The sequence below is a fragment of the Magnolia sinica genome, chromosome 3 (assembly GCF_029962835.1).
Source record: "Magnolia sinica isolate HGM2019 chromosome 3, MsV1, whole genome shotgun sequence".
NCBI lineage: Eukaryota > Viridiplantae > Streptophyta > Magnoliopsida > Magnoliales > Magnoliaceae > Magnolia > Magnolia sinica.
In genome coordinates this window covers 47598600-47670688 of record NC_080575.1, presented here as the reverse complement: position 1 = coordinate 47670688, position 72089 = coordinate 47598600, and the positions used below count along the sequence as shown (strand labels likewise).

The window sequence follows — 72089 nt, the reverse complement described above, 5'->3', positions numbered from 1 at the left end:
GAAGAATGGTAAATACCGACTTAGAATTGTGTTTATATGTCGGTCAAGATATGTGCACATTAATGAAAGGGTAATCATGACTCCTCGTATGATATGATTTGTTTTGACCAGAAACGAATGTATATGGTTTGAGAAATTATCATTCAATAATAACATAGAAAATAGAAGAACATTCATCATTATAGATTTTATTAATTCTGAGTTTGTTTACATCTTCATATCTCCCTTGATTCCGAAAGAAAGTATAGAGAATTAGTGCAAGCATGAAAGGAGATGCAGCTCAATGGCAATTTTGGCAGCATTTTGGCGTGTTTTGCATCCGTTGAAGTGACTGAGGTGTTATGTGGGCCCAAGATCCTCACTTCAATCTGACATTCATTTGTTACCTAGGTCCACACAACTCAATTTTGAGTTGCGCAGGTCTGTACAACTCATCCTCCCAATACTTATTCTTGAAAAGGCCAACCTAAAAGTCCTAGAAGGGAGGGGGGGGGGGGGGGGGGGTGAAAAAGAAAATGCCAAATTAAAATTTAAATGCAGAATAAAGAAGGAACTAGAACAAGATAGCACTTATCAATCTCAAATAGCATAAATAAATAGTAACCTCAAATGCACAAGTATTGAGAGGTTAATACAAATGTTGTTCTAAGGACAACCTTACACCAAAAACTAATGGCTTATGGTAGGACAACCTGATTTCTAGAACAGTCTATGTATCAAAATCCCAAACTGATACAGAGAAATAAAGAATAAAACAGAAATAAATATCTACTGCCATTACAACATTTATCACAAGTACATAAAATAAATTACAATCATTCACCACAAATACACAAAAATAAATATTCACCACTACTCTAGCAATTATAGTGGTTCGCTTGTGTATACACCAACAGTTAAAAAATAGCCACACAACTACTCCACTCCCAATATCCTCACCCACGGGATATTGGCTTTTACTATAAAATAGGTTTTCCAAGGTTCATCCAAAACCTTTACAATTGTGTTTTCAAAAGGGCTACCACAATTAAAAACCCCACTCAGTGAGATTTTCTAGCTATCTCAGTCAAAACCAAAAATAAAAGATTTTCTGGCAATCTTACAAACCAAATACAGAAAATTGAAATGTACTTATCTAAAGATTCTCCTTCTGATGAAGCCCAGTAGAACCAATTCGATGTAAATTTTCAATGTAGATGTTCAATGTCCAATCTCACATATGAAAGGGTTTTTAGGTCTAAATGATTTTTAGATTAAAACAATCTTGGGCTAGCTTGATTTGATTTTGATCTCACAAAGGGTAAAATCAATATTCTCTTTTCAAAAGAAATAAAATTGAATAGAGATCTCAAAATCAAATGCAAAAAAAAAAGCTATTAAAAGAATCTTAAATACTAACCAATTAGCTTCTAGGATATGGGGACAAGTTTCTCGGAGTTTTGACTTGAATAGCTTTGAATGAATTGAAAAACTCTGAAAATCGTCCTCAATTTATAAGAAAAAATATTATTCACACGACTAGCCTAGTGGTCAGTTTGACTGGTCGAAGGACCAATAGCATTTCAAAATTTCTGCATGATGAGATAAGATCACTACTCGATTGGTCGAGTGGCCTGCTTGACTGGTCAAAGCCCTGCACTCGACTGGTCGAGTGGGATCCAGACATGTTGCTGGACTTTGAGTCAAGCCTACTCGAATGGTCGAGCACTATTCACTCAACTAGTCAAGCAGTCTCCAGGACTGATCGAGGGTCCAACAGAAAATCCTAAAAATTCACAATAAACCTTAGACTGGTCAAGGAAATTCTTGGACTGATCGTACCAGTGTCTACACTAGTCAAACCATGACTAGGACTGGTCGAAAAATGACCTATAAAATTATCAAATGACTTATGATATTGTATGACCTATCCGAAGGTCAGTCTAAGGTCAAACAAACCTTACTTGTGAGATTGATTCATCACATATCATTCTCTTGAAGTAGTTGAAGCTTGAAGACTTGATCTAGTACTTGAACCTCTTGATCTTGTACCTGAACTTCTTGTTCTTGAAAGTGAACTTCTTGATGTTGTACTTGTACTTGTTGATCTTATACTTGCATGACTTGATCTTGTACTTGAATATCTTGATCTTATACTTGAATGTAGACAAGATTGACAAAGATGACATGAAGGTGATCTTACAATAACCACTAAACAAGATACAAATTCCAAGAAGTTTTTGCATAACAAAATTTGAAAAACATAAGAGCTAGATAAGATAGCATTTACAATCTCCCCCTTTGTCAAATTTGTGACAAAACAAAACAAGACCTAGGAATCATGCACCAGTTAGATCAATAATGAATCATGCACCAGTTAAAAACTGGTCAGTATAAATCAATACTCCCCCTTAATACAATACTCCATAGAATCCAAGCGAAGAGAAGAAATTACTTGCAAAAAAATTAACCACACTTCTCTCCACATATTCTCCACAACAACTTTCACTCCATAGAATAAACATACAACACAAATTCTCACCCTTTTTGTCACAATATGATAAAGGAAAGAAAATATGATGGAAATATAAGAGTAGAATAAGAGCATTGATTAATGAGAATAAGAAGTAAGTTTAAGATAACTATTAAACATGTCCACAAAAACACGAAAACATGTCCAAGCATATAGAGTCAGGAGAAATTCAAGTATGAAAGTTATTATATATCAGAAATTCAAAACTAATCTGAATCATAAGAAGAAGCATGTATGGAAGGATCAATTTGATGAAGTCCCTTGTTAATGCGCCTAAGATATTTGCGCATATATTTAAATTACATTTCTTGGGACACATGCATTCCTTCTACCTTCTCCTCTAGTGAGCGCAGACGTGCATCAAAGTCAGAAGGCTAATAATCAGGATCAGCCGCAAAGTTAGACTCAAGCTCATCAAATATGTCATCCATATTGACATCATCTGGAGGCAAATCATCCTCCTCTTCAGTTACTTCTGCTGCTCCTCTAGCACCTACATCAACTTGGCCTGGAGCCAACCTCAAATTTATCTTATTTATGTTTAAATTGTTGAATGGTAGATGGTTAATTGGAGCTTCTCCAAAAGGCATTGCCAAAAGACCTTGTGTGGCTAGTGTAGTAATAAGAAAAGGTATATCGCTATGACCTGGGTGGAGATAGAACTGAATAATGCTGTAACATTTAAGCAATGGAAGACAAACGGAAACACCAGTAATAATCGAATGAAGAATACGAGCCATGAATGTAGTAAGCTCAGTTTTGTTACCAGATCTGGGGTAGACATTTAAAATGAAAATCCAATTGAGAACCCTGTATCTGAGTAACATAAACTTGGAAGCAAGTGCATTCCCAGAACTCCATTCCGCATTCATATTGCATAAAACTCTAGTGAGCATTCTTTTCTCAGATTCAGACAATTTTAATACAAGTGTATGAATTGGAATATCGTCATCATTGACTAGTATATCCATCAACCCAGAAATTAGGTGACGGTCCACTTCAATTGAACCTTCTCTGGTCGTAATTGTAAATGTTAGATTCTCAAAGGAATAGTCACTAATGCAAGAAAACATAGCCTACACAATGGAGTGGTATGTCGATCCACCCCATTGTAAAATATTATCCCATCCTACAGATTGAAGGAGTGGAATAATACCAAATGATCAGGGTTAACTATCCGTTCAACTATCATGTTGTGTAAGCGAATATCCCGCACATACTCGGGATCTTCCTCGGGTGACCGAAGATGGCACATTGTGATAGGAGCGTAATGAGAAGAAGAGGGACCACGAGATCCTTTCTTCTTGTTTCTACTCTCCATTGCAATAATGAAATCAAGGAATACAATGAGTGCAAAAGAGGTAAGAAGGGTTTCTAGTAAATCAGATTTTTAGCTAGAAAACCCACAAAATAATCATAAGCCTTGAAATAAATAACACAAATAAGGAAATGAAAGAACAAAGAACTCAAATCTATAAGGAAATTGAAAATGATGCACTAACCATGGAGGAATTAAAGATGGGTTCGACTGGTCATTGTAGGGCTTATTGGAGAAGAAGAACCAAGTGAAAAAAAAAAGTATTTTTTCCCAAATAAAAGGCTAAACCCGAGATTCATGATTGGTCGAGTACATACTCGACCGATCGAGCCACGACTGGTCGAGTGTGTACTCAACTGGTCGTGCACTACTGAAAATATGCAATTTTGAATCTTATTTAAATTTTAAAAGCTTTAAAATAATAAATATACACATTATGAAACAAATAGGCACACATCAACAGTTCATATTGCACATACCAAGATCAAATTTCAATTTTACAAACCTATTTTTGTTGAGCGGTTTTGTGAATATGTCTGCAAGTTGATTCTCGGTTTGAATATATTCCAATGAAATTATCTTGTCTTCCACCAATTCACGAATATAATGATATCTAATGTTAATATGCTTGGTTCGTGAATGTTTGTAACGCCTCGAATTTTGAGGGTCGAGCAAAGGCTCAACTCCCGAGATCCGTCGCATCAGTTATGCAACATGGATAATGATGATTAAATGTTGTCTGTATTAGTGCATTAAACATGAATGGGATTACACTAAACCAGCATATCATACTTTAAAGAGAGATAAATTAAGCAAGCGGAAGACTGTGATAAATATATAAAGTATATGCGTGTTTCACGACCTCCAGAGTATGAGTGTGTTACCAGGTTGAATATATACATGTTTTGTTCCAAAATATACAAAATGACAAAATGTAAATGTTTGACTAAATCACATAGTCCCTGTAATCCCATCGATCAGTACATGATCTACATAGACCTGCCTGATAGTTGTACATGGGAGAACTACTCCTCATCGTCATAAAAGTCTTGCTCCGCCTTGTAAGCTATATCATCATCTACAGCTAAAACAGAGTCTGGTTGGTGTTTTAAAACACCGTCCCAGAGTGGGAGTGAGTGATCAACTCAGTGGTACTATAAGGAAAAGGTTAACATGTTATCAATTCAGTCAAGCAGCAATGATAAAGCAATACAACAATCAAATCCTAAGTACTCTTGTTAATGCAAGAATGGTATACTGTAATGATGCATGCCCTCTCCTGCACTCCCTCAGCGACTTCATCTCACGATCACGCATGCAACTCCCACTATGCACTTCCTCGCCAAAGCACATGCAGTATGGTGCATGGTCGTGTTAACCAAGTACTTAATTAGGCTTATTCAAACAGCAGATTCGGGAAGCTAAGGTACCTCCCTTTATATCATTTACCCAAATAATGATCCATCTAGGGTCCTCAATCCTAGTTAATCACATACGATAGGCAAGTTATAGGGCAACATCACCCCTAATCTGAAAGCAGTGAATAGGCAAGTTCACAAGTTTACACTCGAGGTTACTATGAGAGGCTCGTCACCATCCGCGTATGCCTATTTTATACTCGAGATCATAACGAGAGGCTCGTCACCTAATTGTAGGCGAACAACTCGAATACATGTCCCGTACCACCATATTCGGCTCATGAGTTTGGGTTACTCACTGGTCACTACAGGGAGGTTTGTCACCCCAGCGTAGGCCGACAGCTCGACCACGGTGTCCCATACCACCATGTCCGGCTCATGAGTCTTAGCGGATCGTAGTACCAAGGTTAAATGGGTTTTATATTGGTAAGTGGTACCTTAGATTCAAGCAGTAGCGTCCATACATGGTAAACACACATTAGGCCAATTGAGTTACTTAACAAGTTTGATTGGTACGAGCGCACGCTAATTTAATCGACATGGAGCACATATGCACTCCTCGTGGCCTAACCACTGCCAATAATCACCGTACGACTCAGATTCATCAAACGTATTTGTTGTGGCGAGACTAGTTCGGCCACTTGATCGAAAACTGTTACCGATTGCTTGGACTACGTATTAGTCCCAATCATACTCAAATATAATAGGCATTCATATGTGATAGTCAAACAGCGTTTAACAGCCAATTCAAATATAAATCTCATTTGAGCATTTTAACAAACACATAGCAAATATATTATCATAGATATGTATTTCGTACATAAATCACGTAGTTGAATTTAAATTACATGAAGGAATCCATTCATACAACTAAGGTAGTTGAGAATCTTATCTCAACACCCTTAATAAATGCATTTCATCAACAATTACTCATTCAGACATTTCATCAAACACTTTGACTACACATTTCAACATACATGAAATAAATTAGTGATAACATATATTAGGGTAAATCCTTTAACAAAGGAGTTATCATACATATAACAGTCATGTATTCTAGATTAATAGTCATGGCAAACACAAGTCATGATTTTACTTTCATTCAAACATTTCAACAACACATGGAATGCATTATATTTTGACATAGTTCATATATGTGTAATACATGGAAAACATCGTATCTACGCACATGTGGCGGTAATCAAGTCAGTCATAAATCATTAACTAACATTGAAGGCCTTGAAAACCATAACCTAAATGTTTATAGTCCGCACCTTTCATCGGTACGCTTGTTACGGACTCGGTTCGTACACAACGCCCCCGTGTACAGCACAACGACTACCTAAACATTGAAATAGGTTAGCTATTTCACCAATTTCTCTATTTAGATTCCTAACACATATTAGGGTTAGGATTTCTTACCCAAAATGAAGTTGGAATCGACGATGTAGCGATACGGGAGAGATGATCCGGTACGTGGAGTGGTTGGAGTGAATCCCAGCAATGATCTCCTGATATCTCACTCTTCTCCTCACTCTTTTCTCCTTTTTTCTCTCTTCTCTCTCCTAGGGTTAGAGAAATTCGTACGGAATGAGAGAGAGGTGGGTTAAGGGCATTATATAGGGCCAGAAGTGATGTCAATGGCCCCAGGGCCATGGTATACTTAGGATATACCCAAAAGGTGGCTGTTTCGGGCCAATGGATCTCATTTGGAGGTCCATTGCTTGCATACGGTCTGGAGAAAGTTCTCTGACAATGGATCTATGCCAGGTTAAGATTTCGGTCCGATTGAATTAGTGGATCGATCGTGGAGGACCCGTTTCAGTTCAATGGTCATTGTTACTCGATCAGGGCCACAAGTATACTGACATGTGCAGGGAAATTTCCCTGATCCATGGGTAAAGTTTGGTCAGAAACTGATAGTCTGAAACCTTAAATTTTGCCCGCAAGTGAACGGCCCAATTCACTTAAGTTTGAGTTCATTTTCTAAAGATATTCGCATTTCTCACACACTTCGCTCCAGGCTCAAGTTGTGCATTTCTGGATACTATTTAGACTCGATTCCCGTGATGATTGTCAAGCCCAGTAAAGTGGTCATAACCTTATAGTTTCGCAGTCATCGGACTTTCGACACACGGTCCAGGTTCGATACGGAGTTTCAATGTGTTCCCGGGACAATTGGGTTTTGAGACTGATCCTAGGTATTTAGGAAATGTTAAGTTAGTGATTCTAATAGTTTTAGGTCTTGCAGATCGTATAGAAAGTGGTTTTAGCTAATTCACTGATTAGTTCAGTTTAGTACTTAATTAATTTTCGCTTAATTTCTACAGAATTCGATCCTTAGTGATTTCTTCCTGAGGTGATACTCGGGTCTTTGTACGGATTTTTTCAAGACGTTACAATGTTGAGTTGAATTTTTAGAAATATTAATTGCGCTTGAATTGTCACAATAAAAAATCATAAATTCTTGCACAAATCCGTAATCGCTTAGAATTCTCTTCATCCACATAAGCTGAGTGCATGCATTACCAGCAGTAATATATTCAGCCTCAGCTATGGAGAGTGATATGGAACTTTGTTTCTTACTTAGCCAAGAAACCAAACAATTCCTGACATAGAAACAACCACCACTGGTTGATTTATGATCATCAATGTTACCAGCCCAATCAACATCTCTATAACCAGCTAATTGCAAACTAGTATCATGTAAATACTAAAGACCAAGATTAGCAGAACTAGCCACATATCGCAGAATACACTTAACAACAATTAAGTGTGACTTTTTAGGGTCTGATTGATATCTAGCACAAATACCTAAGCTGAATGCAATATCAGGTCAGCTCGCAGTTAAATATAATAAACTACCTATCATACTACGATACAACTTAGGATCTACACTTTTACCTATTGAATTCTTAGAGAGTTTAAGTGTCGTACTCATAGGAGTATCGAAGTTCTTACCGCTGTCAAATCTAAATTTTTTTCCCAAGTTTAGAGCATACTTGGTTTGAGAGATAAATATCCCATTAGCAAGTTGTTTCACTTGCAAACCTAAAAAATAGTTCAATTCTCCTACCATGCTCATTTCAAACTTGGACTTCATTAATTCTGCAAACTTAATAGACGTGTTAGCACAAGTAGATCCGTAGATAATGACATCAACATATATCTATACTATTAGAATGTGATCATTGTATTTCTTTACAAACAGTGTCTTATCAACATTTCCCATTACAAAGTTATGACTTAGTAAAAACTTAGTCAACTTCTCATACCATGCCCTGAGAGCTTGTTTTAAACCATAGAATGCTTTTTTCAGATGATAGACATGATTAGAATGTTTAGGGTCTTCAAAACCTTTAGGTTGTTCTACATATACCTCCCTATGCAAATCACCATTCAAGAAAGCACTCTTGACATCCATTTGATAGATTTTAAAATTTTCGTTACAAGCAATGGATATAAACAGTCTGATATATTCAAGAAGAGCTACTGGGGAGGTTTCATCATAATCGATGCCTTCTATCTGAGTGTACCCTTATACAACCAGTCTCGCCTTATTTCTTATAATGTTACCTAATTCATCAGACTTATTTTTAAAGATCCACTTGGTTCCAATTATATATTTATCATTAGGCATAGGAACCAAATACCATACATCATTTTGAACAAACTGATTGAGCTCTTCTTGCATAACTACAATCTAGTTTTCATCAGTAAGGGCTTCTTTTACGTTAGCCGGTTCTATCTGAGATGTAAAGCACATGTAATTGCACATATCTTTTAATTGTTTACGAGTGTGCACACTAGTGAGAGGGTTTTCAAGGATTTGATCAGTTGGATGGTCATTAACTGATCGTAGTTCAGTGTCATTATTTCAACTGGATGAAGAGTCTGGTTTATCAATTAATGAGACTTTATCATCTTCTGAACTAGTGAAAGATGTATTCAGATGATCATCTGTGATAACATTAATGGATTCCTGAATTACAATAGTCCTCTTGTTAAGAACCCGATATGCTTGACTATTTAGAGCATACCCTAAAAATATCGCTTCATCACTTTTAGTGTCAAATTTACCCAGATTTTTCTCGGTCACGCAAGATGTAGCACTTGTTGTCGAAAACTCAAAAGTATTTGACAGTAAGTTTCTTATCAAACCACATTTCATAAGCAGCTTTACTATTTGATCTTCTAATATAAACGTGATTAATTATATAACAAGCAGTATTTAGGGCTTTAGCCCAAAGATTTTTAGGAAGTTTCATACTATTTAACATAACAATATCATCTCTTGAAGCACTCCATTTTTCCTTTCCACTACACCATTTTGTTGTGGTGTTTTGGGCGCAGAATATTCATGTGATATTCCCTGGTCACTGCAAAATTTCTCAAAACTGCTATTTTCAAACTTAGAACCATGATCACTTCGGATCTTAGTAACTTGTGATTCTTTTTCAAGTTGGATACATTTAAATACCCTTTTTACTTCGTTGAGAGTTTCTGATTTCTCTCTTAAGAAGACTACCCAAGTATACCTGGTAAAGTCATCTACAATGACCAAAATATACTTCTTGCCACCTTGACTCTCCATTCTAGTTGGTCCAATGAGATCCATGTGGAGAAGTTCGAGTGGTTTAGATGTAGCATTGGAGTTCACCTTTTTGTGAGCACTCGTGGTTTGTTTACCAAGCTGGCATTTGCCACATATCTTTACTTTGGGTAGACCTCTTACTAATTCATTTTTGCTCAATCTATACAAGTTTCGGTAATGTACATGTCCTAGGCAATTATGTCATAATTCGGTCTCATCAGTTTGGACCATGTAACATGATAGTTTAGATGAGCTTGAATCACTAACTATGTAGTAGTTTTCAGAAGTTCTGTGACCAGTTAATATTATAGAACCATTCTTATTCAAAATTTCATATCCTTGGTTGGTAAATTTTACACTATGATTATTATCGCATATTTAAGAGATGCTTAATAGATTATATTTTAAACCTTCTACATATAAAACATTCTCAAATAGAGGGAGGTTAAAGAGCTGAATCGTACTTTGGCCAACAATTTTGCAGTTGCTACCATCACTGAATGTGACTAAACCATCAGTCATGTCTTTGAGATTGGTGAACAAATCTTTGTCACCTGTCATATGTCTAGAGCATCCACTGTCTAGGTACCACTTTGATTGACTTGAAGCCTTCAAAGCAATGTGAGCAACCAAACAGGTAACCTTAGGGACCCATTTCATTACAGTTTTGGGTTTCAGAGCATAGTTGGTCTTCTTAAGTTTCCAGTTGTTATAAGTCCTACCCACTAAGTTAGATTTTAAGAAGCTCCTTAAGTAGATCCACAATTTTTTCAGCCGAGGGGTTATGATTCTGATTTCTATAGTTGATATGGTTGCTTTTAGGTTTAAAATTCTGAAAAGTTTTAGTATTTTTAGAATTATTTTGATTCAGACTTTTTCCTTTTGTGTCAGAAGACTTCCCTCTAACAAATTTAGGTGGAGTATTCTTATATTTGGGAGGAATATTTTTATCATAGCCCAATCTAGATCGATCGCCACATTTTCTGGATCCGGATAAAAGTTTTTCTAATTTAGGATCACCTTGGGCATACCTTCATGTGGCCTTCAAACTCAAAAGCGAAGAGACTTATAGTTTTAGCTTTTCATTTTCAGATTTTAAGTTTTCAACTTGGGATGTTTTAAAATATAAGTCGTACTTAGTTTTTTCAAAGCAATCTGAAAAGTGTGATTTTTCTAAGACTAGATTATCAAATTTCTCTTTTAGTTTAGAAAATTTTTCTTTCTGAAGTTTTAACTTTATAGCAATTTTGCAACTTTCCCTATATAGGGCATCATAAGAATCTTGAAGGTCTTCTTCATTTTCATGGTCACTACTCAGATTTTCTTCACTGGTTGAATCATCATTATCTGAGAAAGTGAACTTGGCTAGAGTCATTAGGGCTTTAACATCATTAGCCGACTCGGTTTCAGAATCTTTCGACTCAGAAGAGACTTCAGAGCAGGAAGACTCATCCCATGTAACCAACACACCTTTCTTTTTAGACTTGTCCTTCTTAGGACATTTGTTTGCTAGATGCTCATATTCATGGCAGTTGAAGCATTGGCCGTCTTTAAGTGATTTCTAGTTTTAAATCTACCCTTTTTCTTCTCAGAGGGTTTTTGAAAATCAACTCTCTTTTTGCTTTTGAAAATTTTATAAAACTTCTTTGCTAAAAGAGCCATATCATCCTTTAAGTTTTTGCAATCAGAATTATTAGAATCATGAGAAACATTTTTAGAAGATTTTAGGGTTATGGATTTACCTTTAGGAGCCTTAAAATTTAACTCGTAGGTTTGTAAAGAGCCAACAAGTTCTTCAACCTGCATGTTATCCATATCACAAAGTTCCTGAACGGCAATGACTTTTGAATTGAACCTTTCAGGCAATGAGTGCAATATTTTTGCACAGACTTTACTTTCTGGGATGCTATCTCCAAGACCCCACATTGAGTTGACTATGTCATTTAACTTACTATAGAAGTCTATGAATGTTTCACTTTCTTCCATACGTATTTCCTCAAACCTAGTGGTGAGAATTTGTAGTTTAGATTTTTTTATAGTAGTTGTACCCTCATGTGTCATTTCTAAAATATCTCAAGCTTGTTTTACAGTATCACAAGATATAATCCTTTTGAATTCATCTGGTGATAGTGTACAAGTAATTGCATTTAAAGCCTTGGCATTAGCACTGTCCTTATTTTTCTGAAGAGTGGTCTAAGTATTATAAGGTGCAACCTTAAGTGTTTTAATACCATCAATGCCTAGAACTTCAATGGTAGGTGGATTCCATCTAGTTACTGTGGATTGCCATACATTTTCATCGATAGATTTCAAGAAAATTCTCATTCTGGCTTTCCAATAAGCATAATTGGAGCCATCAAATTGATGGTGGCCTAGTAATTGAAAGGCTATCAAAATTTGACACGATATAAGCTCAGATCGGTTAGCTTAGGAAATAAATCTAAATAAATGAGCTATTAGGCTCTGATACCACTTGAAAAGGCCGAGCTAAAAGTCCTGGGAGGGAGGGGGTGTGAATAGGACTATGCCAAATTAAAATTTAAATGCAGAATAAAGAAGGAACTAGAACAAGATAACACTTATCAATCTCAAATAGCATAAGTAAATAGCAACTTCAAATGCACAAGTATTAAGAGGTTGATACAGATATTGTTCTATGGACAACCTTACACAAAAAACTAATGGCTTATGGTAGGACAACCTGATTTCTAGAATGGTCTGTGTATCAAAATCCCAAACTGATACAAAGGAATAAAGAATAAAACAAAAATAAATATCTACTGCTATTACATCATTCACCACATGTGCATAAAATAAATTACAATCATTCACCACAGATGCATAAAAATAAATATTTACCGCAACTCCAGTAATTATAGTGGTTCGCTTGTGTGTACACCAACTGTTAGAAAACAGCCACGTAACTACTCCACTCCCAATATCCTCACCCACGGGATATTGGTTTTCAATATGAAATAGGTTTTCCAAGGTTCACCCAAAACCTTTACAATTGTGTTTCAAAAGGGCTACCACAATTAAAAACCCCACTCAGTGAGATTTTCTGGCTATCTCAGTTAAAACCAAAAATCAAAGATTTTCTGCAATCTTACAAACCAAATACAGAAAATTGAAATGTACTTATCTAAAGATTCTCCTTCTGATGAAGCCCGGTAGAACCAATTCGATGTAGATGTTCAATGTAGATGTTCAATGTCCAATCTCACATATGAAAGGGTTTTTAGGTCTAAATGATTTTTAGATTAAAACAATCATGGCTTAACTTGATTTGATTTTGATCTCACAAAGGGTAAAATCAATATTCTCTTTTCAAAAGAAATAAAATTGAATAGAGATCTCAAAATCAAATGCAAAAAATCTATTAAAAGAATCTTAAATACTAACCAATTAGCTTTTAGAATGTGGGGACAAGTTTCTCAGAGTTATGACTTAAATAGCTTTAAATGAATTAAAAAACTCTAAAAATCGTCCTCAATTTATAGGCAAAAATAATGTTCACTCAACTGACATAGTGGTCAGCTCGACTAGTTGAAGGACCAACAACATTTCAAAATTTTTGGCGGTATAAGATAAGATCACTACTCGACTGGTCAAGTGGCTTACTCAATTGGTCGAGTGGCCTGCTCGACTGGTCAAGTGGGACCCAGACATGTTGCTAGACTTTGAGTCGAGCCTACTCGACTGGTCGAGCACTGTTCACTCGACTGGTCGAGCAGTCTCCAGGACTGCTCGAGAGTCCAACAGAAAATCCTAAAATTTTACAACAAACCTTGGACTGGTCAAGGGAATTCTTGGATTGATTGAGCCAGCGTCTGGACTAGTCAAACCATGACTAGGACTAGCCGAAAAATGACCTATAAAATTATCAAATGACTTATGATATTGTATGACCTATCCTAAGGTCAGTCTAAGGTCAAATAAACCTTACTTGTGAGATTGATTCAACACATATCATTCTCTTGAAGTAGTTGAAGCTTGAAGACTTGATATAGTACTTGAACTTCTTGTTCTTGAACCTCTTGATCTTGTACTTGAACTTCTTGTTCTTGAAAGTGAACTTCTTGATGTTGTACTTGTACTTCTTGATCTTGTACTTGCTTAACTTGATCTTGTACTTAAATGTAGACAAGATTGGTAAGGATGACATGAAGTTGATCTTACAATAACCATTAAATAAGATACAGATTCCAAGAAGTTTTGGCATAACAAAATTTGACAAACCTAGGAGCTAGATAAGATAGTATTTACAATTCTCTCTCTCTCTCTCTCTCTCTCTCTCTCTCTCTCTCTCTCTCTTGGAACTTCTCTAAAATGTCTGATGATGATGTAAATGAGAGGGGAATTGATGATGATGTAAATGAGAGGGGGATGGGGTATTTATAGGCTTCTGCACATGTGAACCCTCAAATATTGTGTCATGGGGCCCACTTCGCATTCTCTGAGTCCAATTTCTCAAATATCACAATTATTAGTTGCGTGGACTCGCGTAACTGTGATGAGTTACACGGGTCCACACAACTCCACTACTTCCTCGCAACACTATTCACCCATGCAACTATTACCCATGCTACTATTCATCCGCACAACTATTCATCCTGCACTATTCATCGCAACAAATTTTCCAGAGAGGGATGATAGAGAGAGGGCCACGTAATGGGCAAGGCTTCCTATCATGGATCCTTGATGTGCAACAAAGCAAACTCCTATCGACTCATGTATTTTTTTGTGATCCAACAGATGCCCCCTCGATCATTCTTTGATTGTTTTATGAAATCAAATGGAGGATCGATCTTCTTCTTCACAAAAATCTTTTCACATCAGAGAAGGATCGCTTAAGTAGAGATCTTCAACAGTCGAGTTCGAATGGAAGATTGAATGATCTTGCTCGAATGGAAGACTGAATGATTGCGCTTGAACAGAAGACTGAATGATCATGCTTGAATGGAAAACTGAATAATCATGCTCGAATGGAAGACTAGATGCCTCCAGTCAAAAGCACTGAATGAATATTTCAATTAGATCTAGCAATTCTTTCTTTGAACTCCGTGGCTAGGGAAGTTCTTTAATGCTGCTCCTACTGCAACAATCTCTTCGATTGTCTCCTTAATTCATGACCTGTATAATTCAGGATTTCGAATGGTAATTGTTATGGGAAGATCCAAACCCCTTCAAATCTTAGGAGCCATAGCATACTAATCCGATCAGATGCATAACAAGTAGTCCGAATGGACAATGCCACTGAAGGAAAGGAAGAATTCTTAGTTTGGTCCCAGTCACACTCCTCACCCGAGGATAATAGTTAGTTCAGAGTGATCCAAGATAGACAATGTGAAGCTCAAGTCAAAAGCTACAGGCAATCCCGACCAGAAACGAATAAGTCAACCACTAGAATGCTTGACTGGACAAATCTGCTGACCCGCCTCGGAGCTTGAAGGGAAGACCTCTAAAATGTTCGACAGACGAATGAAGTCCTTATTCCGTCCAGACCGGTGCTTGGCTCAAACTCATGACACAATCCACATTTAACAAACCAACAGTAAAGGCCCATGTCCACATTAGTCAAGGCCTCTTCGACCAGAAGTCTCGAGCCGAGGCCAGGGAGGAATGCGGACGCGCCATGCGCTAAAATGAGAAACTACCTAAAGCAGGCATGATCGATTACCTCACCCACAGATATGCATGATATGCTACACGATCCCTGGATTGCGGGCAATATCCCTAAGCTTCGAAAATCCCACTGATTGAGCGGATCGGGCTGAGATTAACGGACCCAGTCCGCCCGATGATCAGGTATAAATACAATGAAGACCCCATTGCTACAGGTACGTAACATCTTCCACTCTCCCTCTACTTCTCAACTTAGACCCAGATTCCCTTGACCTGACTTAGGCATCGGAGGGTCCCTCGGCTTAGCCAGGGTCACCTTTGCTTGTTCCAAGTGTGCAGGTTCGAGACGTCGAAATGGTTCGAAGTCAGTGAGTTGGAGCAGAGAGTCTTCCAGATTTAGTCATCAACATTTTTGACGCCATCTATGAGAACCTGGTACGAAAGGTTAGGTTCCTATTCTTAAGAACAATGGCGAGAGGAAAGAAAAAAGTAGTAGCTGCGGAACCAGAGCAAAATGAGCAAACTCGCTCCTCTTCATTACGTCATGCCGAATCAGTCCCAGGGCCTTCCCAACATTCTCATAATCAGGCGAGTAAGTATTGAGCCATTCAAAATGAGTTACAGGCCCTGCGTGATGAGGTTAACTAGATGAAGCAATGACAGGAGCCACAACCATGTCCTGCTCAGGAAAACCCTGTTCTTGAGCCGATTGGTCTGGTCGTGGAAGCTCACTCCCCACCGAGGAGTATGAGGCCTGAGGAGTCTCAACGCCTTCGGGCGCTAGTTTCAATTCAGAATCTTACCCCGACCCAAATCTGAGTCTCGGCTCGGAACACAGCTACTAGAGCTCCGACAAATGCCTCGGTCACCTTGGCCCTGACACCTACGGATCTCCGCCACAAGCTGGAACATAGGAGGAGAAGGAGGACTCCCAAAATAGAAAATGCCCAAGAAATAGTGGTTGAGAACAAAGATCCTTCGGAAGCACGGTTCGCGGAGCTCAATGATAAAATTCTGACACTTGAAAGAAGCAGCAACCATTGTTAGTTCCCGTTGTCATTTAGGCGATGATGGAAGAGACCGAGCCTCCGTTCACCTCAGTAATCATGAATGAGGTGATGCCACAGAGGTTCCGAATACCTCCCGTCATCCAATATTTCAGGTTTGGTGACCCATCTAAGCACGTGGAAGCCTACCGTTCATGGATGAAAATCCATACAGCAATAGATGCGATGATGTGCAGGGGGTTCTCAATCACACTCATCGGATCCGCTCGGAGTTGGTACCGACAACTCAAACCCAATTCCGTTAGTTTCTTCGCAGAACTTAGCCGGTTATTCCTTACCCAATTCATAAGCGATAAGAAGAACTGGAAGCCGAATACTCATTTGTTCACCATCAAACAAGAGCCTAAGGAGTCATTAAAGGACTACATTGCTCACTTCAACGAGGAAGCGCTGCAAGTGGAAGATTACGATGACAAGATAACACTCTCCACTATGTTCGAAGGTCTGAAAGAGGGAAGGTTCACCTTCTCTATTGGGAAGAATCCGTCAAAGACATTAGCCGACCTTATTGCCAAAGCTCAAAAATACACTAATGCCGAGGAATTTTCCAATGCCCACAAGTACGTTCAAGGGACAAATCCGACTGGTAAGGAGAAGAGGCCTAGGAACGAAGAATCTCAGCCGACTAGCAAGGGACCAGAGGACCGTGCCCCCTGTAATCGTCGCCCGAGTAGAAAACTGGAGGGAAAATTCCGTTCCTACACCCCCCCCCCCCCCTCAACACATCCACTGAACAGATCTTATTAGACATTTGAGGGAAAAAACTTCTGAATTGGCCTATCTGCATGAAGGCCGACCCGGAACATTGAGACAAGCGCGAGTACTGCCATTTCCATTGAGATCACGGCCATAACACAGTAGATTGCATGGACCTCAAGGATGAGATTGAGACCCTTATTCGAAAGGGGCATCTGCGTCGATGCACCAACGAAGAAAGATCTGCTCGAAAAGAAGAGCGAGAGTGAGCGGAGCTGAGTAATGCCACAGAATAGCCAACCAAAATTCGCACCATCTTTGGTGGCTCATCTGGTGGAGGAGACTCAAACCGGGCTCGAAAAGCCCATTCCCGGAAGTCCGATCCAGAGCATTACGTCCACTTAACCGAGGCCCGGCAAGGAACTCCAAGTTAGCCCATGTAGTCTGACCTCACATAAGAAGATGTGCGCGGAATCCAACACCCGCACGACAACGCCCTAGTGGTTACTATGACCATAGCAAACCACAAAGTGTACCGCATCTTGGTTGATACCGGAAGCTCAGCCGACGTAATCTACTCCAAGGCCTTTGAAAGAATGGGGATCCCTAGGTCACATCTTAGACCTGTGAAGACCCCCTTGCGCGACTTTGCCAGAAAAAGGGTAATCTCCGAGGGAGCCATCTCCTTCCTCGTTACTACGGGAGAAGGACAACATCAAGCCACGCTCATGGTGGACTTCCTTGTTGTCAATGTGCCATCAGTGCACAACGTCATTCTGGGCAGGCCTTCCCTCAATGCAATGAGAGCAGTCGTTTACACCTATCATCTGATGATGAAATTCCCCACCGAGGGCAGAACAGGATACCTCCGAGGCAATCAGCGTGAAGCTCGGAGATGCTATGCTATGGTAGTGAAGAAAGGATCTGTGAAGCAAGCACTCATCGTCCATGTTCTGGATACCAGAGGACCTGCGGAAGACTCATCCGTGGAAGACTTGGAGAAGGTACCGCTCGACGAAGCAGACCCAAGTAAGACGGTTTAACTCGGAACATCGTTGAACCCGGAGCAACGGTCTGAAATGCTGGTCTTCTTGCAACAACATAAAGACGTCTTCGCATGGTCACATGGGGACATGCCCGGGATCTCCCCAGATGTTATGGTCCACAGGCTGAATGTGGACCCAGATTACAAACCAATTAAACAAAAGAGGAGACTGTTCGATGCTGAGTAGTACGAAGCTATAATCGACGAAGTCTCCATTCTACTTGATGCCGGCTTCATAGAAGAAGTACAATATCCCGATTGGATCACAAATGTAGTCCTGGTCAAGAAAGCTAACAGGAAATGGCGGGTCTGTGTGGATTACTCATATCTGAACAAGGCGTGTCCAAAGGAGAGCTTCCCATTACCTCGGATTGATCAGCTGGTAAATAGCACTGTGGGGCATGAATTACTCTCCTTCCTGGACACTTACTCCGGGTACAACCAGATCGTGATGCATCCCCCAGACAAGCAGAAGACTACCTTTGTCACAAATAAAGGGCTCTATTGTTACCGGGTCATGCCATTTGGCCTGAAAAACGTTGGGGCCACGTATCAAAGGTTAGTAAATCAGATGTTCGCCAAATAAATCGGACACACCATGGAAGTCTACATTTATGACATGCTTGTGAAGAGCATCAAGGCATTCAATCACTTGGCAGATCTCGGAGAAACTTTTGTCATCCTCTGAGAGTACCAGATGAAGCTGAATCCCACGAAGTGCGTCTTCAGAGTTGGCTCCGGTAAATTCCTCGGGTTTCAAGTTAGCCAGAGGGGCATAGAAGCAAACCCTGACAAGATCAAAGCACTCCTAGACATGAGTTTTCCTCGGACTGTCAAGGAGATACAATGCCTCACTGGACGAGTAGCAGTGCTCGGACGGTTTATATCTAGAGAAACAGACAAGTGCCTTCCCTTCTTCCAACAGTTGAAGGGACACAAGAAGGCAGAATAGATGTCAGAATGCGAATAAGCCTTCTAGCAACTGAAACAGTATTTAGGTTCACCGCCCCTACTGTCTAAACCTGAAGAGGGTGAACCCCTGTTCTTATACCTCGTGGTCTCGGCATCAGCCGTCAACTCGGCCCTGATCAGAGAATTAGGGGGTAAGCAGCATCATGTAAACTATGTGAGTAAAGCCCTGGTGCCCGCCGAGACAAGATACCTGCCTTTGGAGAAGCTAGCACTTAGTCTTATCGTCTCGGCTTGGAAATTACATCCATACTTCCAGGCTCATTCCATTGTCATCCTGATCGACTCTCCCCTCAAGTAGATCCTCCAGAGGCCCGAAGTGTCGAGTCGGTTAACCAAGTGGGCCATTGAACTCGGGGAGTTCGACATTCAGTTCCGACTGAGGGTAGCAATCAAAGGCCAAGCCGTGGCTGACTTCATCGCAGAATTCACCACTCCAAGCGAAGGGGTTAGTGCCGAAGTCGAAGTGGCTCCCTCGCCTGTTCCCCCAAGCAATCAAAAGGCAGAATCTGAACCAGGATGGATTCTCTACATAGATGGGTCATCCATTGCCAAACGTACTGGGGCAGGAATTGTCCTAGTCACACCTGACTCCACACCCATCTAGTATGCAATTTGACTCAATTTCAAAGCCTTTAACAACGAGGCAAAATACAAGGCTTTGCTCGCTGGACTCAGAATGGCGGCAAGCCTGGGGGTCCAGTCCATTTAGGTCCGATGTGATTCCCAGCTAGTAGTGAACCACATCTCCACCGAATATGAAGCCGAAGAAGCAAAAATGATTGCTTATCTAGACGAGGCAAGAAAATTGATTGAAAGATTTTGGAGCTGTACTAATCCATCAGATCCTCAGAGCAGAAAATTCATGGGCTAATGCCCTAGCAAAGTTAGCCTTGGCCATGAAAGGAAAGATCCCGCGAATTATTCCCGTGGAGTTTATAGAACATCCGAGCATTAACTAGACGGAGAAGAAGATGGTCAATCCAGTAAATTATACTCAGAGCTGGATGGACCCAATTTATAGTTACCTCACATCCGGTGAGGTTCCTTTGGAGAGGTTGGAAGCAAGGCGCTTGAGGGTCAGAGCAACGCGGTATGTAGTTCTAGATAGGATATTGTATAAGAAAGGGCATTCGCAGCCTTACCTCAGGTGCCTCCGACCTGATGAGGCAGATTATGTGATTCGAGAGATTCATGAAGGAATCTATGGGAACCATTCTGGTAGCCGAGCCCTGGCCCTGAAAATACTTCGACAAAGATATTTTTGGCCAACTATTAAGGAGGATTTAAAGAACTATGTCCAAAGGTACGATAAGTGTCAACGATATGCAGCTGTGCCGAGGCAACCTACAGAGGAATTGACTCCCATGAGCGATCTATGGCCGTTCGCTCAGTGGAGGATCGATATCATCAGCCCTCTGCCCACAGGAAAGGGGCAGGTCAAGTTCGCTATCGTCGCAGTTGACTACTTCACCAAATGGGTCGAAGCTGAATCCATTGCGAAGATCATGAAGTAGAAGGTGATCGACTTTGTCTAAAAAAATATCATTTGTCGGTTCGGGATTCCACACACCATCGTGCCTGATAACGGCAAGCAGTTCGACAACGATAAGTTCCGAGGCATGTATCTGGGGCACGGCATCACCAACACATATTCCTCGCCTCGGCACCTGCAATCTAATGGACAGGTAGAAGCTATTAATAAGGTTATCAAACATCATCTCAAGACAAAGTTGGAAAAAGTAAAAGGTAGCTAGGCCGAGGAACTCTCGTTTGTTCTCTGGGGCTACAAGACCACAGCTCAGTCGTCTACTGGGGAGACACCATTTTCACTATCCTATGGCTTAGAGGTAATGGTACCAGTTGAAATCAGTCTCCCTATGGCTCGGGTCAGAAATTATCAAGAAGACCAGAACGCCGAGCAAATGGCGACCAACCTTGATCTACTTAAAGAGGTTAGAGAAGTCTCCAAACTCTGAGCCACTACTCGACATCAACAGGTGGTGCGATTCTACAACACTAAGGTTAAAACCAAGCAGTTTTATTTAGGGGACTTAGTCCTTCGCCGAGTCTTTAAGAACACCGCCGAGCCAGGGGTTGGAGCACTCGGGCCTAACTGGGAAGGGTCATACCGCGTGGTCCGATTGACCAAACCAGGCTCCTACCATTTAGAAGATCTCGAGGGTCGCCAGCTCCCCCACCCCTGGAATGCCGAGCACCTAAAAGTCTACTATCCTTGATGTAATAACCTTTAAGGTCCCAAGTGTACGCCTCTGAGTGACTGACCTTTAAAGCTCTTAATAAACGCCTCCGAGCAACCATCCATTAAGGCTCGTAATAAAATTTATCTCTTCTTTTCTTAATTAACGGATTATCTACTAAGGAAAAGCTGCCTCTCATAAGTGGGGGTAGACTAAACGAACTGATCCCTTAAAGAAGGGGTCAGAGCGTTAACCCACGAAAACTCTACAAGGCATCCCCTCTTAGTCAGGGGAAAAGCTAAAGGATGACCCGACTCCCCAATAGAGGGATCGGTTCGTTGCCCAACTAACGGATACACAGCGAATGGCCTGTCAATCATGCGACAAGCCGATCCCCTAAGGCCGAACTTAACAATGGCAATACTATAGAAATTCAAAGTTCTACAAAATGGCACTAAAACGAGTTGGCCTATCAAGGGGTCGGCTCGGCAGTGCCCCCAAAGAAGATCGACCTGTCAACGAATTAACTCATCAATCAACATCCAAGAATCAAGTACAGATTAACATTTAAATCATCATCATCCATGTCCCCCTCTCCAGAGGGTCAAAAAAATATTATCCATCAAACCATTCGCCAACAAAAGAAAAAGTAAATTCATAAAGTAAAAATGAAATGCTGAAAACTATGTAGTCGGAGGAGGAGGAGGAGCTTGGGAGCTAGGGGTCTGATCTGGGCGGACATCTTCAGTGGGCTTCTCTCCTGCGTCTTCATGCAGCAGAGGCTTAAGGTTGAGGTCCGGGTACAAGTCCTGAACCGCCTCAATACAAGCATCAAAGCCACAGTTATAAAACTTAGTGGCTTCGGCAGCCCTCTCCTTCGAAGACTTGAAAGCCTCTACTGCGGTGGCCACGGTCGAGGCTAGGGATGCTTCATCTTCGGCCCGATGGACATCCCTCGCCTGAGAAACCACCATGTGCAGTTCTTCTACGACTTCGGCCCTGGTCCGCTCCAGTACTTCCCCCAGCTGAACATTCTCTTTGGCAAGTGAGTCTGCATGGGCCCTGGCCCGGGTCAGATCGGCTATAGCAGCACCACATCGAGCCTCAAGGTCACTGACGAACCCCTGTAGCTAGAGCTCTCGGGCCTTCCCGTCATCAACTCACAGTCGGAGTTCCGCATGCTTCAAACGAAGGAAGGTAGCCTCATCTTGTAGGAGCCTGGCCTTGCTCTTGAGGGCCTCCACCTCGGCCTCCTTCTTAACGGCTTCCTTCAATCTCTCCCGAGTCAGGAGGAGCCTCTGAATGGATTGCGCAAAAATAAAAGAATTGAGCATCAGAATGCAGTAAAAATTGAAGGCAAGGAAAATTTAAAAGTTACCCAATAGAAGACAGAGGTCAAGTCCTTGACAAAAGATTTATCCGTCTTCTCGAAGAGGCCGATGATCTACTCCTCAGGGGCATGTTTACTGGCCCATTGAACCGGGCAAGACATGTGGTAACCCGACTTAAATCTTTCGCCACTCATCCCCACACGGGCCAACCCTATTTCTTCCTTAGCCCCAGTCCTGCTGCCTACTAAGGCCTGACCCTCGGCCCTAAGATCATTCCCGGCCTCAAGAGTGGAGAGCATGGCATCAGCCATCCGAACGGCCTCCTCCCTCTCGGATGAGGAAGGGACAGCAATGGAGGGCTCTGGAGCTGCGGGAGGGGCCTTGGCTGTGGGAGGAACGGCGACTTGAGGGAGGATTGGAGCTAGAGCATTGGCGGTAATAATAGGCGCTACAGATGGAGATGCAGCAACAGAAATTGAAACTACAGCCGGAGCTACAGCAACAGAAACTGAAGCCACAACTGGAGCTGCAACGACAGAAATTGGGGCCAAAGGGCCCTCACCGCGAGGAGCCGCCTACTTCCTCCGAACGGTCATTTTCATTCGGGGTTTAGCCCTCAACATCTCATCGACAGTCGGCACGACCTTCCTCTTCCGAGACCTAGTTGCCTCGACCATGCCTGCAATAATAAATCAATAATCAAGATAAGGGGTTTGATACTTCCAAAAGGGAGGAGACAGAAAGACTTACTGAAAGAAGTAGGGAGCGGTGTGGACTTGCACAGTCCGGACCAGTGAAGGTTGGTGGTAGTGATCGGATCTGACCAGGAGCGCAGGTCTCCTGATCGTGCCCGGGCCTTAGCGACCCAATTCTTCTGGTCAGAGGATAGAAGAGGCGAGCCCCTCGAGAAGTCTACATAAATAATAAGAAACTTTAGTTCAACTACAACGAAAAAAAAAATATATGAAAAAGAACATGTGTGCGGTCCGACCTGGTGAAGTGAATCGGGTGGAGACTCGAGTTATCAAGCTTCCGAGCTCCGCCGCCGGCGCCTCCCATTCGCCCGAAGCCCAGAACCATTTATTTTTCTAGTTCTTGTTGGAGGACGGAAGGTTCAAAGTAAGACCTGACCCCTTGCTGCCTCGAGTCGCGAAGTAACACCATGTTTCCTGACTGTCGTGCTTGACCAGGTATAAACTTATTAACTCCTCTGGTGTCAGTTCAGAATTTCTAACTTGATGCCAGATGATGAAGGAAGAGATCAAAACCCTCCATGCATTGGGGGTGAATTGGCTAGGAGCTAGCCCTAGATAGGCTGTCAAGGCTCGGATGAAGGGGTGCAGAGGAAGTCGGAGCCTGCACTGCAAGGCGCGGAGAAAAATGGCGACTTCCCCTTCAGAGGTGCACCGGCGGTATAAAGGGGCTCGGGCGCCCTTATCTGAATGGAGTTTGGAATCTCAAACTCTGAACGGATCCATCCCATCTGAGACTCCGTCAATACGGAGCCTCCTAGGACGATCTTTGATGCCCGCTCACTCGTCGGCATTTTAGCTCCACCCGCCGTCGAGTCTCGGGGGGCTCGGGTGGCTTTCTTCTTGCCGACCCGACATGTCCGAGTACTCGCCTCCTTGTTTCTTTGAGGCGGAGGGAACAAGGGCACTACTTCCAAGAGGCCTTCAGATGCCCCCCTCCCATCATCTGAGCTCGCCAGCTCAGAATCGTTATAATCTTCTCAGACCACGTCCATATCAGATGACATCTCGTAGAAGCATATGAAAAAGAAGTGATGCTGAAAGAGGGGAGGAAGTGCTCACCGGACAATCGCCGAAAATCGCTTCCATCAAGAAATCCCTGATCGATCGGAATCGCCCTGCCAGAAACCTCAAGATGGCCAGAATCACTTCTGCCGGAAATCACCTCCTCAAGGGAATCAATAGCCATAGGAATTCGAAATGTGGAAATGAGAAGCATTTTCGAAATGCTGAAGATTATATAGCCAAGGAGGAATCTCTGCATTAATGGCAAGACATTGATGGCCACAGCCAAATCGTCACGAGCCGACTCCAGGGCCTATGTGTCAGTTAACCATAGGCCAAGCGATTATTCAAAATCTTAACCATCGCCACGCGTCAACTAGAGACTAGTCCACGGATGGAAAGACCCGAGGTTACGTTTCTTCGACACGAGAGTCATAATGATAAACACATGCATGAAAGGTGCGACAACAGAAACTGTTGATCTTCCGTACATGTTTACTCTCCGAGCCCGTATCCGAACTCGAAGAGTAGGGGGCTTCTGTTATAAGAAGATCCAAACCCCTTCAAATCCTAGGAGCCACAGTATACTAATCCGTCGGATGCATAACAAGTAGTCCAAATGGACAATGCCACTGACGGAAAGAAAGAATTCTCAGTTTGGTCCCAGTCACACTCCTCACCCGAGGATAGTAGTCAGTTCATAGTGATCCAAGATAGATAATGTGAAGCTCAAGTCAAAAGCTACAGGCAGTCCCGACTAGAAACGAATAAGTTAACCACTAGAATGCTTGACCGGACAAATCCGCCGACCCACCTCGGAGCTCGGAGGGATGACCTCTAGAATTTTCAACAGATGAATGAAGTCCTTATTCCGTCCAAACCGGTGCTCGGCTCAGACTCATGACACAATCCATATTTAACAAACCAACAATAAAGGCCCTTGTCCACATTAGTCAGGGCCTCTTCAACCAGAAGTCCCGAGCCGAGGCCAGGGAGGAATGCAGATGCGCCATGTGCTAAAATGAGAAACAACCTTAAGCAGGAATGACTGATTACCTCGCCCACAGATACGCACGATATGCTACATGATCCCTGGATTGAGGGCAATATCCCCAAGATCCGAAAATCCCACTGATTGAACGGATTGTGCCGAGATTAACGGACCCAGTCCGCCCGATGATCAAGTATAAATACAATGAAGACCCCATTGCTATAGGTACACAACATCTTGCACTCTCCCTGTACTTCTCAACTTAGGCATCGGAGGGTCCCCCAGCTTAGCTAAGGTCTCCTTTGCTTGTTCCAAGTGTGTAGGCTCGAGACGTCGAAATGGTTCGGAGTTAGTGAGTCGGAGCGGAGAGTCTTTCAGATTTAGTCATCAACAATAATCTTTCCTGCCAAATTAATTGAAATTAGTATCTCAAGATATTATAATTTTTCAATTTAGTTTCATGAAGTATTAATAATTTTGAAATATATTGAAAGCTTTTAAAATGATTGTAATATTTACAATATGATAATGATTTAGTCATTCCATCTTTGTGCTTGTTAATGTGCTTTGTTCAATTTGTTGCATTCTTTGCTCATTATATCGTGCTTTAAGAAATGTCATTTCCAACTCTAGAGGTTCAACCGCTGAGTCTTTTCTAGTTTATGCTCCTTATCATTTATGCATAGGCTAGCTAGGTGTGTATTTTCCTTAGACCTTCGTTGATTTAGAAAAATAGAGAAGACTTCTTTCGATTTCCATTTACTAGCTTTCCGGATGTCAGAGAAGTGAATGATGATGGTTCTATCTCTTTTGGTGAACATTCATTTCTTATCTCTATCAGGTCCAGTACTCGGAGACTTCCGATATCATTTCTAGAATAATGAAGAAATAGATCATACCCTCTCTCCATGTCAACTTTGCATAAAGATTTCTTCGGAAGATAATATTTATGAAATGAAGCCTGCTGATACCCTTGAAGGATGGATAACATTTGGTCACCCTTTAAAGAATTTGAAGGATGCATCTGAATTTTCAAATCTTCCAGAAGAAAATGATGATTCTTTGCGATTTCATCTTCCTCCGCCCTTACGAATTTTATAAGATAACATTCTTTCATCATCAGAAAAGCAAGAGACAGGAAGACATCGTAGTTCTCTTCGGAAGGATAAATAGATTATAATTTAAAATCTATAATTCGTATAGTTAATCTCGAAGAATTAACTTTTGAATAGAAAGCAAATATTTTGAACAAACTTTTTGTCGCTGTAATTTGAACCTGATTCAAATAGATAGGTGAATATATGCATTTCTATATGTTGTTTAATCAGTGTTTGAGATTTTCCTGATTTATTTTATCATATTAGGTAATTGCATATTTGAGTATATCTTAAGTAAAATAAGCGAACATATATATCTACGGCATTTTAATGTTACACATAGTAAAATAAGCTCTTGAGTAGTGAAGCTAGTATACTTTTGACTGAACATACTTTGACTGGACTTGGCATGACTTAACTGGACTTGACATGACTTAATTAACTGAAATGGATACTTTCACACACAGTTTAAGCTCATGAGTAGTGAAGCAGGCACAATTTTTTAGACTCATGTTGGAGTCGAGTCTTACGCGAATGATCTCTGTAACTCTTATGACTTCGCTAGACTTATCGCGGTTGGGGAGTTCACAAACGCGAATACCTCTCTAGAGTTCACAGAGCGCGCAAAGCTACCTTGAGGTACCAAATTTGAGGGCGTCAATCCATCAATGAGGGGGTGGTTTATTTTGAAGACCTATCCTCATGAGTTTCTACTAGAATCAAACCAGGAATCTGGAGGGTCTTACGCATGGTTGGCCTATCTATGGAAAAGCCAAATAGCACACACTCCAGTCTACTTTTTCTTCGTCTGTCAAGTCAAACCCATTCAAGAGAGGGTATTTTCTCTCACCTTTCCTCGTGATGCTATCAGAAACTATACATACGGCATTAGTCTCACACGTGGTTGGTCGTACAGGCATGCTCCGCTACCCGCATGGGTCGATGCATGTGATGGCCTTCGCGGGCTTTTTAGGGCCACTGGCTTCTCACCGCTACCCGCATAATATTTGATTTATCACTAACTGTGGTAGGTCTTATGCGTAGCACTCTGCTACCGTAGATGATAAATCATCATTGCTATTGTAAGACTTATGCGTAACACTCTACTTAAAAATATGATAAATCAATAAATGATATATTGTCATTGATGATAACAGTATCCTTAATAATATTTATATTTAAAATAGTGTATCAACTTGGCAATAATATCAGTTCAACGATAATGACTTTTGTAATAGTAGTCACAACGAATAGCGATGGCGATAATATCAATTCGGCGATAATCATCGGCGTTTGGCGATAATTTGTGATGAGTTTCGCGGGTTCGCACAACTTCACTGCTTCCTCGCAACACTATTCATCCATGCAACTATTCACTCACACTACTATTCATCTGTGTAACTATTCATCCGCGCAACTATTCATCCCGCACTATTCATCCATGTTACTATTCATTCACGCAACTATTTATCTCGCACTATTCATCGCAACAAATTTTCTAGAAGGGGATGATAGAGAGGGCCGCATAATATGCAAGGCTGCCTATCTTGGATCCTTGATGCGCAACAAACTAAACTCATATAGACTCATGTATTTTTTTGTGCCCCAAAAGGATTCTAGGCAACGTGTACATGGACAGCCTAGAAGGAACCAGTAAAGAATATCTTTTTTATTCAACCTTGGTTAGGTATGATCAATGGAGAGACAACATGTGGACCAACGACCGATTGCATTAATTACATTGGGCAAAAACACAATGTCGTTATCACCTTTCCTCAAGGTGAAGTGATGTGGGGGACAATGTTGTACCATATTTTTAGTCACTTTGGAAAAGGCTGACAGGAAGGTGATGATATGTGGCATTGCATGAGAGATGGGAGATGGATGAAAAGATCTTCAAGATACTTGGAGCACTTTTTACAAAATTATAGTTGGCATAAATCTAGTGTTACATGTCATTGGATGGTCGACGAAGTAACGCAACAGAATAACACAGTTGAGTAGTTCAAGATATGGTAGGTGACCGAGAGGCACAGAATCTAACCAACAGAAGAGAAACAATCACAGGAGGGAAACGTAACAAGAGAATGATATAGAGAGAGACCCTTCGACTACTATAACCACTCGAGTAATAAAATAAGCATATGTAAGAATAAGCTACAACAAAACTAAATAACAGAGGAAATCTACAAATACACCATCTACAAATCCAACACACAATCAAACTAAATCTATCAATTTACTTTATCTCAGCTTATCGTAAGAGTAGTAATAATCCAATAGCTATAATTCTAATTGTAATCTAAATCTATGCTCATATGTTGGATTTGTTCTTTATTTAATATTACGTAATTCTTTTAAGAGATGCATTCTTATCATCGCTCGTAGTGATTGATTATGAGTTTTTTTTTTTTTTTTTTTTTTATTGCAGTGGTATTTTGAAAAGTCATTTCTTATGGAAGGCAAAGCGTAAACCACTTTCAGATGAAGAACTCTGCCATCCAATTATCACTTCATCGTTATAAAATTCTGCAGGTGGCTGAGTAAGCGACCGATCTTCTCATAATCTAGTCATATACGTTCATGGTAGACTTATCTATTTATTTCGGTGCTTGAGCCACTTTATCGATTTTGGCATGCTCGCACAGACCACCTGAAAGAAAACAAACCAAGTGCTAATAGATTTTAATTAAAAGAATATTTTTACCATTTAAATGAAGTCATTTCTTAACTATTTGACCATGTGGATAAAAGAAAGTATTACAAAATTCTTAGAACAAAGTATAATAAATAAATAATAAATGGATAACTGTAATTATACTATAAAAAATAGGTGTTTGATGGTTATTTTATTATTGTTATTACAAAATTGTTAGAACAAAGTCTAATAAATAAATAATAAATGGATAACTATGATTATACTATAAAAACATGTGTTTGATGGTTATTTTATTACTGTCAAATTGATGCGATCGATGATTATATGATATTGGACCTAATGAAAAGTACACATGTCAATGTATTGGATTATTTGCTTGTCCCAATGCAACTAAGAGCATGGCAGCTTAAGGGCGTGTTTGGATTGCCGTTTCCCATGGCAAGGAAAAGCAAAATTAGAAGTATTAAATGTTACACCGGTTTAAATATGCTGAGCAGAATCTATGAATCAGGGCCCTCTTTTAACTCAGCTGCCTTGTTAGTGTAAATGAAGACAAGGAGATGAATCACAGCTGGAATACGTTCTGAATGGATGGAACCGTCCATCATACAGGACCGTGTCTGTGGATCGTCCATCAAGTGGGCTCACCTTTGATGTGAATCATCCAACAAGTGAGGGCAAGAATTACATGCTTTGATACAGTCGGATCTTGCAAATATCCAACCATAGGAAAACCCTAACCATAAATCATGTTGCTCTATTCAAATGGGATCAGTGTAAGACCATTTACCCATAAAACAGCAAGCATGAGGTGTAGGGTGTAATCATTACACCTTTACAATAGTTTACCATCACATGTGGCAATCCAAACAGGCCCTGAGGGTCATTTGGCAGCTCATATTTGGAGGTAAATGAGTGTATTATTATTATTATTATTATTATTATTATTATTTACGTTTCAAAGCCTCGGATTTGGAGATAAATTGACTGGGAGGTACTTCAAATACATACTTTTTGTGTTTTGAAATCTGAGCAAAATATTATGATTTGAGTGTAATATCATGTGAATTACTTTTTTTATATACCTTTTAAAGGTAGCAGAGTCATACCTATCATAATGGTGTCATTAGGCTACTAATATATTATACCTATGGCGTGTTGATGATACTCCAAAATAATCTAAATAATCGATTACAACACTAAAATCACACCAATAGAATGATCCAAACTGTACAAACATTGGCCATCTAAATGGCTAGTTAAAAAGCATAGACGATCATTTGTAATCCTTACATTTGTGGCCCAATTCCATCCTGAAATTTCCTCATTTTTACTGAAGTACTTATTTCAATGGGCTTATTACAATAAATTCCATCAAATATCACATATTTATACTAATTTGGAATATTAAAGGTAATTTAGTCAATTGAATTGAGGTCCCGTAAATATATTATTGAAGAACTCTAATATGTTTGGATTGAATGAAAGGTTTAGATTCCAGTGCATTCCAACCAAACACAATTCTGACTGCTCGGAATCAGCTTGATTCAGTTTAATTGTGATATGGAGTTGCTCTCAGACATAATGTTATATTGTTCAAGGAGCTCAGGAGCATGTCTGAAAAAGTAAAATCCTCTGCCTAGAGCATACCTTCTAGAAAACAATGTAGAAACTTTTTATTTATTTATTTATTTATTTATTTATATACCAAGTAGGGGTAGGATATGGTTGTCATTTAAGAAAAAAAGATAATTATTTATAAACTTCACTATCCTCCATCCTCTGCAAGAGTTACAACCTCCTCTAAGCTCTAGCAAATGGGATACTACACTTGTTCTTTCTCCTCTCTACTTTCCACCATCATCACCATCACCTTCTTCCTCTTAGCTCGTGGAGCTGCTGCTTACACAGGTAGATTCTCAAAGATCTATGCATTTGGCGACTCATATACAGATACCGGCAATACCGGATCGGCCACCGGACCCAGTTCCTTCCGCCACGTATCGAACCTTCCCTATGGTATAACATATTTCCATCGACCTACCAATCGGTAATCTGATGGTAGGTTAATAGTAGACTTCCTAGCCAACAACCTCTCCCTTCCATTTTTACAGCCATACAAGAAACGAGAAGCAGACTTCTCACATGGTGTGAACTTTGCAGTAGCTGGATCGACGGCAATTGATCATGAATTCTTTGTTAAGAATAATGCTACATTGGACGTAACTCCTCAGTCACTACAGACTCAACTGATTTGGTTTAATAAGTTGTTGGAAGGGAAGGGATGCCAATTGCAGAGATCGTATCAATGTCGTATGGCTATTAAGGATGCACTCTTTTGGGTTGGTGAAATCGGCGCCAATGATTATGCTTACGCTTTTACATCAGCCATCCCAAGTTCCACTATTCAAAAGCTCGCAATCAAGAACGTTGCTGCGTTTGTGCAGATATGTCTCCAGATATCTTGCTTTTGAAATATTACTAGTGAAGAAGCTTGGGTGACTTGGAAAGGATGAAAATATATGTGCCGTTCATCCAGTAGGCCATACAGTGGAGAGCCACAGCTGATAATAACTCATTGGTAGAGGAGCAGCATCTGTATTTTTATTTTTATTTTTTATTATTTTATTATTATTTTTTTTTTTTTCAGGGAAGAGATTGTGTGCTTGCAATGTACACGGAGAGTTTGTGCACACAAATCTCCCATCATTCAAGAATGTTGGGCGGGAATTTTTACCCGGAGACCCTGACTGTGGGGGCCACCGTGATGCCACTACAAGAAAACTGGTCTTTACCGGCGGTCAAAACCGCCGGTAAAGGCCTAAAAAACCGCTGGTACACCCTCTACCTGCGGTTAGCTAACAGCCAGTAAAGCCTCAGTCGGTAAAGGCTTTACCGGCGGTCAGGACCTTTACTGACAATTGTGCTGGACGCCGCTAAATCGCCAGTTTTTGTTAGACTACCAGAAACTTGGTCTAAAGCTACAGGTAAAATCCGTAGCTAAAGATAAGATGACTAACCATAGTGCGACCGTAGCCATTTAAAATTCTACTACGGATTAGCTCCGTAGCTATAAGGATCATATACACTGACAATCCATAGCAAAATAGAAAATCTTTCTTATCAAAAAGTTTCTTTAAAAAATAAAAAAGAATAATGAAAGATGTCAGATATGCATGCTCATGCTGCACCAAAAAAAAAACTGCACAACCTCAGCTGCTAAATTTTCTACCCAGGTGCCACTGTCACTTTGAATTGTGTTTTTGATTTGTGCTCCTGCTCCTGCCTCCTAGCTGTTCATACTTGCTAACATTTTGAAGAAATAATGTGGGTGGCAGTACAAAACCAAAACAAAATTCATGCAACTATTGATAAAACAATTCACCTTGTGTGATTGGATGATCCCATATATGCTATCAGGTTCATTGATTTGTGTGACCACTGCAACTAGTAATTCAATATGGGGTGGCAGCTGGAAAAATTGAATGTAAGTTGGTGAGTCAGATCATGAACTTGAAAAAATCGATCAATACAATTTAACATTGTTAGTCATGAAAAATTTCCCCCGTACTTCAATCAGTCAAAAATTTGATCCCTATAATTTCCCTCACACATAAAGCATATAAAAGGTCAAGACCTGAAGTAATGTGGAAAAGGGGAAAAGCATAGTAGTTATTTCAATACTAACAGTTTCAATAGCAGTGAAAGGGATATGTTGGATTGCTTCCAAAAGCTAAAGCAGAACCAAACAGACCTGAATTACTCTGTTCAAGATAAATTTCGATATTGGAAATGGAAGAATCTCTATTGCAGTCCAATGCAATTGTGACAGATGTTCCTCTTGTGATCTTTTGCAGCCCACAAACTTCTTTGATCTCATGGTATAGACCAGGTGCCATAACCAGGTGCAATAGCAAATAAATCGTCATAATCATCATCATTACAATGAAAATTTCCCATATTTTGCAGCATTTTTCATATAGGAGCTAGTCAGTACCAGGGCATCACATTTCTGGACACAAAGCCCTTCGAAAAGGTTTATACACAAACATTATCCAAAAGCAAAGAGCCAAAACATGGTAAGCTATGCTCATTCAACATAACATGGTAAGCTGTCAATAGCATGATACTCAAGTGGAACCCACGACTGAAAAGCATTTCAAGCAACCAGTAAGAATCTATATTTTGTAAAGAGATGATAGTTAAAAGAAGAACAAAATTCAGTCATCAACATTTGCTACAAAGAAATCTGCCATGTAGAATGCCTTCACTCCTAAAAAGCCCATGAAATGCAAATGTAATCAAGACCCATCTCTCATTTTCTGCAGGTAAGAGATTCAAATGAAGAAAGACTGAATTGGAATGCTTTTGATGTTGAAATCTGCAGTGCTTCGACTTTCTAAATCACGAAGCACCTTAAGCACTAACCTTCATTCTCTGGTTTTTTGCAGACTGCTCAGCCTTTGCAAGTAGGTGAGAATCAGGAATCCTGTCAGCACCAAAAGCAGTTTGAAGCCTTGCCAGCCCAGACTCTAGAAGAACCACAGCCATGTTGGTCTTTGATTCCCATAAAGAACTCAAGAAGGTTCCAGTTCTATCAACTGTTTCGACTTCAATCTGCACAAAATTACAAAAATTTAACAGCACTGAACATGAAGTAAAATGGAATAAACCGAGGCAGAATACGGTACCTCTACATCCCTCTGCAAGATCTTTCTTCTCATGAAGGCAATTGATTCATCTGAGAAAGGCTCATTGCGGCCAGGGCATCTAACACCAGAGAAGGAGAATGGAATGCTGCAAGTTTCCTTGGGGATCAGCAATTTAAACCGATGACCACTAAGGACATAATCCACAACAGCGGGTAGCCTTTTACTCTGTTGCAAGAAGGGCAAAAAATCTTTAGCTTTTTTTGCAGATGCCTGAAAATATATTTTTTTAGCAAGTTCTGAAGGAACAATTTAATTCCAGAAGAGATCATTTTATAGAACCAAACATGATAGAAAGTATAAGGAAACAAGAAGGTTCAGCTTTCTGACTGTCAGCAGGTCCGTTACATGCATGACCGGGGGATCCTTCGCAGAATGGATCCCTTTCTTTCCATTGATTGCACGAGATTCAGCAGCAAGCAATGTGTCATAATAATTTGACCTTTCCTCAAAATCTTTGTAAGAGTATCTCCAATTACAGCTACAAGAACATTTGTGTCTAGGTCCCATAAAGTGAGAACATCTTCTGCAGCACATGTCAGTGAACATTGTTATGAAGGAGAGATTGATGCATAGATATGCCAAATTATATAATGTATATATGGAAATGCTTGTGATGGCCATATTTTGGTACCAATACAGGCTGTGTCAGCTTGTATATATGGGCCATTTTCTCCCCTGTGACCAGTTTATCCATGTATCATGTGTTGGGACAAACGATACGAACACGATGCATCCATATTGTAACCATTTTTAATAAGCTTGATCATGGGTTAAAAGCATTTCTCAGTCAATGGCATATCATACCATTCTTTAGATAACCAAATAGGAGTAATTTTTTGTTTATGATACATCTAACCAGATTTGGACAGTTTAGTATGAATCACTTGTATGTCATGCATGCAATTTCTCAGTAATTTCTTAACTGCCTGCATATCATCCATCACTCTATGAGATAAGTATTTCTCAAAGCTATAATGATATATTGAGCGGACATCAAATTCATAACATGCAATCATAAGAATTAAAGATTCGAATAGATTGAGATACATTGTACTTCAATCCACATAAAATGCTGAGAAATTATAATTAAAAAGTACCTCAGGGTGTGCATTACAGAAATCCAAAAGGCAGGCATGGAACATCTTCCTCAAAAAAGCGTACCCACTTCATGATTTTCGGTTACCGCCATTTTCGAATGCATCTAGTTGTAGGTTGATTTGAAGCTCGGGCTTCATACAAAGTGTCCTCTCATCATGCACAAGGATCTTTTTTATACTAATCGCCTTGGGTAAGATGTACTTCAATTGTCCGATGTGAAAAGCTCCTAAACAACATTTAAAAAAAAAAAAACCTCCTAAACAACATTTTAAAAAATTAAATAAATAAAATAAGGGAAGGTGATTTATACACAATGCTTGGCCAATCAACTGGCCAGATGGAGACCACCTTTGGGCAATGCAGACCATTTATCTAGTGATCCCAAATAACAGAACATCAATGCCGAAAAACTTCCTCCATTGAACAATCATAACTGTGCAATTGGTAGCCTGCAGGATGATAATTTTGATAGCATACTGCATTTAAGAGGTAAGAAAGAGGCTTGAGACATGAACTTTCTGACAAAGATTGTTTATTTATCAAAGAAAAAAGATAGTATCATCAGCGAAATAGACTGTAACATGTCCAACTCCCCTAGTACAAATTAGCATGAATTTTACCAAAGACTTTTTTTCTAATGCCTCTACTCAGAACCTCTTCAGCTATGATGGAGAACAATGGGTATGATGCATCCACTTGACAAATACCTTCAGTAAATTTGAAATATTCACATAGCTCACCATTCACCACCATTGAAAAGAAGCAGTTGACAACCACTTTATAGATTAGGCCAGCCAACTTGACAGAACCAAACTCCCTCATGATCGTAAAGTGCATCCAAACAGTCACAAGGTTTTGCCATATCATGTTTAATAATGACATTTCCAATGCTAGAACGCTTATTCCAGACTTTAAAAAATAATAATAATAAATGTTTGTCCTATACTAGTTTGGAATAATTGCATCCAACATGTTAGTCAACAAAATTACAAAGACTAATAGTGTGAAATTTCCTAAAACCTGGCGAGCAATTATATTTTGGAATAAGAGCAACAAGAGGAGGTAAACACGAACCTCCATGGAAAATTTCCCAAACCATATTGAAAACATCCATTTTAATGATATTCCCACAACTCAGAAAAGAATCCGCCAGAATGATGGCCATCTGGACCCAGAGCACTATTCCTATCCAAACTGAAAACGGCTTCATGAACTCATTCTCACACTAGGACATTCATAGATGCCAAACGCCAACAGTCAATAATTCTAGTTCATTTGCTAAATCTCATCTAGAGATTTCAAACAGATCTTTCCCATTAGCAACCAAATTATTGCATCACAAATATGCAACTCCACACAAGTAGTTTAGCCTCCAAATATCAAATCCCTGAAAGTCAAATAACATTGGAAATAGAAAGTGGCAAAAGTCCAAATTCAACCACAAAAGGGCCACATGCCCACCGAATAAATGGTTAGGACGGTACATACCTGGATCATGGTATGTCCATGGAGACCACCAGATCAATGGTCCAGGCCATTTAGCCGTGAAACAATATGTACAATGGTGAAGGACAACAAACTTATCTCATCCTGGCTCACGTGAGACCCAAAACAAGCTCATGTTTTAAGTGTCACACACTAGCCTTCCCTTTCGATTTACACATATGCATTCCTTACGCTTACAGAATTTTTTTTATTTTTTATTTTTCCAAGATAGTTGCATGGAACTCTGAAAACAGAAAATGCAAGGACACTGACACAGGTTTTGATCTGAAAAGTGCTGTTCGACTTCTCTTTCAGTTGACACAATCATACAACCCCAATATTGTGACATTTTTTAAAGATAAACCAAAAATCATTAAGAAAAACCAGGACAAAAAGAAAAGAAAAGAAAGAATGCTGCAGGGCAATTCTCAAGAAAAAGGAAAAACACTGCCACTAACCAAAAAGAAAAACAATCCAATGATCATGAATCCCCTTGAAACTACCGAGATAGTGACTAAAGGCTGAAAGACTATCCACAATCACCCTATTGTGTTTTCCATTATTTGATTCTAATCATGAAAAGCTCACCTCTCAAAATGCCATGACATTCAAAATGAGACAAAAAAGCAAGTTACAGATATTAAGAAATGAAATATAATTAAATAGCATAATTATAGAAACTTGTGAGACAATACAGTAGATTCAAAGATTCTTTCATTTCTAGTGTTTGGAACATTTTCTGAAAAAAACTGTAAGCCACTCAATTAAAAACTGATAATCTGATATGCTTCCAGGGTTGTTTCCGTCTCAATTTATTTACACTCCATAGGGAAACAATTGAAACCGAAGTTAAGAAAAACATGTACCTACTCCCATCAGTAAAGTAAATGAGACAAAAAAGCAAGTTACAGATATTAAGAAATGAAATATAATTAAATAGCATAATTATAGAAACTTTTTCCCTGCAGTTCCAAGATTTCAAAGGTCAAGCACATGGAAAAGCATCAAAGGTAAAACCTATCATTCTGTGTAGTTGATCAAGCACATGGAAAAGTTGAGTTCCTAATGCAATAAATGATGGAACTGACATGATATAGTGACATCATACCTGGAAGTACTGATATTAGCAACTTACCACTCTTTGTGTAGTTGATCAATTGAACGGTGATTTCCTTCTGTTCTTTGATAGCCTCTCTAATTTTAGAGACAGTTCCTTGATCTGTATCAGGGCCTTGAAGAAACCTACAGCATCAACTGGATCTTATTGTTTAATTGTGGTCTGATAAGGGTGATCTCACAATTTTAGTAGAAAATAAGAAACTAAGGACTGGTTCTCATTCATCAGATTCAAAAGGATTTAAATCCTTTAGGTTCCAAAATGCACTTCATTTGGAACTAGATAATGAATGGCTTGGATCTCATGAACTTGTTCTTGGGCAGATTGTGGGCAACTTAACATGCATGAGTCTAATTTATTTGTTGAAACTTGTTGTAAGTCTACCACTGAGCCATGAATGGAGACCCAGCTAAAAAAATCAAACTGTTTTGCAGTAGTCAATTGCTCATGCAGTCTGCTGAAGAGTGTGAATCTTAAGCAAGGTCTTTAATAAGCATGTCAGGAACAAGCAACACTTCAAGACTGATACAGGAACAGAAAGGAAAGGCATAGACTAATCCCATTGGAAGCTACAGAATCATGAAACAAGGAAAAACAAACAGAACACATGCATAACACATGGGATCATTGCAAGAAAGATTAGCAAACAAATTATCTAAGTAGCACAGAGCAGTTGTAATTTCAGCTTAATGGCCATGATAGTTAACCAGTATGGAGAATGATAGAACTTTATTTTCAAGGGATGCATAGTTAACTAACTCACTGCCATCTCCACCAATCAGAGCAGTTGCATTTTCAGGTAAATAGCAATGGCAGTCAACCAATATGCAGAATAAACTAAGTATGGTTCAGAACTTTTTTTTTTTTTTTTGGAAATCTCACACCTTATTATCAACATCAATCAGAGCATTAAAATGTAGATAATATTTAATTTGAAGATGCCAACAAAAAGGGCTAGACTTTTATCTACTAGCCTATGCATGTCAACCTCTAAGATAATTCCCTATACGGCTCCTAAGGAGAGAGGAAAGAACATGAGCCCAATTCTTATATCATTTATTTTGACACCTGACATTGTCCACCAAGGGTCGGGATATCTTTTTTTAGTTTTAAAGGATTTCTTTATTGAATAGCCTTGAGGGAACTATATAGAGAAAATCACATTTCAGGCTGCCCTTTCGCTACAAAAAGGGAGAAAAAAGCTGGCCGATATATCGTACCCCCAAATTCTATGCCTAGTAGGATCACCTTCTTGCCAGAAATTTCAAATCCCTCAATTAAAAGAAAATTTTAAAAAATAAATTAATTAATATTCAAAAGATCTACATCATCAAAGCACAAATGAAAAACATCAGACCAAAGTTTTTTTAAAATAAAAATAAAAATACTATGAAACGATCTCAACATCAAAATGCAGCTCCAGAAACCCCCAAAAATCGTTGTAGAACACAAATGTGACTCAAAAAACCCTAGAAAACATAATGCAGGTCGATGAAACCCTAACCTTACAATGCGGGAAGACGAGATCAAAAAGATTGCGTTTGCTCTTACCTTAAATCGATAAAACGGGAAGCGAGAAAGTAAAAGAAAACCTAGATCCGATGCGAACGCGATAACCAAACGGGTCCGCCTTTGAAAACGTGAGCTCGTTGAGATCTACGAATCCAAAGGAGAGCTCTCTCCTCCAGCATTTAAAGTGAGAGAGAGAGATAGAGAAGGAAAATCGGTAGCAGGGTTTTTTGAGAGAATCGAGGGAGCGGGTCGGAGAAAAATTCCAGAGCTTTTACTCTATTGCTGCTACCGGGTGTTGCAAGAAGGAAAAAAGGAAAGAAGATAAATACGAGGGGGAGGCAGAGAGAGGAACAGAGACGGAGATACTACAGATAGGCCTTTTTGTTTTTGTTTTTTTAAAGAAACGGACCTTTTGCCCGCAGCCGTTAAAACGGGCTGCAGGCAAAGGGAAAGCCCATCAGTCGGCTCAGGCCTAATTTGTTGTAGTGTGCCCGTGACTATGTCCATGCATCCATCCGATTTGAAAGCTCAAGCATGATTTTAAATAAATAAATAAAGCAGATCCAAATGTCAGTTGGACTATAGTACAGGAAACACTAGTAATTGAACATTTAGAACTTCTTGTGGGCCACAAAAGATTTGGATCAAGATGATATTTGTGTGGCATTCCGTGTAATCCGTAATGTTTTTAAAGGTAAGGATTCAATAACTACTGTTTCCTGCGATGTGGTCCACCTAATATTTGGGTTGGCTTAATTTCTGTGATCATGCCCTAAAATGAGCTTTCAAAAGGGTACTTGGACAGTCTGGATTTAAGGCACATACATCAGTACTGAACCCGGCTTTGAGGGGTGAATCTGGTAAATCACGGAAGCCTTCCCAACTGAGGAGAGATAATGTGGGCACCTGTTCTGGCTCTTATCGGAAGCAACATAGAGCCTGATATGGCAGCTTTAAGATTCTGTCTCTCAGTCACATCAGACATTTACTGGCTTTGGCTTTTTAATTTTTAATTTTTGGGTAAAGGCGTTAAGAGTATTGTTTAGAGGGGTTTTGGGTGAGGATCTATCGGCAACGTCAACGTCCCTGTAGCTTTTAATTAATTACATATGTCATGTCCAATCACCAATCAAAGCCATTCATTGTACATAACGATTGGGAACAAACTTAGGAAGTGCAAGTGCTAATGTCCCATGAAGGTGGAAACCTTAGCAAAAGTGCCCTTGTTTGAAAACTTTGTAAGTTGATGAGGTAAGCAGACCAAGTGAGCTCCCAACCTTAGCTTCAACACCAAAACTTTGACCCCTCTCCAACCTTTAACAAAACCCTCCTTTCAATATTTAATAATTATAATTTAAAGGTATTTAAGATTGTTAAAAGGAATTTTTATCACAATTAAAATTTTATCAAATAATGCCTTAAGAAACTGATATTTCCAACCAATCCTTTCTCAAAGGAGAAATTATGTTACTATACTTATTTATTTATTTTATAAACCGAAGAAATCAAAATTGAAAGGCCAATGTAATATGCATCTAACATCTAATCCATCCAACAAATGATTACCAACATGATTATTAGGCAAACCACAGATACAGTCAATACAGTCATAAGGTAGGCCAATCCATTAAAAAAAAAAGGTTTAATAAATATTACTCAAAGCATCTATGTTCAAGTGTAACTCATATGATAATTTAATCAGCCTGATTTTTTTCTCAGTGTGATCACCATGGTGGAATGCATGTGTTGGATGGTTTAAATGTTACACACATATCACGTTAGCCCAACAATTCTCAGTAAAATCTCTTTGTTAAAATAAGTATAAATAAAATAAAATACATAAACTGGTATCAAAACATTGTGTGATGAGCTGGTTATAAGTACATCTTTCCCTCTTATGGTAAGTCATGGAAATTTACTTGCGGGGAGCAAATTTGTCCATATCTTTTATGGACATGTGGCACAGATAGATGAGATCACAACTGACCATTTTATTTCAGTGGTGAATATGTCAGGTTCAAGAAATAAGCAGGAACTGAGAAAAGGTTCATTTATTAGATGGTTAAGATAGACCAATAAAGAATTTTTTATTTTTTTATTTTTTTTAGGAGGCAATAAGAACCCATGATTCCTCATTACGATCTACATGTGTTCCTCGTGTGTAGTGCATCTAGAAGCACTGGATCTGTTCCATAAGGAGGTATTCATACTACTGACACTAGTAGTCAGAATTGGGAATTTTATAAATTTTCCTTGTAAATCTCAAAATTTCTAAAGAATTTTCCCATCGTGTTTTGACGGAGGAAAGTTATTAAAGTACCCTCATTATAAAGGATAGAAATTTAACCAACTATTAATGAGTATTAACAGTTTAGTTGTGTTTGCTAAATCTGATGTTAGGTTCATGTTTGTTTGCTATTCAATCGAACATCAGGCTACACATGTAGATGAAAACCTGTATTTAATCAAATGGGTGCGATTAGGATAGTGTGGTCATCCTAGAGTTGTGCACGACTCGAGTTTGATTGAATGCTTGCAACTAAATTAGTATATAGGATCAAACCTGTGAGGGTTGACCTGACCATCCAACCACTAACATTGCACTGATCAAGTTGATTTAAAATGGGAGAGTCGTTTTGAATGAAAACTTTTAGCCTCAGCACTAAGGACTTTCCTTTTAACGAGGATCGCAGGCCTTATGTTTCTCAATAGTGTAATCATGTATAATCATGGATAAAAAATATTAAAATAAAAGGCTAAAATACTGATTTTATTGATTTATAATATAAGCTTAGCACAATCAACAAAGAAACATAAATAAGTAGAGAAATAATTAAAAGATAAATACATGCAAATGCCTATAAGGACAAACAATTGAGGTGAATGGTCAAACAAGATATGAGTGGAGTGTAATCTTCTAATGGCTTGATCGATTAGGAATCTGACGATAGGTCGTGGATATTTGTACTACCCTTATGTGTATTGCGTAGCAATGGCACTGGTCAACATCGATACTAAGCTATCCTAAACTCCGGATATTTGGCAGCATGACTGGACAAAAGTAGATGAATTAAAACTAAGATAGGCAGTGTTGTGGTATACAAAGAGATTGTTTGGCATAGGCTTTAAGCTCTTCATGGTGCACTCTTTTTTTAGCTTGGGAGGTGGCAACCCATATCAGCCGTCTAGGATCCTTTTACGGGATTAAACCATTTTCAAATCTTCTTTCCATCTTGGTTGTAGAGATACCAGGATGTTAAACGATTAGTCTTACTTTACATGGATTCCTCATCATGTCTTTCAATTTCCTTCCGTTCTGAGAGGAATCGGCTTCTCGAACCTTCACAGTCATCATAAGATTACCAATCGTCTCTGAAAAATCTTCCCATTTGGGCAGGCTTTTGTAAGACAATCTTATTGAGCATATCTAAATGGTAATAGATTCCTAGCTGAGCAGGTCTTTATAAACTTGTTGAGTGTGCTACTTCAACTACACGTGCCACTTATCGTTCGTCACAATATCTTATCTGCAGGTATGTGTATATATGACTTTGAGCCATTTTGATTTTGGTAGGCACCATGTCACCACAGAATATAGGGCGAAAGATATCGTCAATGCACGGGTAGAATTTCATTTGTCATTTTATATGTATAGATAGTGACATCTCCTTAATCCATGTGGAAGCGCTAGGATAGGCATAAACAATGCCAACCTTTACTGTGACATACGATTTGGAAGGTTTGAATTAAGCTACCTGTAATCAACCGATGGATAGTCGCAGCACTAGAATTTGGAGCAAGCAGAAGAGCACTTAATGATGATCAGGTGGTGGATGGGAAAAGACATGTGAATGGCCGAAGCAGGAGCCAAAGCAGGATACATGAATGAGTAGATATTTAAGTTGGGTGAGGACCATCAATGCTGCATCATAATTGAAAATGAATTTTCAAATATTACAATATAAGGCACCATTTTATAATCGGTAGCTTAACGTAAGCATGGTGAATTACATGGCTTGTAAGCACTAATCTTCAAAATAAATAAAGTCAAATTATCAATATAATTGAGAATTTTTATTTCTCAATTTTTCATCTACAACAGGAGTTGAAATTTGGATAATTGGAAGGGATGACCTGGATTCAAAGACTAAAGTCTCGACTTATAATAATATTGCAAAATATAATGGATGAAAGTCATTTACTAAGAAATTTTATATATGGCTACAAGCCATTCAAGTTAAACTGTAAAAAATTCAAAAGTCTCACTCTAAAAGGGCTATGATCAACAATGGAAGGAATTGATAGGCTTAACGGCTGATTAGTTGACTGGTGGCCCTAATGGTGCTGATCCCAGACCTGATAGTTTGGCCCCTAAACTTGGCTAAAGGCCTATTTTAAGTGTTTAGGTCAAGTTGTTGGCATGGGCCACTACAAATAGCACAGCTCAGCTCTTAGTATAAAATGTAATAAAAGGTAACCAGCAATGATAAAATAGGATTGGAGATACAATTCATGATATGCATGCAGTAAGAAACTGAAGAATTCTACTTACTCAAATTAAAAAGGCTTAAATAATGGATCTACTATGAGCCAAGATTTATAATGATTTGATTTAATTAGTTAACTGGCTTATTGGTAGATATATACATAATGCATTAATATTGCATTAGATTAATAATTACCGAGAAAGGCAAATTTGAATTTGGATGGTTTAATTTGTCTGATGTATGACAGTACTCATCTAATTACCTAGAGGGTATGCTGGACTCTTTAGCTTCATTATTGTATTAGATTAATGCATTAATATTGCATTAGATTAATAATTACCGAGAAAGGCACATTTGAATTTGGATGGTTTAATTTGTCTGATGTATGACAGTACTCATCTAATTACCTAGAGGGTATGCTGGACTCTTTAGCTTCATTATTGTATTAGATTAATGCATTAATATTGCATTAGATTAATAATTACCGAGAAAGGCACATTTGAATTTGGATGGTTTAATTTGTCTGATGTATGACAGTACTCATCTAATTACCTAGAGGGTATGCTGGACTCTTTAGCTTCATTATTGTATTAGATTAATGCATTAATATTGCATTAGATTAATAATTACCGAGAAAGGCACATTTGAATTTGGATGGTTTAATTTGTCTGATGTATGACAGTACTCATCTAATTACCTAGAGGGTATGCTGGACTCTTTAGCTTCATTATTGTATTAGATTAATGCATTAATATTGCATTAGATTAATAATTACCGAGAAAGGCACATTTGAATTTGGATGGTTTAATTTGTCTGATGTATGACAGTACTCATCTAATTACCTAGAGGGTATGCTGGACTCTTTAGCTTCATTATTGTAGGAAGCCCCAGGTCCTATTTGCAAACTTACATGATCTACACAATCAAATTCTCTTACATTATTATCAGGCTCAAAATCTTCACCTAACTATATATTTTTTATGCTTCGGTTGCAGGCGTTACTAGAGAAGGGTGCAAAATACATTGTAGTTGAAGGATTGCCGATGACAGGTTGCCTCCCATTGGCACTGTTTCTGGCTCCGGCAGATGACCGAGACAGCATGGGGTGTGTGGCTAGTGCTAACCAGCAAACCAAATCCCATAATTCACTCCTCCAAACAAAGCTCGAAGAACTCAGGAAACGTTACCCGAATGCTTTCATCTCCTACGCCGATTTCTGGAATGCCCATCTCAATGTCATGAACAATCCCACAAGTTATGGGCTCACGGAGACACTCAAGGCTTGCTGTGGGTCCGGTGGCAGGCCATACAACTTTGATGCATTCTCCACTTGTGGCTCTCCAGCTGTACCCAAAGCATGCACAGAACCGGCGAAATTCGTGAACTGGGATGGAGTCCACCTCACCGAAGCAATGTACAAGGTGGTTGCCGACAAGTTCTTCCGTGGAGGATACTGTCGGCCATCGTTCAACCTATTGCTTGAGGTTAAAAGGCGTGAAGGTTGATTTGGTTTGGTAGCCATTAGATGGTTATGTTAGGTGAGTGAGAGTGAGTGGGTCATATAATATATGCAGAAAAACATACAGATAATTAATTAACAAGTAATATTATATAGTTTTACTTAATTCAAAATACATATCTATATGGTCATGGTTTTAGTAATGAAAAACGCAATTGGGTCTTGATTTTGTTCTTGTTTTCCATTTCATTGAGAATCCGACTCACTCAATACAGCTGGTCTGAAGTGAGGAAGGTGAGGCCCAGTTACACCCATAACCAAAAATGACATTGGTTCACTGATCAGGCAAGTAGATCTTGTTTGAGAAAATTGGATTTTTTAAAAAAATATATATATATTATTATTTAATAATATTGTGGATGTTGGAAAAGAATTCCAACTTCCAAATTCAAAGAAAAATGTGGCCTACTTGATGAGCTTGCTACCATGATCTTTAATATTATGTTATTTTCCCAAAGTTAATGAATGGCCTACGTGGGTAGTCTGATTGTGGGAACAGAATGCATTTATGAAAATGCTTAGAGGGGGGTGCTAACTCGGTCAAGTTGGGTTGGGTCGAGGTCAACCAAGCCCTAAATGACCTCAAAGAGGACCCAACCTGCAACCTGACCCGATCTAAATTCCAACCTGACTGAAATTACATGGGATCATTCGACCTAACCCTACCCGAATTCGTTCAACCTGAACCCACCAGCTGGAATTCAAATCAACCCAACCCGAACTCATGTTGGGTCAGTTGGACATGGGTTAACCTGAACCCAAGTTACAGCCCTATTCCCTGGTAGCTGACAGGACTCTAAATAGTCTTGTAATGGAAAGCGTTTCTAAATCTTCCTTTAAATTACAAATTTCTTTTTTTTTTTTCTATTCTAAAAATCTCCTTAATTTTTATATGTTCTGTGTATGCAAAGGTAAGTCATAATGTTAATACTTGATAGCTAAACTCAGATTCAGGTGAGTGAACTAAAAGATAATGAGTGATTCATGGTCACTACAAGATTCAAAACTATTTATTTATTATTAGTGAGTCAAGTGGAGACTCAGCCAAGTCTTTGAGTCAACCTAACCTGGTTGGACATCGTAACACTAACACATGCGTGATTTCCAAGGTCTTTGATCCAAACCAAACTCATTAACACTTGGACGCAGATTGGCACTACCCTACCCTTCCCTAACTAGTAACAAACAAGGGCTCTGAAGGGACAGTGATGTATGGGTTTTATCCATAGTCCATCCGTTTTGCCGTATCATTTTAGGGTACAAGCTTAAGAATGAGACAAATTCAGGGTTCAAGTAGACCACAAAACAGGTAGCAGCGGAATTGAAACCAACCTTTATAGGGCCCATCCAACACTTGTTCATAAGGTCACATAGACTTAGATAAAAGAGAAAACATAAATATCAGCTTGATCCAAAACTTGTAGCCCTCTCAAAAAAGTTTTCAATGGTAGGTGTTTAATCCCCACAATGTTTGGTCCAATTGAGCCTTGAATCTACCTTATTTTTGGGCTTGTACCCTATAATGATAATTGGCAAAAATAGACGCACTAGATAAAACCCATATATCATGGTGAACCTCAAAGCCCCTGACAAATGGGCTTTAGATTTTTACCCACTTCCAGTCGTACCCTTCTCATGGACTAAACTTCACCAAAGTTTTTAAAATGGTGGCGACTCTTTCAACTCTTCAAGAGGCACAATTATATAGAAATTCAGACCATTTAAATTGACAACTTGAATTTTGAGTGTAGTATAAGCAAAAAATTGTTGGAAAAAGGATATTTGGAAAACCGAAAATAAAATTATTTAATTGAACATCAGGCTGAATCACATATAAATATGATGTCCTTAAAGCTTGATTCACCCCCTTCTCAATCGTTGATGGGTTACAAGCGAATTGCTTCCAAGATAAGACAAGTCTTTTCTCTAAGATCTTGCATGCGACAATCGCAAAGGGATCTTCTTAGGAATTCAATTAACATAGTTGATCATCCGACAGATTTGATGAGTGGTCGAACTCAGTGACTCAAATAATATTCGAGCTATTCAGCAATTTCTTAAGAGGAAAATATTTGAAGAAATCAAATCGGATTCTGATTGAATCTGTTGGACTTAGATGATTCTGGACCTGAATGGTCCAACTTATATAGTATCTGAGGTGTGGACCATTGTTATGTGGTCATCAATGGTTCCAAACGTTTGTAAAACATTTTTGACCATTGACACTAATTTTCAAGCATTTCATATCATTAGATCAATTATTTGACCGTTGGATCATCAAGGCCCGTCCGTTTTCGGACCGTTTTGGCTATTAAGGCTACTAGTCATTCTCAAAATGGTCGACGGTTTTGGATACATTGATCCGACCATTTCTAGTAGCCTATAAAACCTAGGATATCTCACACTTCTCTTCTCACACTGTCTGGCGACAATTTGCGTAAGGTCATGAGAAAGCATGCATATGAGAAGTGCAAAGTGTGCCATCTAGCACCACTACAGTCACACTGTCCATGCCCATCTCACACCACTACAACCACACTACCCACACCCATGCCAGATCCCGAGCGCATGCTTGTATTCCAGTGCTACACAATAGAACACACAAATCGAGCATCACATTCTCCATTTCTCCAAGTAAGAATACTATATATTCAATCACTTATAAATCATAATTTTTCTCCCACTCTGTTTGATGTGGGACTAAAGAAAACATACTTTTTTACTATATTTTTCAAAAACCATTTTAGAGGGAAAACAAAAATTTTAAAAATTATATTTATTTTTAAACCAAAATTTCAGCAATCCTCCACTTGAATTTTAAAATAAATAGTAAAAAATTATGTCAGGGATTAAAGACAACTCTTATGTATAAAGAAAGATATATTACAATTTGAATCTTCCTTTAGTATAAGTATTTTAAAGTTTTATCAAAATCCCTACTACCGAAGTTTTAAACCAATTATTCCTAAATGACACAACCGAAGATACCACACACATAATAACATTTGCGTTATGTGAGTTCCTTTATATTACTCACTTAGCACTTTTACTAGTCATATGTTAATCCTGTTTCATAAACGATCCCGAGAAAACTCTAACTCTTATAAGAAATGGCACCACTTCTACGTTCGTATAAGTGAAATTATTCTAGTATTTCCATTACTACTTAAAACACTTGTCTTATAGACTGGATTTCATTAAGAGTTCCAAAACTCAACCCTCTAATTGTAACGGCCAACACTCTTAATCATTGTAAGATTATTTAAAATTTTAGTGTTGAAGTTTTTCACATATCAATGATTTGTTTTTACCCATTAAACCCGAACTTTAGAGATTTTCTAACTTAAAGTTACGTTTCTATCATTAGTGGAACTTTGATTGGAGAGTTTCAACATCATCCCTCTAGATGTTCTCAACTCTCTTATTAGAGGTTTAGTAAAATGATCAGTCAAGTTAGTACTTAACTTTACAAATGAGATCGCAATGATTGCAATCTACTGCCTTATATAATCATGTCTCAAACTTATGTGTCTGGATTTCTCATTATATGTGCGGTTATAGGCTCTCATTAAAGTGGTTTCATTGTCACAATAAAGTGTAAGGCTTCGCATAGAATGAAAATTTTTTAAAAAGATCCCTTGACCACTCAGCCTATTTGCCAGAGGCAGCTAATGTTATGAACTCAGATTTTATTAATGAGTGCATTATGCAAGTTTGTTTCTTAGATCCCTAAGAGATAGTTATACCTCCTAAGATGAATATACACCATGATGGGGACATCATGCGCACACGTGCATGCACGTCACCCCCTACGCACGTACGGAAGGAGAGGGAGGGCCCCATCATCGATTTGGGTCGATGACAACATCCAGAAAGGGCCTCCTAGTTAAAAGATGGAGTTTTGGTTCATTAGAGTAGGCTCGATAATCAAGTAAAGCCCATCATGGGATTTCATGATCGGAGCCCACTAGTCAAATTGAATTCATATTTTAGGCTTTATTTATTTATGTTATTTAGAATATCATGAACACTTCAGATTTCTTTGATTAGTTTTTATTTTGGTTTACTTCATCGCTAAGTAATAGGTTGCGCACATGGCGTGAGATTTAGGGTATAGAGTTTTCTTATAAATAGGCACCCCTTGTAGTTCTTTTGATTCATTGAAGTTTAATAAAAATTCCTGCAAGTTTTTTTCTACTCTCTGAGTTTCTGAATTGTGAAAATTTTCAAGTGGGTACGAAACCCTCTCTTTTCAAAGGGCTAACTACCGTGGTACGAAGCCACATCTATCCCCATCCGCCCATACCCTCTATCATTCATATTTTCCCTCTTCTACAATTATCCTCACTTCGAATCCGTCAGTTTTTGCAGCAATTTTTCTCTCTACAACCGGTTTTCAGAATTAGGCCCTACAAGAGGGTTGAAACTTCAGCAGAGCACCACTCACAGACCGCATCTCAAATCGAGCTAAAAGTCAAGAGTTTTAGAGTCCTCCCCTAGCCGACGAAACCCTAAGAGTTGGTTTGGGGAATCAGGCCATGCTCGCACGTGCGGCCAGGCTCTCGCGCACGTGCGCCAGGCCCTGGCCCGCTGTTTGTACGCATGGACTATCCTAAGTTTAGGTTTCCTCCTAATTTTCCTCCTTTTCATATCTGTTTTCATAACTTTAACCCTAGATTACATTATCCCTAACTTATTTGCCCCTTTTCTCACCCTAGTGTTCCTTGAATTAAAATTGGATAATCTCTTATATTAGGGACTGATTACTATGGATGTATGGTTGATTTCCTAATTTCTATTTCCCTTTGAGCATCATTTGGTCCATAATTTTATTGATCTAGTCCTAGCCTGTGTAGGCCTAGACCCATGCAGATTCCCCTTTACTTGAATGTTGGAGCTTTTTGTGTGGGATGTGGAATTATTATGTGATTATTCTGAATTAGTATGATCTAAGCCTAAAATCTTGCATATCATATTTAAATTTCATGTCCTGCATTAAATTTGGTATCAGAGCTTAGGGTTCTTATAGGGGAATACATTACATGTTTAGGGTTAGTTTGTTTACGTCCTTCATGCATTCAATTTCATCATATATAACTGTTTAAGAGTTCGTAGTTACTGATATTAGTTGTTGAAATTTCTGATTATCAGGAAGTTAGCAATTCACATTGTTGTAACTTTTTGTTATTCCCTTATTTCGACAACTATATTGCTAGATTTTAGTAACTCTGCATAGTTCCCTCATATAGAGTCTCATAGGATCATTTAGTCTTATTTAGTTGCATATAATCGTCATAGAAAGTCCTTAGGTGGAGTTAGAAAGTGTATGCCCACATGTACGGGTCATGGTATTAGCTTGCGCCCTACACTAAACATAGAGCAACTACTAGAGTCATTAAACAAACTATCGCTATAGATCGAGTCTTTAGGTAAGCGTTGGGAACAACATATAGACCAACGCTTTAATTAATTTGATGTGCACATTACCCAACAAAAGGCATCCACCGGGACAAACCCCACCATTACGGTGGATATCCAATCTCAGGCAGGTGGTCAGGAGGATAGACCAATGAATGGAGTTAGCCAAAGAATCAGTTATGGGCATGCACTCATGCACCCACCCCATGAGTGACATTAAGACGACTATTTTGAAGGGTACAACATGTCCGGCCTTGTGGTTGGAGAGGGAGCACCAGAGGCTAGTGTAGAGTTACCCACTAAGGTCATTCTAGTAGTGGATGAGTTTCGTGATGTCTGTCCTGATGATCTACCAGATGAGTCTCCCCCTAGGAGGGATATAGAGCACACTAGAACATGGGACACCGTAATATATACATTTGAGTTTGTATTTAATAGTTTTGTCAATAGGTCCACACGTCTCAGTCCTTATGAAGTCGTTACTGGTTATAAACCTGAGAAACCTATAGATCTTGTCCCTATGTCACTATCTCATAGGCCGTCAAGCTTGCAGAGTCTTTTGTGCATCACATTCATTCATGGCATCAAGAAACCGGAAGAAGATCACTACTAGTAATGAACATTACAAATTTTTTGCAGACCAGCATAAACGTTTTAAGGAATTCAATGTAAAGGGACTCTATGATGGTCCGCATCGAGCCCGAACAGTATCCTCTGGGGGCCATTCGTAAGTTACACGCGCGTAGCGCTGGACCCTTCAAAATTATAAAACGAAACGGTCTCAATGCGTATGTGGCAAATCTTTCAACCTCCATGGGAATTAGTTCCACATTCAATGTGGATGATCTAGTTGCATTTCAAGGGGCCATTGATGCATTGTCCAGCCTTTCACCTAACTATCCTGATTCTTCAGACCTTTTCCTTGATCCATGGCCCTCTCCCAACTCATCTTCCCAGCCTCTACCTCCCATACCTACCCTTCCCGACCCATTTTTCCAGCCTCTACGTCACATACCTACCCGTCGCGAACCATTTTTCCAGTTTTTACCTCCCATACTTACTCTTCCCGACCTTACTTCCTAGCCTCTACCTCTCATATTTAGCCTTCACATACCCAGAGAGGAAATAGAGGATATCCTGGACCATCAGATAGTTTCAACGTCGAACGGCGAATTTCAGAAGTACTTGGTTAAATGGAAGTCAAGCCCATATTCAGACAGCACGTGGCTCACTGAGGAGAAGGTTTAGATACTTGATCCTGACATCCTGGAGCGGTTCAGGAGTTTGATTCGCTAGTGGCGAAATCTTCGTAGCCGGGGAGAATTGATGGGGACATTACATTCACACGCGCACGCACACCGCCCCTACGCATGTACGAAAGGAGAGGGAGGGCCCCACCGTCGATCTGGCTCGATGACGATGTCCAAGGAGGGCCTCCTAGTTAGAAGACGGAGTTTAAGTTCATTAAAGTGGGCCCGATAATCAAGTAAAGCCCATCATGAAAACTCATGATCGGGGCCCACTAGTCGGATTGATTTCATATTTTAGGTTTTGATTATTTATGTTATTTAGAATATCGTGAATGCTTTAAATTTCTTTGATTAGTTTTTATTTTGGTTTACTTCATTGCCAAGTAATAGATTGCGCACATGACGCGAGTTTTGGGGTATAGAGTTTTCTTATAAATAGGCACCCCTTGTAGTTATTTTGATTCATTAAAATTTAATAAAAATTCCTGTAAGTTTTCTTTTTACTCTTTGAGTTTCTAAGTTGTGGAAATTTTCAAGTGGGTGCGAAGCCCTCTCTTTTCAAAGGGCTAACTACCGTGGTACGAAGCCACATCTATCCCCATCCGCCCCTACCCTCTATCATCTATATTTCCCTCTTCTACAACATCCTAGTTTTGAATCCGCCAGTTTTTGCAGCAGTTCTTCTCTCTACAGCTAGTTTCCAGAATCTGACCCTGCAGAAGGGCTGAAACTTCTGCGGAACACCACACACAGACCGCAACTCAGATCGAACTGAAAGTCAATGGTTTGGGAGTCCTCCCCTGGCCAACCAGACCCTAGGAGTTGGTTCAAGGAATCGGGCCACGCTCGCACGTGAAGCAAGGCTCCCACACACCTGCGCCAGGCCCTGGCCCGCTGTCTGCACGGGCAGACTATCCCAGGTTTAGGTTTCCTCCTTATTTTCTCCCTTTTCATACCTGTTTTTATAACCCTAACCTTAGATTGCATTATCCCTAACTTATTTGCCCATTTTCTCACCTTAGGATTCCTTGAATTGAAATTGGGGAACCCCTTGGATTAGGGACTGATTACTATGCATGTGTGGCTGATTTATATTTCCCTTTCAGCATCGTTTGGTCCATAATTTTATTGATCCAATCCTAACCTGCGTAGGCCTGGACTCATGCAGATTCCCCTTTACTTGAATTTTAGAGCTTTTGGTGTAGGATGTGGAATTATTATGTGATTGTTCTGAATTAGTATGATCCAAGCCTAGCATCTTGCATATCATATTTAAATTTCATGTCCTGCATCACACCATGTTGTGGACTTGTTGTCACCTGCACTCGATATCCAACTCGCATCGATACATCTTTTTAACACAACCAGAAATTAAGGGTACATTAGCCCTAGTTATTTGGTTTCTTTTAAATAACCTAGAAATATATCTATAGCTTTCCATTGTTCTATACTAGGATTACTAGTAAACCTTCTTAATTTACTCATAGCATATGCTATATCCGGTCTTGTGTATTGCATAACATATATAAGACTGCCTATAGCACTAATATATTGTACTTGTGCAACTACTCTTCCATTGTTTTCTTTTAGTTTGATACTTGAATCAAATAGAATTTTTGTCTCTTTGATTTTCAAATAGTTAAACTTGTTTAATATCTTCTCAATGTAATTAGACTGACACAACACATAATCCCCACTATTTTTTTAATTTTTATTTTTTGATAATTTTGATACCTAATATAGTACTCGCTTGTCCAAAATCTTTCATTTTGAAAATAAATGAGAGAAACCTCTTTGTTTTAGTTACACCTTCTATTTTGTTGTTGATAATTAACATGTATCTACATATAGGTATATAATCACAATATAATCATTACAAACTTTAGAGTATATGCATTTATCAGCAATGCTATGTACAAAACCATTAGATAACACCTTTGCATCAAACTTATCATAACATTGTTTCGGTGCTTGTTTTAATACATACAGAGATTTAATGAGACTACATACTTTTCTTTTATTTCTTGGTAGAATAAACCCTTCTGGTTACTCCATATATAACTCCTCATTGAGGTCACCATTTATAAATACTGTCTTCACATCCATTTAATGGATATGAAGATGACGTATAGATGTTAAAGAGAATAAAATCATAATCGATGTTATTCTAGCCATTGGCCAATATGTGTCAAAATAATCGATTCCTTCTTTCTAACGGAAACCCCCACTACTAACTTAGCCTTAGTTTGTATTGTACTATCAGTGTGATATTTCTTCTTAAATACCTACTTACACCCTATAGGCTTAGAACCTGGAGGTAGGTCCACCAATTTTCATGTTTGGTTTGACACAATTGAATCTATTTCATCATTAATAGCCACTTTCCAATAGAAAAAAAAAAATAAATAAATCTCTTGAAGACATGGCTTCACTGAAAGTTTTAGGTTCATCTTTTATAGTCAAAATCATAAGTATTTTCGTAATGACTTTCTCGTTATCGCCTCTAATAGATGAAAAGAGAGACGGTGTGAGTCTATTTGATCAGGATCATGACTATTTTCTACTCTTGTTCTTTGACTCTTATGAGGTTCGTTAGGAGTTCAACTTCTTATTGAGTTCCCTTTATATTTTTATTAGGAGATTGAATCCCGGTATCCTTTTTTTCCATGGATAAAGAGTCTTCAAAGAACTGCATCTTTAGATTATATGATCATATTGGATTCTAAATCCAAAAGTCTATAAGCCTTACTATTTTTTGCATATCTTACAAAGACGCAGTTGATAGCTTTAAGTCTCAACTTGGTTCTTTTAGTGTAAGCCCCGTATCCTAGACCGTACCGTTCCGTAGACTTCCGCAGTCTTCCCGGTCGAATTCCGGCAATATTCAACCCTTAACCGATATTTGTGTGAGACCCTGATTCACATGTCGTCAACCCAAGTCGACTCAACCTGAGACTTGTACCCTAGTGACCGCGCCGTCGCCGCGGTTCCAATGCCACGACTCGCGCGCTGATCCGATACCCGGGTCAGGAGATGTGGGTCCGCGTTCGGTGCAAGAAAAACGCTGCGCATGTGAATTTCGAGAGAATCTCTATGACTTGTCACATCAATCAATCAATCAATCAATCTCATCATGTCAAGACATGTCAAGTACACCATCACCTCTCACCCTTCCCCAAGTAACCCCTAAAGTCAAAAGTTTCTTACAAGCCCATACCCCTTCTTACACAATCTACCACAAAAGTCAAAAAAGACTCTTACACACCCATCCCTCTCTCTCCTATCCATCACTCTATCACATCTCCCTCTCTTTACAACCCTCTCTCTCTCTCATTTTCAAACTACTTTCCCAAGCAAGATAAAGCATCACACGTCCAAAGCTCTCCCAAAACCTCCATGAGAAAATTTTGTATGTGGCCCACTTCCTCCCCTCTCATCTCCCATCTCAACCATCAAAACTCCATCATCTTCCATTAGGATTGAAGCCAAGGAGCGAAGAAAGCCAAGGGAGCAAGAAGGAGACGGTGGGTGATCTTAGATCTCCACTCCTTTATTTTCTTGTGATGTAAGAGCCCACTTATGGTGGGACCCACCTTGATGTATATTTTTGTATCAAAGAGGGGCCCATAGTGGTGGGGCCCCTCCATCACATCTGACATCGCCGATGCCTCTTTCTCTCTCTCTTTCTATAATTATGGCCTACCTAATGTGTGTACATCATCCATGCCATCTACCGGTGGACCCCATCTATGTGGGACACACCATGATGTTTATATGCCATCCCAACCGTCCATAGGGGGCCCACCTTGAGGTGGCTAACAGTGGGGGTGGCTGCCAGTGAAGTGTGATCTGACGTGGGCCCACCCAGCTCCATAGCTCAGGTGGCAGACAGAGTGAAAGATGCCTCGTTTCAACACTGGGGGTTTTGGTATTGATCCCTGTGAAGGTGGCTGACGTGGAGTAAGGACTGACAGTGGGTGTACACTAACATAGAGGTGTGGACTGGCGGTGGGGTCCATGGGACCTACCCACGTTGCCATCCATTTCGGTGGGCCACACGTTATCTAAACCGTCCACCCATTGAGTCGGGCCCCACCCCCCGTGCGTGCACCATCCAGGGATGGTGGGACCCACCTCTGTTTGTTTTAGGAAAAAAAAAAGGAAAAAGGAAAAAGGCAAGAAGTAGCTATGCTGCTCGTACAAGCAGCCACGTAGCTGCTCTCTCTCTCCCTCTCCCTCTCTCAACATCAGCAGTTCTGTCGGTCCCACGTGAGATCTAGACTGTCCAGGTAATGGTACCCAGATCCATAGCTCAAATGGTAGGCTGAGTGAAAGATACCCCGTTCCAACACTAAGGCCTTGGCATCGATTTCCTAGTGGGGTCCGTGGGACCCATCCACGACGTCCATCCACTTAGATGGGCCCCACCACGATGCACGACTGTTCTGACGGTGGGACACACACCCCATGTGTGAGGCCCTCCTTGATGAATGCACTGTCCAGGCCATCAGGGCCTGGACGTTACTTTTAAATATATATATATATATATATATATATATATATTTAAATATATGTATATTATATATATGAGTGTGCTGGTGGGCCCTACGTGGGACCCACCATTGTCCATTTAATGCAGTAAGTTGCACTAACTACAGCTGTAATATATAATATTATATATATTATATATGTATACGATGGTGGGGTCCATGGGACCCACCTCTCCCTTTAATGCATATAGCTACACGTGCAGCAGCTCCTTGAACGTCAGCACCTCCTGCAGGTCCCACATGATGTATGTGTACATCACGGCTGTTCTGATGGTGGGACCCACTCCAAATGTATGTGTTTGATCCATGTGGTGTGGGCCCCAATGATGTATGTGCTTTATCTCCACCGTCCACTGTTTGGATGGTGGGACCCACCATGATGCACGTGTTGTGACCAACCGTCCAACCATTTGAGATATCACTTTAAGGGCATGGATTAAAGGATGGGTCGGGTCTCAAAAACACATAAGAGTGGGCCCAATTTGATGTATACATGAGGCCCACTCGATATGCGGGGCCTAATATTGAGGCTCGTGTGATGAGGCCCATATGATGTATTTGAGGCCCACCTGTTGTGTGTATTCGAGGCCCGATGTGATGTATGTTGACCCCTATGATGAGGCCTATGTAACGTAAATGAGGCCCATCATGATTGTACGTAAGGCCATGAGCCCACTATATGTTTAGTCGTATGTAGGCCACCCCTTGGGAGCAATGTTGGTTTGACGTCCACATTGGTGGGCAATGATGGTTAGATGTCCTCATTATGACCTTCCCTTAGGCCTTGTTAGCCTTATTCTCTGCGTGGGTTAACCCAAATAAGTGGGCCCCATTCGTCGTATGTGATTGATCGATTCCGATTACCGATCCCGATTATCGATTCCGATTATCGATTTCGATTATGAGTATATAACAACATAGCATCATAATACATGTTCATACGCATCATCTGCATGAGATGAGTGATTGATCATAGCACATGCCTTTGAGCAGATTGTTTATGGGCTCCCTGATAGGCAGAGTTGCCTTACATGACCACGCGATACGCGCAAGATTGTTGCATGATGTTCACTCCCCAAGTATAGGGTTGTGATGTAGTAATAAACTCGGTAAGACCGAGGTCGAATCCCAAGGGACTGATACCTGTACGTAATCTGAAACTAAATAGAACTAGAACTAGAATGAGATGAAATTTAATTCGAATGAATTTGAGGGAATAATGGTGATATATTAATCTAAAATTTAAACAGTTCAGGGAAGGGAAACTAGGGATTCAGAGGATCCACTTGTAGAGATGAGGGAGATCTTATTGCTGCATCAAACATTATGGAAATTAAGCTGAACTTACTTGATCTAGATTTCACGAGATGAAAGGTATATGAATTAGAATGGATTCCATCATCATACCATGCCCAGGAGACAAAGCAAACAACAGAATTAAACTAATTACCAACCAATCAACAATGCATGAGAGTTCGGAAGGATACCGTCATCCAACCATGCCCATGAGACGATGGTGAACAACAGGGCTTCCTGACGTCATAAACATCAAAAGGAGGAAGAAATACTCAAAGCCATCGCAGATCTATTGTAATTTCAGTCACAACAAAACATTAAAAACTAAAAGTATTCCCTTAATTGAGCCGTAATCGAAGTAGTTCAACTATATAAATCAAAGCCAAGAAGAAAATCATTCCCATCACACTACAAGCTTCACCTCTTAGCCCTAGCTAAGAGGTTTAGCCCCTCATGGATGGACTAATAACCTTAGGCATCATAAAAGAAAAAGAAGAAAAAAAAAAACCTCAGCAAAGAAATTAAGGTAAAGAAAAGAACTACTCCTTTCTCTCCCTGTCTTCACGTTCCAACTTCAAGCTGTGCTCACGTCCAGCCAAAACCGAGCCTCCCCCAAAAAAACCTCCTCTTCCTGCTGCTCCTCTCTCTCCTTATAGCCAGTCTGTGATTACGTCCGTGGAAGGAGTCCGTTCACAAGCAGGAAGCGGTGAAGAAACTCCTGCTGTTGCTCTGATTTCACGCAAGAAGTGCTTGCGTTTGACCCTCGTTTGGTGCGGTTTGGCCAACCATTTTGACGATCTGACCTCTTGGGTGTGGTTAGATTAGACCCTGCACAGGATTGGACGGTCTGGATCATGCATCCGACCACCACCATGGACGCATAATGGCCCGAGAAAGTCGGGCGGGGTCCAGTTTTCACGGACTTTCGCAACAGAGCACGCGCTGATGCGTGGTGGGGCCCACTTTACTGGTGGTTTGAGAAATCCATGCCGTCCATTGGGTTTGCAGTCGAATTTCGGTGTAGAAAGAGATGATTTTTGCTTCCGATACTGTGGCCCACTGACTCTATTCTTCAGCCGTCTGACCGGCGTTTGGACTCCCTGTACATGCACTGCTTTGTGAAAATCGGACCGTAGATCAGTGCGCAGTCGGTTTGACCTCCTGATCACATTGAACGGTGTGGATCATAAGAACGCACGCTGATATTGGCCCACCTGATGTTGCTCGCAAGGCCCTGTTGCGAATCAACGTCCCTGTTTCCTTTTTAAACATGGACGTTGGGTCAGCGCCTGCTGACGTCTGTTCGATGCACGGCGAGTCTTCAAGTACATGGTGTACACGCACTGCAGCATAGGGTCCACTTTGATATATTCATGAAATCCGTTCCGTCCATCCATTCTGTCATATCATTTAAACCGTCCAGAACAATTTTGAAGCATATCCAGATATTAGGCGGGCCCCACATAACGATTCAAGGGGCTGATCTGTCCGTTGGGCAACTTTCGTAGGGATCTGAGGGTTGAATTTGACATGTACGGTTAATTTGTGGGCCCCTGGCCATGTATGAAGTTTCGAGCCAAACAGATGATGGAAACCCAGTGATCTTGCATTTTGGATGAATTTTAGGCCTCTTTAGCGTAAAATATTAGATTTCCTCGAATCTCGAGCGTGTAAACTCTTCGATCTCGATCCCCTGGAGTGCGTCCCTCGCTCTGGTGACTTTAGAGTGTCAAATCCACGCTTTTAGTACTATTTTTCAGTCCACGCTCCTGATTACATCCTGTAATAAAAACACAATTAAAATATGACATTAAGCATTATCATATACGAAAAATCAGGCAATAACTGGGGTCTAATATGTAATATTTGACCCTTAACACAACCCCCAATCAGCATCTTACCAGTCCCGAGCAAGGTATGCGAAAAATAATTTCAGAAATAAGGGACACTTCCTATAAACCCAAGTGAGTTGTGAACAAATAATCGAGATGCGAGAATTTTAAGATTTATGAATGGTGAGTGGAATTTTCTCCTGGAATCAAGCTCGCGGTAAACTTCCTAATCAAGTTCAAATATTAATCCATTAATTAGAACAATTCTAAACATCGAGTTCCATGGGTGAATAGTGTAATCTCGGCTTAACACTATTAAAATTCACTTCTCTATTTCAGGATATCATTGGTAACCAGTAAGAGAGTCCATGATAACCAAAACTTGCCTCAAAGATCATCTTTTCATTCCTTCAGCTTTTGATTTTTTTTCATTAAAAGTAATACCAAAACAAATCCTCACCTATAGGGAGCAAACCTATGGTGAAGACTGCGTATTCAAACCTTTTTACGTATTATCCGTAAGGAATGAAATCCACACGTATAGGGAGCAAACCTATAGTGAAGAGTCCTTGCCTAACCTCTTTCAACGGTATCTTTTCCTTTCAATTGATCATGACGGGCAATTTTTCAAGATGGTTCCTTCCATGCTTACTGATCACCAAATTAACCCTTCAGTATCAAACTGAAATCTTAATGTGTAAGCGAAATGTGACATGTGAAATCATGACTCAATCAATGTTTAAAACCTCAAACCATGGACTAACAATTTAAATTTAACTGTGAAATCTAATAGATAACTGAATCCAAGAGTCATAAAGTACCAACATCACGCATCTTGAAATTCTAGAAAAAAATTTTAAAATTTTCCACAATTTTTGTTCAAGACCAAGAAAATGCTGATTAGGTCACCTAATCTCCCACCCCCAACCTAAAATCTACATTGTCCTCAATGTAAAAGAAATAAGTATACAATGCACATGGGACAACAAAAATATAAGAGTGATGGAAAGATAGTACCTGGGCGAAAAAATCAAGAAGCTTTCCAAAAGATCACAGCATGGGTGTCGGTCAGCACGAGAGAGAAGGCAACAAAAAAATAACAAAAATAAAATCCTACCTATACCACTTTCGTAGGTGCTCTCGATTGCATTTAGCGTATACAACAAGCCTTTAAACCCCTAGGTTGCCCCTAGTGGACGAGTTGTAGTCTCGTGAGGGTTTGCAGTAATGTTACCCACAAACATTGAACTAACTAATGATAAAAATGAAATGAAATGAAGCGCTGGGTTTCCTCCCAGGAGCGTTAAGTTTACCGTCTTCAGCCAGACAAATAAAGCAACTACCCTAGTCCTATGAAAGTGATAAACTTACCTATACCTCCATTAGACTAGGAGATCAATCCTGGTAAACAGGAGCAGTCAGGGGCATGGACATGTCCTCTGAATCAAATTTCTCGACAAATGGTTTCGATCAATGTCCATTGACTTTAAACTCCTTGCCATTGTCGGGATCTCTTATTTCAACGGCCCCATGAGGAAAAACAGTAACAACAATGTAAGAGCCGGTCCAACGAGATCGAAGCTTACCCAGAAAGAGATGTAATCGAGAATTGTACAAAAGGACCTTCTGACCAGGCGTGAATGATTTTCGCAAAATGTGTTGGTTATGAAATGCTTTCATCTTGTCCTTGTAAATTCTCGAATTATTGTACGCATCATTCCGGATTTCCTCAAGTTCATTCAATTGAAGTTTGCATAGCGAGCCAGCGTTGTCCAGATTGAAATTAAGATTTTTGATCGCCTAGTACGCTTTATGTTCCAGCTCCACAAGCAAGTGACAAGCTTTCTCATAGACAAGTCTAAAGGGAGACATTCCAATAGGGGTTTTAAAGGCAGTAAGGTATACCCATAAGGCATCGGTCAATCGGAGTTAACCGTTTTCTCCAAAATGTGTTTAATTTCCCTATTAGAAATCTCAGCTTGCCCACTTGTTTGTGGGTGGTACGGGGTGCTCACCTTATGAGAGATACCGTATTTCTTCATTAAGCTCTCAAATGGTTTATTACAAAAGTGTGAGCCCCCATCACTGATGATGGCTCGAGGCGTTCCGAATCGAGAAAGGATGTTTTCTTTTAAGAATTTAATGACCGTGCGATGGTCATTAGTTCGACACAGAATCGCTTCGACCCATTTAGTGACATAATCCACGGCGAGCAAAATATACAGATTTTCAAACGATTGGGGGAATGGTCCCATGAAATCGATGCCCCAGCAATCAAATGCTTCAATGATAAGGATGGGATTCAAAGGCATCATATTTCGACGGGACAATACTCCTAATTTCTGACAACGCTCACAAGCTTTGCAAAACTCATGAGTGTCCCTAAACATAGTGGGCCAGTAAAAGCCACACTGCAGAATCTTGGCCGTCGTCTTTTTAGCAGAAAAGTGACCACCACAGGCCTATGAGTGACAGAAGGAGATGACGCTCTGATGTTCATCAGGGAACATGTCATTGATATGGGTCACCTCAGGGGAATCAGAGGTATTAAGGCGAGACAGATGATCGGCCACTACGTTCTCTACTCCCTTTTTATCTTTAATTTTCAAATCAAATTCTTAGAGTAGAAGGATCCATCGTATTAGGCGGGGCTTAGAATCATTCTTAGAAAGAAGGTACTTAAGTGCCGCATGATCTGTGTAGATAATGATCTTAAATCCGATCAAGTAGGACCTAAATTTATCCAAAGCGAACACTATGACTAGGAGTTCCTTTTCCGTAGTCGAGTAGTTTACTTGGGCAGAATTTAAAGTTCTACTTGCGTAATGAATAACGTAAGGCCTCTTATCTTTTCTCTGGCCTAAAACCGCTCCAAGAGCATAATCAGAAGCGTCGCACATAAGCTCAAAAGGAAGGCTCCAATCGGGTGGTTGCATGATAGGTGCAGTGGTTACATTCCCTTAAGCTTAGTGAAAGCTTCCTGGCATTGTTCAGTCCACTCGTACGGAGCATCCTTTTGAAGAAGATTACATAAAAGACGAGAGAGGAGACTAAAGTCCTTTATGAATCACCTGTAAAATCCTGCATGTCCTAAGAAGGATCGCACGTCTCTGATATTCTTGGGTGGAGGTAGGTTAAAGATAAGATCGATTTTTGCCTTATCTACCTCGATTCCCTTGGACGAGATGATATGCCCAAGGACAATTCCCTTCTGAACCATGAAATGACACTTCTCCCAATTAAGTACCAAGTTCTTTTCTTCACATCTTTTCAGCACACATTTAAGACTTTCCAAGCACTTGCTGAAAGATGGACCGTAAACAGAGAAATCGTCCATGAAGACCTCTAGATATTGCCCCACCATATCAGAAAAAATACTAAGCATACATCACTAAAAGGTGGCAGGGGCATTACATAGTCCGAATGGCATCCTTCGGTAGGCAAAGTTACCGTAGGGACATGTAAATGTGGTCTTTTCCTAGTCTTCAGGGGCTATCTCTATCTGGTTGTAGCCCGAATACCCGTCAAGGAAACAGTAATAGGAATGACCAGCTAACCTTTTCAGGATCTGATCAATGAATGGTAAAGGAAAGTGGTCTTTCCTCGTGACGGTATTCAACTTCCTGTAGTCAATGCACACTCTCCAACCAGTGGTGACTCTACTTGGCACGAGTTCATTATTAGCATTGGCTACAATGGTGATTCCGGACTTCTTAGGGACCACTTGAGTTGGACTCACCCATTGACTATCAGATATAGGATATATGATACCCACATCCAATAGTTTAAGAACCTCGGCCTTAACCACTTCCTTCATGTTTGGATTTAGTCTACGTTGTGGTTGCCGAGCGGTTTTTGCATTATCCTCAAGATATATGTGATGAGTACAAATCGAGGGATCGATTCCCTTGATGTCCGCTATCGTCCATCCCAGGGCTCCTTTATGCTCAATGAGAGTAGATATGAGCATACTTTCCTGTTCTTTCTCTAGGTGGGCAGAGATCACCACCGGGTATGTCTCATCTTGACTTAAATAGGCATATTTCAAATCAGAGGGTAAAGGTTTTAGGTCAAGCTTCGGTGGCTTGAGGTTAGACGGTAGAGGCATTACATCGGTTTGTGGCAATTCTTCAAATTGTGGCCTCCACCGGTTAACTTCAAGTACCGGTGCAGTATCAAGCAAGGCACACGTCTCCCTAATCATGTCATCATCAAAATCATGGGAGTGGGCCAGGCACGTCTCTAGAGAGTCAGAGGATAAGGTCAGATGTGTCGTATCTTCCACTAAAGAGTCAATCATGTTAACGTCGTGGAAATCGTCATCCTCCTCTAAGTTTCTGCCGTTATTGAAAAAGATGTTTGACTCCAATGTCATATTCCCAAAAGACATAGTCATGACACCATTCTTGCAATTGATAATTGCATTTGAGGTGGCAAGGAATGGGCGACCAAGATGACGGGGATCTGAGTGCTCATGTTATTAATGGGTTCGGTGTCCAGGATGATAAAATCTACAGGGTAGTAAAATCTATCAACTTGGACCAACACATCCTCAATTATCCCTCTTGGTACACGAACAGAGCGATCAGCAAGTTGTAGTGTGGTTAGGGTGGGTTTTAATTCACCCAAACCTAACTGTTTGTATACCGAGTAGGGAATCAGATTGACGCTCGCTCCTAAGTCAAGAAGTGCATGATCAATTCGATGGTCCCTGATTACACATGATATGGTTGGGCTACCGGGATCTTTGAATTTCTGTGGCACGTCTTGCTTTAGGATGGCACTCACTTTCTCAGTCAAGAAGATCTTCTTTTGAATACTCTGCCGTCATTTGGTCGTGCATAAGTCTTTCAGGAATTTGGCATATGAAGGTATCTGTTTTACGACATCAAGTAGAGGAATGTTGACTTTTACTTGTTTCAATACCTCTAGGATATCCTGAGAGTTAGAGAGAGGTTTTGGTCCGACCAACCGTTGAGGAAATGGAGCAACTGGCTTTTCTAGAAGTTCCGGTTCTAATTTTTGTGGGGCCTCACTAGATCCATTATTGTTGTCCTCTTCTGGTTCTTGAGGCTTTTCGGGCCTAACCGGAAGGGTTTTATCAATGATCTTCCCACTCCTAAGAGTGGTGATGGATTTAGCGTGCCCCATTTGATTTGAAGAGCTGGGATCACTTATCTCGTATTGCGGTTTAGGATTGGGGAGCGGTTGTGCAGGAAGCATCCCCTTTTCTATAACCGTCATACGTGAATCCATCTTTTGCATAAAGTCTCGCATTGCATGGGTCAGCTCTTGCATGGAATTTTGAACCGGTTCTTCTTGAGGTTTCCCCTGATTTGGATTTTGATTGAAGAAACTTTGAGGGGTAGCAGTTTGTCCATTTCTCCAACTAAAGTTTGGATGATTTTTCCAACCAGGATTGTATGTATTAGAGGTTGGTCCATTGAAAGGTCTTTGATAATTATTTACGGCATTGGATTGTTCATTCAACACTTCTCGAAAAGCGGGTATTGTAGGACAATTTTCAGTTGTATGAATGTTGCAATCACAGATGCCGCAAACACTTTCATTAACCTTATCCTTCTTTTCTTCTATGGCCTCAACTTTCCTTATGAGCGTAGTCACTTTACACTTGAGATCATCCTCTTCTTTCAAGAGATACAATCCACCTTTCTCCTTTAATTGAGTCGGCCTAGACATGGTGTTCGACTTTGGGTAATAGTCCCATGATTGTGTTTTTTCAGCAAGACTATCGAGGTAATCCCATACCTCGTCAACATTTTTATTAATGAATTCTCCATTACACATTGTCTCGACCATTTGGCGCATGGAAGATGTCAGTCCATCATAGAAAAAATTTGTAATGCGCCACGTTTCAAAGCCGTGTTGTGGGCATGAACTGACTAAATCCTTGAACCTTTCCCAACATTGGTAAAACGTTTCATCCTCCTTTTGGGTGAAGTTCATGATTGTTTTTCTAAGGGTAATTGTTTTATGATATGGAAAGAATTTCTTTATAAATTCCTTTTGCATATCATTTCATGTGCCAATGGATCTAGGACACAGTGAATGTAACCACGTCTTAGCCTTCTCTTTTAAGGAAAAAGGAAAGAGTCTCAGCCTGACTGTGTCCTCAGACACATTTTGAAAATACAAAGTGGCTCTGATCTCATCAAACTCTTTCAAATGTAAATATGGTTATTCAGATTCAAGCCCATGGAACTTAGGAAGGAGTTGGATAACCCCTGTCTTGATGTCCATATGTCCTGTATTTTCAACAAAAATCATGCATGAGGGCGTACTCACCCTCGCTGGTTGTAAATAATCTCGTAAAGTACGTGGCGGGGGTGCTTGATACACCTCATTTTCATCCTGAATGTCCTCCACCCTAGGTTGGGGTAGAAGAGGTTGGTTCCCAGCCATCACTTCAATTAACTCAGGGGATTTCGAGTGGTGTCTAGTCCTGCGATGGATAGCCAACCCCTTAACCAATCCTCCTTCAGTCAAGAGACGTCGAGTGTTGTCACGGGCCCACTTGGGCATGAAACACTCACAACCCTTAATCAAATTTGAAACCTAATTCTAAGAAAGGAAAAGAAAATCTAGAAAGAAGGAGAGAGAGAGTTGGAAAGAAATTACCAAATTGAAGCCCCTAAGTTAAGGACCTGCAAAAGAAAACAAATAAGTCAGTTCTAAAGAGAATGTCTAGAATTTAAAAAAAAATCCTTAAAAAGGAAGATAGAAGTAAACTAGTTTCTAAAAGAAGAAAGTCCTACACTAAAAAGTAAATTAAAAAGAGATATGAAAATAGAAAGTAGAGAGAAAGAACTTACCGAATTAGAAATTTCTATCTTAAAGGCCTACACAATAGGAAAGTTAGTTTCTAAAAAAAAATTCTATGAGTAGAAAATTAGGAAACAAAATTAGATTCTAAAAGAGTTAGAATTAGAAAGTTACTACAAGACAAAAATAGAAAGTTAATTTCTAAAAGGGGAAATAAATAACCTAGTTTCCAAAACAGAAGAGGAAAGTTTCTAAAAATAAACTATTTCCTACAAATAGGAAAGTACTAGAATTAGAAATTTTTTAAAATTGAAACCCTAATTTTAAAAGTAGAAAAAGTAGAGGAATTAGGAAGGAATTACCAATTTAGAAACTCATGTCAGGATCCTACAAAACAAGAAAAACAGGTTAGTTTCTAGAAATCAGAAAAACCTAGACGTATAGTTAGAAAAATCCTAATCTTAAACTAATTCTAAAACTAATTAATTTCAGAAAATCGTAGCCGTCAGTCCCCGGCAATGGCGCCAAAAACTTGTTCACTCCCCAAGTATAGGGTTATGATGTAGTAATAAACTCGATAAGACCGAGGTCGAATCCCAAGGGACTAATACCTGTACGTAATCTGAAACTAAATAGAACTAGAACTAGAATGAGATGAAATTTAATTCGAATGAATTTGAGGGAATAATAGTGATATATTAATCTAAAATTTATACAGTCCAGGGAAGGAAAACTAGGGATTCAGAGGATCCACTTGTAGAGATCAGGGAGATCTTATGGCTGCATCAAACATTATGGAAAATAAGCTGAACTTACTTGATCTAGATTTCACGAGATGAAAGGTATATGAATTAGAATGGATTCCATCATCATACCATGCCCAGGAGACAAAGCAAACAACAGAATTAAACTAATTACCAACCAATCAACAATGCATGAGAGTTCGGAAGGATACCATCATCCAACCATGCCCATGAGACGATGGTGAACAACAGGGCTTCCTGACGTCATAAACATCAAAACGAGGAAGAAATACTCAAAGCCATCGCAGATCTATTGTAATTTCAGTCACAACAAAACATTAAAAACTAAAAGTATTCCCTTAATTGAGCCGTAATCGAAGTAGTTCAACTATATAAATCAAAGCCAAGAAGAAAATCATTCCCATCACACTACAAGCTTCACCTCTTAGCCCTAGCTAAGAGGTTTAGCCCCTCATGGATGGACTAATAACCTTAGGCATCATAAAAGAAAAAGAAGAAAAAAAAAACCACAGCAAAGAAATTAAGGTAAAGACAAGAACTTCTCCTTTCTCTCCCTGTCTTCACATTCCAACTTCAAGCTGTGCTCACGTCCAGTCAAACCGAGCCTCCCCCAAAAAAACCTCCTCTTCCTGCTGCTCCTCTCTCTCCTTATAGCCAGTCTGTGATTACGTCCGTGGAAGGAGTCCGTTCACAAGCAGGAAGCGGTGAAGAAACTCCTGTTGTTGCTCTGATTTCACGCAAGAAGTGCTTGCGTTCGACCCTCGTTTGGTGCGGTTTGGCCAACCATTTTGACGATCTGACCTCTTGGGTGTGGTTAGATTAGACCCTGCACAGGATTGGACGGTCTGGATCATGCATCCGACCACCACCATGGACGCATAATGGCCCGAGAAAGTCGGGCGGGGTCCGGTTTTCATAGACTTTCACACCAGAGCACGCGCTGATGCGTGGTGGGGCCCACTTTACTGGTGGTTTGAGAAATCCATGCCGTCCATTGGGTTTGCAGTCAAATTTCGGTGCAGAAAGAGATGATTTTTGCTTCCGATACTGCTGCCCACTGACTCTGTTCTTCAGCCGTCCGACCGGCATTTGGACTCCCTGAACATGCACTACTTTGCGAAAATCGGACCGTAGATCAGTGCGCGGTCGGTTTGACCTCCTGATCACATTGAACGGTGTGGATCATAAGAACGCACGCTGATATTGGCCCACCTGATGTTGCTCGCAAGGCCCTGTTGCGAATCAGCGTCCTTGTTTCCTTTTTAAACACGGACGTCGGGTCAGCACCTGCTGACCGACTCCGTCTGTTCGATGCACGGCGAGTCTTTAAGTACATGGTGTACACGCACTGCAGCATAGGGTCCACTTTGATATATTCATGAAATCCGTTCTGTCCATCCATTCTGTCATATCATTTAAACCGTCCAGAACAATTTTGAAGCATATCCAGATATCAGGCGGGCCCCACATAACGATTCAAGGGGCTAATCTGTCCGTTGGGCTACTTCCGGAGGGATCTGAGGGTTGAAATTTGACATGTACGGTTAATTTGTGGGACCCTGGCCATGTATGAAGTTTTGAGCCAAACAAATGATGGAAACCCAGTGATCTTGCATTTTGAATGAATTTTAGGCCTCTTTAGCGTGAAATATTAGATTTCCTCGAATCCCAGGCGTGTAAACTCTTCGATCTCGGTCCCCTGGAGTGCGTCCCTCGCTCTGGTGACTTCAGAGTGTCAAATCCATGCTTTTAGTACTATTTTCAGTCCACGCTCCTGATTACATCCTGCAATAAAAACACAATTAAAATATGACATTAAGCATTTCATGTACGAAAAATCAGGCAATAACTGGGGTCTGATATGTAATATTTGACCCTCAACACATGATTGGATTGTGTGATTCATGCATTGTGTGACATGTGTACTGTATGCCCTAGTGACATCAGGGTCGTAGCCTCCACAGGCGCATCGTGGTTGGCAGGATTGGATACCGAAAATCGTGTTCTACATAGGGTGCTATAGATATCCCTGGGTGAAAGTCCCTCAACCCTTATGGTGCCAGGAGGTTGCTCCAACATTTAGACCAAGTGGGTACATGAGCGTCGAGTGCCAATTACCAGAAGGTCGTACTTTCCACTGTGTCGTGGTTGGTTGGAAGGGGGTGCGGCCTTACCCACCCATGAGGAGGGAGTAAAGCTAGGCTGAGCTTGACCAGCTTAAGGAATGGGTCCGCTATCGACAAGCCTGGCCCGATATTGGCAGGCAGATAGAGAGGTCTCTTCCACTTACCTTATTGCACGTGATGGGGCGACAATCTGGTTTAGAGTGTACTAGACTCCGGTGATATTCTAAATTTGAGTTATATTGATATGTTGACTTAGATGAGGATTCGTATACTTGAGTTGCATTTCGCACCGTATGGCCTTGGTATGGTCGACATCATTCATGCCTTGCATCGCATAGCCTTGGTACAGCTAATAACATTCATGGATTCATTAGCATATTCTGCATTACTCTGATACTACATAATTGTATTACTACCTTACGCACACACTTACACTACCCTCTAAGCTTTTCATAAGATTATGCACGACCGTTGTGTGCAGGTGACATTGGACCGCAGCAGCGCTGAGGCAGGAGCGCATAGCAGATCATCTTGGAGCTTTTTGTCCATTATCATTGTATTTCCCTTTATGCTCATTGTACTTGTAAAGTTTTTGGTCATAGTGAAAATGTGATGGAGTTTTTGGTTGTTGTTTGTGGGTTATGCCTTTGGTTATGCTGATTATAAATCAAACTGATGTTGGAAATCCTGCTCGTAGCATCCCAAGATCGAAACCTGGCGAATGGGTGCTGGGAGCCGAGAATGGGGTACTACGGAGGCTATTGGCGCCGGATTCAGTGATCGAAAATTTTATGAGCCCGGTTCCTGAGTTTGGGGCATGACATTTAGGCTCATGAGTTCTGTAATACGCGAGACACCCCCACACTCTAAGATTGAAACGGCCTAGCTATACGTCCTAGAGGGGGGGTGAAAAGGACTATGCCAAAAAATAATTATAACAGCGAAATAAAATAAAGAGATAGCCAAATAAAATAAATCAATTCACAATGCTGAAATAAAATCAACCTCAATAAACAAGTATTGAGAGGTTGATACGAATTCAGTTCTAAGGACAACCTTACACCATAAAAACCAAGGGTTTATGGCAGGACAACCGTATTTCTAGAACATCCTTTGTATCAAAAACTCAATTTGAAGAGAAATAAATAAATAGTAAGGAATTGAAATAAATTGCAGGAATTTAATCTAAATTATTACAACAATCCACACACTTGCTTAAAATGTAAATTTTAAAACATTCACCTCCACACATACATCCCAAAAACTTAAATGATAAAAGATATAAAACTTAAGCAAGCATTCAACTCACAAGACAAAGAATTATAGTGGTTCACCTGTGTGAACACCAACTGTTTCACAACAGCCACACAGAATGCTATTCCACTCATAATATCCTCACACAGGGGATATTAGCGTTCACTAACAAAATAGGTTTCACAGGTTCACCTAAAACCTTTACAATTGTGTCTTTTTAACTTGGGCTTACACAATCCAAAAACCCACACTTTTTGAGTTTTCTAGCTCTCCTCAGATAACCACACAATGAGATTTTTCTAGCAAATCTCAAACAAAAACTAAAAAAATAGAAATTTTACATAAACGTAAAATACCTGGATTTCTTCTTTCGTAGCAGCCCGGAAGAACCAATCGGAGTAGAATTTCAAATCAACGTTCAATGTCCAATACTCACTTAAAATGGTTCTAAGTTCTAATTAATTTTAAATTAAATCAAATGGGCTAGCTCTATTTGATTTTGATTCCAATAAGAAGGAATTGCAGAATTTCCCCTTTTCAAATCAGATTGGAATATAAATCAAAATCAAATAAAAATAAGCTAACAAAAGAAAATATTAAATATGCACAAAGTAGCTTAAAATGAACACTAACTTATTCCAGAGCGGAGCCTTGAATTTCTTTGAATTGAGTTATTAAATTCTGAGATTCTTGCTCAATTTATAGAAGCAGAAATCACGTCTACGACTGGTCTTAGGGAAACTTCGACTGGTCGTAGCTTCAACGACATTTTGAATTTTTAAGCACGATCTTTGAAAACCGTTATACGACTAATCGTGGGGTGTCTACAACTGGTCGTGGAACACCTACGACCAGTCGTAGATGACCCAGGACTGGTCGTAGACAGCATGAGTAGGTCGCTGTAGTTTGAGTTAAGGACCCACGACTAGTCAAAGTTCGAATCGTGAACATACCTACGACCGGTCGAAGGACCTCCAGGACTGGTCATGGGCTAACCAAAAAATTCTGAAAATCTTCAATAATTTAGGACTGGTCGAGGAATTTCTTGGACTGGTCGAATCAATGCTAGGACTAGTCGAACAAGGTCCAGGACTAGTCTTAGAACAGACCAAATTCATATATAAACATATAGTTTGAATTATGTATTCGAAATGACCTACCCTAAGGTCAATCAAACTTGGGACATGAAGTATGAACATTGAAACTCTATTCCATCAAATGATTGTTGACCTTTGAACTTTATAAAGCTTGAGATCTCTACTTGATGTAGCTTGATCTTGAGATCTTCGAAAGCTTGACATCAAACTTCAACTTGAGTTGCTCTTGAGTCTTGAAATGTACTCGAGTCTTGTACTCTTTATTGATGTAGTTCTGAACATTGATGTTTACAATACATGGCTTGACTTGGCTTGAAGTCGATCATTGTACTTAACTTGAAACACTTGTGAAGCAGTATCTGGAACATATATAACAACATACAAACACAAGACACAAATAGAGTTTTGGCACAACAAAATTTGACAACCAAAGGAGCATGAGACCATAGCACTTACAATCTCCCCCTTTGTCAAATTTGTGACAAAACACTCTCAAAGAGAATAAGAGA

General features: G+C 39.9%; 1 protein-coding gene and 1 non-coding gene across 2 annotated transcripts; both read left to right on the top strand.

Annotated features, from left to right (window-relative positions):
• The first annotated feature begins 31097 nt into the window (after positions 1–31097).
• LOC131238877 (GDSL esterase/lipase At3g48460) lies at positions 31098–45323 on the top strand. Its single transcript, XM_058236466.1, is given in 3 exon segments — positions 31098–31721; positions 32262–32267; positions 44687–45323. Coding segments are annotated over 3 exon segments (1140 nt in total). The 3' UTR covers positions 45197–45323.
• Positions 45324–65434: 20111 nt separating this feature from the next.
• LOC131241715 (small nucleolar RNA R71) lies at positions 65435–65541 on the top strand. The gene has a single exon (XR_009169271.1). It is a non-coding gene; the product is annotated as a small nucleolar RNA R71 (small nucleolar RNA).
• The last annotated feature ends 6548 nt before the right edge of the window (positions 65542–72089 follow it).